The following is a 72,089-nucleotide window of genomic DNA, read 5'->3' on the forward strand; positions in this document are numbered from 1 at the left end:
ACAATGGAAAGGCCATTATGGATTCAAATGTAGCTGATTGTGATGATTCAGACTTCTCATTAGTTACAACAGAGTCATTAACATCATCAGACATATGGTTGATGGACTCGGCTTGTAGCCATCATATGTGTCCCAACAGGGACTGGTTTGTGGAATTTCAAGAAGGAGAATATGGAGTCATCCACACAGCGGATAACAACCCTCTTACCTCATATGAACATTGGTTCAATACGATTAAGGAACCATGATGGAATGATCAGAACATTAACAGATGTTCGATTTGTACCGGATTTGAAGAAGAATCTCATCTCTGTAGGAGCCCTAGAATCAAAAGGGTTCAAAATCATTGCAGAAAATGGAGTGATGAGAGTATGCTCCGGTGCACTAGTGGTAATGAAGGCTAATCGGAAGAATAATAATATGTACCGCTATCGTGGCAGTACAATTATTGGGACAGCGACAGTGACATCCAGTGACGACAAAGAGGCAGAAGCAACCAAGCTATGGCACATGCGCTTGGGACATGCTGGAGGAAAATCCTTGAAAACTCTATCAGATCAAGGATTGTTAAAAGGAGTAAAGGCTTGCAACTTGGAGTTTTGTGAGCATTGTGTCAAAGGGAAACAGACAAGGGTTAAATTTGGTACAGCGATCCATAATACTAAAGGCATTTTGGATTATGTACACTCTGATGTTTGGGGTCCTTCCAAAACACCTTCATTGGGTGGGAAGCACTATTTTGTAACCTTTGTTGATGATTTTTCTCGAAGAGTGTGGGTGTATACAATGAAAAACAAAGATGAAGTGCTGGGAATTTTTCTCAAATGGAAGACGATGATGGAGAATCAAACAGGCAGGAGGATCAAGTGTATTCGCACAGACAATGGAGGTGAATACAAAAATGATCATTTCAATAAGGTCTGTGAAAATGATGGCATCGTCCGACACTTCACTATTAGACATACACCACAACAGAATGGAGTGGCAGAACGTATGAACCGGACCTTGCTGGAGAAGGTACGGTGTATGTTGTCCAATGCTGGCTTGGGCAAAGAATTTTGGGCTGAGGCAATTACATATGCATGCCACCTCATTAATCGTCTACCATCTGCTGTTATTGATGGCAAGACACCATTTGAAAAATGGTATGGAAAACCTGTTGTAGATTATAACTCTTTGCACGTGTTTGGCTCAACTGCATATTATCATGTGACGGAGTTAAAATTGGATCCAAGGGCAAAGAAGGCTATTTTTATGGGAATTACTTCTGGAGTCAAAGGATATTGCTTATGGTGTCCTATGACAAAGAAATTAATATTCAGCAGGGATGTTACCTTTGATGAATCTGCTATGGTAAATAAGGTAACAGAAGATACCAAACAAAATAAAGGTGTTTCTAAGCAGGTGGAGTTTGAGGGAAAATTTATTTTTCCTACACAAGAAGCAGAGGAGGAAACAAATGAAGATTACCCTCTGGAAGGAGAGCCAGTAGAGGAGATTCCAACTCAGGAACCTCAACAACAACTTGAATCAATAGCAACCAGCAGGCCAAAAAGAACAATAACAAAACCTGTTCGTCTCATAGAGACTGTTGCTTGTGCAACCTCAATTGTAGTTGATGATGTTCCTACTACTTATAAAGATGTTGTCCAAAGTTCAGAAGAAGATAAGTGGAGGATTGCCATGAATGATGAAATACAGTCCCTTCATCAGAATCATACATGGAGATTGGCCAATCTCCCGAAGGGAAAGAAAGCAATTGGGTGCAAATGGGTATTTGCAAAGAAAGAAGGATTTCCTAACCAATTAGATGTTCGCTACAAAGCAAGATCGGTGGCCAAAGGATATGCTCAAAAGGAGGGAATTGATTACAATGAAGTGTTTTCTCCATTTGTAAAACATTCCTCCATTAGAATTATGTTGGCTTTGGTAGCACAATTGGATTTGGAACTAGTTCAGATGGATGTAAAAACTGCGTTTTTACATGAAAACTTGGAGGAGGAAATCTACATGACTCAGCCAGAAGGATTCAAAGTTGCTGGAAAAGAAAATATGGTGTGCAAACTTAAAAAATCGTTGTACGGATTGAAACAATCTTCTAGACAATGGTACAAGCGATTTGACGAGTTTATGTTGCGGCAAGGGTACAAGAGAAGCAAATACGATCATTGTGTGTATTTGCACAAGCTTAAAGATGGTTCCTTTGTATATCTTCTCCTATATGTTGATGATATGTTGATAGCTTCCAAGAATTCGAAAGAAATTGATAAGTTGAAGATTCAACTGAAGAATGAGTTCGAGATGAAGGATTTGGGTGAGGCAAAGAAAATTCTTGGCATGGAGATAATTAGAGATAGACGTTCAAAGAAACTCTGTTTATCTCAAAAGGAATATTTGAAGAGAGTACTTCAACGTTTTGGCATAGATGACAAGACTAAGCCAATTAGTACTCCACTTGCTTCCCATTTTAAGCTAAGTACTATTATGTCGCCAATGGATGAAGCTGAACGAGAGTATATGTCAAAGGTACCATACGCAAATGTTGTTGGTAGCTTGATGTATGCAATGGTTTGCACAAGGCCTGACATTTCACAAGTTGTTGGAGTTATTAGCAGATATATGCACAATCCAGGGAAGGAGCATTGGCAAGCTGTGAAGTGGATTCTACGGTATATTCATAATACTGTAGATGTCGGGTTAGTTTTTGAGCAGGAAGACAATCAGTCTGTAGTTGGATATTGTGACTCAGATTTTGCGGGTGATCTGGACAAACGAAGATCAACTACTGGTTATGTGTTTACTTTTGCAAAGGCACCAGTTAGTTGGAAGTCTACTTTGCAGTCAACAGTTGTTTTGTCTACAACAGAGGCAGAGTACATGGCTATTACAGAGGCTGTGAAAGAGGCAGTTTGGCTTCAAGGATTGCTAAAGGAGCTTGGTGTTGAACAAAAAGGTATCACAATTTTTTGTGATAGTCAAAGTGATATTCAATTAGCGAAGAACCAAGTTTATCATGCAAGGACGAAGCACATTGATGTTCGGTATCATTTCGTACGAGAAATCATAGAAGAAGGTGGAGTCACAGTGAAGAAAATTCATACTACGGAGAATCCTGCTGATATGCTGACAAAGGTGGTGACTGCGGTCAAGTTTCAACATTGTTTGGATTTGATCAACATTGTTGAAAACTGAAGATTGAAGATGAAGACACAATCAAAATTTGTTATTGAGAGAAAATTGAAGATGTGGAATTTTGTCAAGGTGGAGATTTGTTGAATTTGGCAAAACTATTTGTCCCACATCGATGGGAAGAGAAGGGTTGGGGGGATTTCCCCCTATAAAAGAAGGCTTAATGTTTAGGATTTATACACACCTCTCATTTGTCTTCTCATCTGTTTAAGACATTTGTATCTTCTCTCTTTAGTATTATTTCACTTGTATTTTTGGAGTGAAATAAAATATTGGTTGTGTCCGAAGAGTAGGCAAAATTAGCCGAACCTCGTAAATTCTGGTGTTCCCTTTATTGTTGCTTTATTGTCTTATTTATTATTTGGTGGCTGTCATAATTTTTGGTATAGTAGTTGTGACTTATTCACACTATATACATTTGGCTTCCGCAACAAGACCAACACGGGAAACACAAATCAGATAATCAATCAAATTTTAACTTCATTTGAAATAAAGAGTGAGATATATGAACTGAACCTTGATTTTTTAAAATCGGCAAGCAAGAATGGAATTCGAACCTCAGATGGCGTATCACGAACAACGACCTCGAATCAACCCGAGCACAAAACAGCTTTCAAACTCAAATGAACTCCACGAGTTTGAGAGCAAAAATCGAAATCGAAATCAACGAGGAGAAACAAAAACTTGGCAGAGGTGTATTGGGTCGAGCGGTCTTCAGGTTTTGGTGTTCTACAGCTGCTTTTGGTGGTTGGAAGAAGAAAACGTCAGTTGGTGTATGAGAGAGATGCTGAAGATTGAAGATGAACAACAAGAACGCTTGGGGTTATAGCTTCTCTAGGGTTAGGCCTGATGTTGTTGTTGAAGAAGAAGCTCATGGAGGAGCTAGAATGACGTTCATGGAGTCTTAGGGGCCGGGTTTTTTATTTGAGGAAGGAGAAAAGGCGTGAGGGTTTCTGTTTCATGGCTGGGAGCAGTGTTCTCTCATGGCTGCTTCTTTCTGAAAAAGACGATGTGCAGGAGGTTTGCGAAAATGGTGTTTCAGAGTTTTCGGCTTGTTTGTTGTTCAGGTTTTTGGCGGAAAAAATGGCTGGAGATCTGCAACTATGGTTGCTTGTCCTGATGAAGACGAAGACGCAAGTTTTTTTCCCCTTGGTTTTAGATGACGAGAAACGACTGTTGCTGTGTAGTCTATTAGCGCTAGGTCTGTGTTCAAGGTTGAAGATGAAAGAAGCAGGTACATGGGGTTCTGCGGCTAATGCTGTATTTTTGCTCCTAGGGTTAGCTACTTAGGTCTTTTTCAAAAAGAAGATAGGATCCCTTCATAATAGAAAACAGCCGTAAGGTTAAGGTCCCCTCTAGGTCTTGAGTTTTTGGGTTATTTTTAGGTTAGGGGTATAGTCTTAGGAATTATGGGTTAGATCCGAAAATTATGCCTAAAATGTGTTGTTGAGCCCAACTTTATTCTTTCTCCGTGAACGACACTAAAATATGACTTCATTTACTAATTAATCATACTTAAGTAAACTAACTATTAAAATAAGACTAGCCGTTAAAACAAACCTATTTTTTTGGTATTTTCAAATATCATATTAGAAGACAAAAATGGAATTAGATTAAAATTATTAAAATAATATTCTTAAAAACAAAGTGGAACTATTTTTGTATTTTTAAATTTTAGGTAAAGTAGATAAATTAAAAGTAACTAGATAAAATATTAATTGGCTAAATAAAGAAAATATTTTTTGTAATTTTTATTTTTGTAATAAAATAAAGTAAAAATGGTCAAAACTAGTTAAAATAGCGATACTAAGCCTAAACTAAATATTTACATGCTAAAATATGTGAAATCTTGGAGAGGGTCAAAAATCACATGTCAACAACAAATAGATTTAATATATCTCTTAAAACAACTTAAATAACCATCATAAATATATCAAAGCAGAGCAATAGTTCTAAATTTATAAGGAAAACAAAATTGATAATATGGGATAAAGCTCTTATGCCCTAGAGATATATTGAATACCAGTGAATCATTAGGTGAAAAACTAATGGCTTGGAAGGTGATTTCCATCAAGAACTATCAATAGTTACAAAATCGACGAAAGCAGAGACTCTAAAAACTAGCTTGTCAAAATTACACTTATAGCCTCAAATGAAGAAGAATCAACTGACAAGAAATATAAAATAAGAACGGATTCAATATTCAGTAACTTCTTACTTCGTGTCAAAAACGAAGAAGAGCATCTAATAAAAGATGATTTGGTTCTTCCAAAACACTTAGTTATCAGTCCCTATTATAATAGTAGTGGATTTAATAAGAAAAATATTTGTATCAATTGATTAAAAGATAATTTGCGCAAATTGCATGATAGAAATTAAAAAGCTATCTTAGCTAGCTGAAATAAATATGTTGATTGCACAATTTTATGGTAAAAATAATATAGTTTTTAATTTTTGATTTAGTAGAATATGATACCAACAATTACTATCAAGAAGAATAATTAAATACTTTAATACCAAATGGTCTTCTACCACACATGTTGTCAAGTTTATTTTTTCATATGTATGTCAGCGACACTATATACGTAATAGACTAAGTTAAAATTCGTCTTCAATTGCATATAGATTTATTTTGAAGATTATTATGCCCATCATGCTATTGAAAAACTTAGATCCGCTAATAGCTTATGTAACAGCATATAGATGGTATAAGTCATAATACCTGAAGTGAAGCTACTCATGGCCTCAAACCGTTGAACGATGCGCTAGAGCTCAAAATGACCGGTCGGGTCGTTACATTCTCTCCCACTTAAACATACGTTCGTCCTCGAACGTGCTAAGAACTGCGTTGGAGTTGTCCGAAATCACTGTTTAACACCTCGAGCACCTACCTGTGCTACCACAACTCGGCCGGGCACCTTACCTTGATCAATCTGAAGATATCTTTTTTCACTTAAGCAAATAAGCCTCAGAGCCCAATTCTAACATCCGAAATTCTCTGCCAGGCTTGTTTCCAACATATGCTCACCATATCAATCATTGCACGATATACCAGAATATGACTGCATACCTTTGCTGGATTTACTCCTTGCACTGCTTTACTCACAGGATCACAATACATTCTCTGATCACATTAGTCAAAATTCCACGAATCTGATGCACCCATTGCACCTCATGACATACATAGGTCTTGCTTTAACTCTTATAATACCACCATAATGGAAGAGATGTGTAGAAATTCATAACCAACTGCCGAATCAACAAATCATTGGGTCTATACTCCTGATAAGAACCATCACCTCATTCTGAACCAAATAATGGTCTTAGCTCTTTAATATACTTCATATAATCAGATTGCACTGATCCTAAATCCAATGATCTCGTCTCACTCAGTATGAACTGCTCAGGCAATAAGCCACCCAGACATGACCAAAAGTCTTGTATAATGTCACAATGTACCAGTAGGCTACCCAACTCGAACGAGATACAAAAGGAAAACAAACCCTGGAAGGAACTACTCAACTCACGCGCTATTATGAACTTTCCTCAGAAATGGAAAACAAGACACACAAAATAGAATATAGAAAGTTGTATTCAACATCACACTGTTGCGGTGCGCAACCCGATCCAAACAATATACCCATGGCGGCGTGACACCTGATCCACACATAAAATTTACATAAGGAGATACACACCGAGCTAGATTGCTCATTACAACAAAATACTGAATGTCGGTCACAAGCACGCTAAGTGCATAATACCATCCCTGGGGAGACATATAGCGCTATAAGCTACAACTCAAGCACAACTGAGGTGAGATATACAATCTGAATCTCAAGAGCCATTCTGCTCATATAACATCATCCCTATGCGGAATCTCAACACATAAGAAATTCACCAAGCCATCTCACATCTCACACAGTGCAATGTATCATTACATAAAATAGTTGACGATGAAATAACACCCCGACTACTCTTCCATAAGGAGCGCATTGCTGAAATGAACGCATCTGGCCTGATATAGAGCCCATATTCACATTTAAATTCATCCACAGACCTCAAGTTGATTCTGATCACACTGAACTAGGCCAATAACCTTTCATGGTTCCATAATAACCCCCTTTTTCCCATAACACACAAGAACAACTATCATAACCGGAGTAATCTTCCACAATCCACAACCCAATAAATCGAGTGCCTTCCAGGCATCGATTCTCGATTTAACAACATCACTACAATCTTCATACTTGGTTTAACTCTTCAATCAATCAAGTGGCTACATGCCACAATTATACAACCTTCCCGTAGGGCACTTTCCCACAACCTTCCATAACAGATAACAGGTTTGTACATCCAAACCACCGGTCGCACTAACGCTGAAAAGCGATCAAGAATCCTTAACTAGGATGCAAAGCCTCTTTCACAAAACACCGATCTCAGGTGATGTTGAAGACAATACCAACTTACTTTAAACATCGAGACTCCATTCCTGCTCATCCGAGCTCGTGACATCCTTGTCAACACCGAACTGCAACCTTGATCCTCACTTTAAATTTCATACCACTCATTATACCCATCATGCCAATATAGGATAGAACACGATTTTCGTCATTACTCCGGAACCACTAATAGATTAACACTTCATCATATAAAAACCTTTCACTTAACTCACTTTAGGAGAACCATAGCAACACATAGGTGAATTCTCATAACCGTAAAATATGCAAATCTCTAAGTAGTGGTCTAAGCCACCATAGCCTTTCCGGGATCTGCCTACACATAACAGGCCATAATAGTAGAATATTTCTGGATAACATCAATTACGGTGGCCGACAAGCCTCACACGTACCATCACAAATCACTTGCATAACTTGATCACGCTGAAGGAACTGATCACTACCACCAATATGCCAATTCAACTATGGCTAGCCAATCTATCTTCGCCCAATTTATCCTTGATTGCCTTTGAAATAATAATAACACCATTCAACACATAGCTCACTCCATCCGTACTCATCCCGAGTGACCTTGAATCACGAGACCATGCTGTCTCAAATTCCACAAACTATTTCATACCTCCCTTGTGCACACATTCGCGTCCTCAACTAGTATACCCATTCTGATAATCTCTCTACGAATCCGAAGTCCTTTCTCATTTTCCTCCCAAATGCTACACTGCAAGTAAAAACATCATAGAACATTTTGGGCCTCTTCTCATAAGCTGCTACAAATCTTGATTCTTAACCGTACCTATAGGCTCGAAATCAATAGGCACTACACTTTACCCCTTTGAATCCACTAGGACCATTGTTGAGAGCCACCCGCTCTGACTTAGCCCCGAAATGATCAACTCCATGAATCTTCTAGCACATGAATACCCTCACGAGGAAGCACCCGGCAGAATCACTTTCCTTGAAACCCGCATCTATACAAGGCATAAATCCTGAATCCTTCCCCAAGTCTGAACATGAGCCAATAAGGCCAACCAAAGCGCACCTTTAACAATCCCTTTGCTCAAATTACCACTTATGTCCTTTTTCCGTAGCTGAAATAACCCATCAATATGCTAATAACTAGAAACCTCGCAAGTAGTTAACCATGCAACCCAATCATAAGCGGTGGGACTCTCCCACTTAGCTTGAAGCCACTATTACACACTTCTGGAATTCACCAAGATTCTTTATCTCTTATTGACATGACCTCGCGCAATTAAACCTCCAGATTCCTTGAAATCCCTTCCATTAGCACTTCATGAACACCCTGAATTTCCATCAACATTCACATTTTCGACCTCTTACCAGAATGGCCAGTAAAATCCTCCACAGAAGCTTCGCCAACCATGCGACCGTTAACCTGCTCACAAGGAATAACCCATATGTGGAAATCACTTTCCGACATATTCCAACTCTGCTGCACGATGTACAATCACTACGACATCAATAACTCATCCTGAGTCCGAGCTCACTCTCTTGCTGCACAAGTCCATTCACCCCCAGTGGACATCAATTAGATGTGCGACAACATCCTTCCAATTCAAAGTTATGTTGTATCCTTCTTCATTTCAAGCAGCTCCTTTCCATTATAACAAATCTCTTGCCGCATAAGAGCCCATGCTCCAAATTAAATCTGTAGGCCCCAATCACTAATCTCTACAATTCCCAAATTATTCCAAACTTTCCTCAAGATGCGTAGTCATCCTACCACCAAGCTCATATGCAACTCCGTCACTCTCCCACTTTGGCGGAACTCACCCCTTTAATTGGCTACTCGACATTTGCTTCTTATACTTGGCCTTCTAGAAATTTTAACCATCGCCTAACACTCCCCACATGTCCTTCCTCATCCTTTGTCGCTCAGTTGTTGCCTTAAATAAAAATCTATCTTCGTAACACTTGAACCCACAAATCGCTACTAGCTTTAAACCTCTCAGAAGATCATTTTTTCTCTCGAGCCGTCAGCATTAGAAACACTGATTCAATCCTGAACCACCGTACCTCGCGATATCTAACAGTCATTTCTCCAATATTATTTCTCAATATCTTACCCCAAAGGCGAATTGTAGAAGACTATAACACCGACGAACTTAACACACTCAATCGTGGACGATGACACCACATCGCAGATGAAAATCCCATCACGCTTAAAATCACCAAGTCTTGTTACTCCATCACTCCAAATCTGGACGTCCCTAGGCCAATTGTTTTTCCTATGTCGGAAATGAAATATCAGATCTCTGAATCATGCACTGAGTAGGCTTCTTTTCAAATCATTCACTGCCCCAACACATAGGCAAATATCCTACTATCAAGTCATTACTATGCGATAACCAATCGTGAGCATCATAGCAACCTGTGCATAGCCTCTAAGCTCTTAGAAGTACAACTACCGAGCCGAAACGATAGAAAAATCCTTCCGCAAGGCGACGACAATAGCCCATCCAACTATACCGGGAGAAACATCCCGCACCATATCTGTAGTACCATTACAATTCTTCAATTCTCGATTTATAACAAGCGATTCGCGTCGCGTAAGATTGAGTAGGAAAGAATCAAGGGCATAAGCCTCAAGGAATCAAATCGCAAGATGAGGAATCAAGAAGGGAAGTACTCTTAACAACCCTGTAGCCTCCCGAAGATAAGTATAGACGTCTCCATACCGATCCGCGAGACTCTACTAGACTTGCTCATGACTCGTGAGACCTAAGGGAACCTAGTGCTCTGATGCCATGTTGTCACGACCCAAAATCCACTAAGGGTTATGATGGCGCCGGACACCACTGTCAGGCAAGCTAACAACAACTTACTAGCAAGTTCTCATTTCATTTATTTTGAAATCATTTCCTTTAAACAACTGAATAATAAATAATAAACTCTACTAAATAAATGAGGTTGTCTTTACAAAATTTAACTACTGCAAAATCTTGTGATCCTCCCAGAACCTGGTGTCACAAGTGTGTGAGCATCTACCAGTGAATGAAATAAAATACAGTGACTGTCCGGAATACAAGTGGACAGAAATAAAAATACAATACAATACTCTGAAGGAGACTCTATTGGCTACGGATGCCTCGATAAATGCAACTCACCTAAGTCTCTGTATCAACCATGCCGATATGCCACTCATAAAGCTGTGCAACAAAAATGCATAGCAAGTGTAGTATGAGTATGTAAACAATGTGTACCCAATGAGTATCACGTCTAATCTCGAAGAAATAGAGACGAAAGGTCGACTTTGACACTTACTAGTAGTCCAATAATGTTATCTCAATAATATAGTAATTCGGTGATTTTTATAAATATGATTGTAATTCAATGGAATGAAGCAAGTAAGAAATTCTTTCTTTTATAGAAAATTTCCAAATTCCTTTTCATCGTTTAGACAAATATTCTCAAATCGGGAAGAGGCAATAACAACTTTAATAAGTTTCAAGGCAAGCAATACAAGCATGCGCAAATCATGATGAGGCCATACGGCCCGATCCAACAATATTTAAACTGTGCACTGCCAGAGGGTCGAATGTCGCGAACCATAGATGCATCTATTCAATCTACCGAGGCGTTCGGCCCGTTCCAGAATTTAAACACGCACAGACAGTCAATCAAGAAGTCATCAGGAAACAATTATCCAAAGAAAACCACTTCTCTTTTAACAATTTAGAAAAAATGAAGTTTAATTCTTTTTAGAAATCCATTTACCAATTCGATAGGATTTAAGCAATTCAAATGTTAATAAGATTACAAATATTCCAAGTATAGCATGTTTTTGGGTCCTAGACTACCTGGACTTAAACATAATAGTAGCTACGCACGGACTCTCGTCACTTCGTGCGTACGTAGCCCCCACAAATAGGAGCACCTAACCAATTATTTCACCTATGGGGACAATTCCCTCTTACAAGGTTAGAGAGGAGACTCACATCGCTCCGAAGTTCCATAACCGGCATTCCACGCCCTTCAGAAGACTCGAATCGATGCACAATGCTCCAGAACTAGTCAATAATTATGCAAATACATTAATATAAGTTCAATTACTCATTACAATCCAATTTATAGCAATTCCTAACCCCGATCGAAAAGTTGACAAAATTGCCCTCGGGCCCACATGCCCGGATTCCGAAATTTTTCGAAGATAAAGTTTACCCATGAACTCACGAACTCAAATATATGATTTTCTCTTAATTTCATACCCAAATTTGTGGTCAAAATCAAAGAATACGAATTTTCTAGGTTTTTCTCAAACCCCAGGTTTCTTACCAATTTCCATGTCTAAATCCGTATATAATCATGTATTTAACTAAAAACTAGCATAAATTACTGACCTCATGCTTGATGGTGAAAATGGCATCTCAAAGTTGCTCCAAAATCGGCTCCCATGGAAGAAATGGGGTTGAAATGAACCCAACCCCTGATTTAAAAGAACCTTACTGCCTCCAGCATTTCCGCACCTGCGGTCTCGCAGGTGCGAACCAAATGCTGCTTCTGCGGTCCAGGGCTTCCAGCCCATTCCACTTCTGCGTCCTCTCCTCCGCAGATGCGGTCCCGCATATGCGGTCCCAGAATAGCCGTCCATTTCTGCTTCTGTGGCACGAAGGTTGCTTCTGTGGCCCTAGTCTCGCAGGTGCGGTTACACCAGCAACCAACAACTTCAGCCCTTTCCAAAATTCCATTTTCGATCCGTTAACCACCCGGAATCCACCCGAGGTCCCCGGGACCCCAACCAATCTTACCATCTAGTCCCAAAACATATTACGGACTTGCTCGAGGCCTCAAATCATATCAAACAAAGCTAAAATCATGGATCGACCTCCAATCCAAGCTTTATGAACTTTGGAATCTCAAACTTCTACTTTCGATATTTAAACCTATCAAATCACGTCCGATTGACTTCAAATTTTGCACACAAGTCATATTTGACATTATGGACCTACTCCCACTTTTGGAATCAGATTCCGACCCCGATATCAAAAAGTCCACTTCCGGTCAAACTTCTGAAAAACCTTCAAATTTCTATCTTTAGCCAAATGACTCCAAAATGACCCACGGACCTCCGAATTCACTTCTGATTGCGCTCCCAACACTAGAATCACCATACGGAGCTACTCCTAGACTTGGAATCACAAACGGACATCGATAACACTGAAATGCACTTCAACCCAAACTTATGAAATTTCTTCCAAAATGCTAACTTCCATAATAGGCGCCAAAACGTTCCCGGGTCTTCCAAAACCCGGTCTGGATATACACCCAAGTCCGAAATCATCATACGAACCTGCTGGAACCTTCGAATCCCGATTCCGGGGTCGTTTACTCAAAAATCCAATCTTAGTCAATTCTTTCAACTTAAAGCTTCCGAAATGAGAATTCTCTTTCCAAATCAACTCCGAACTTCCCGAAATTCAATTCCGACCATGCGTACAAGACATAATACCTGAAGCTGCTCATGGCCTCAAACCGCTGAACGACGCGCTAGAGCTCAAAACGACCGGTCGTGTCGTTACAATAAATATCCTAAATATTGGACTATATTTATCGCAAACATATTTTCTTGGACGAACAACTATATGTTGCACTTCCAAGAGTAATATCAATATCGACAACAAGAGTTCTAATTATGACACAACAACCAAAATATTAGAAGAAAACATACACACAAAAAATCATTTACAATGAAGTGTTCGGTAAAATACCATCAAATTAAATATTGTTAAACTATAATACATAGTTATCTAACTAACATAATTAAATTGATCGTTTGTGTAAGTTATGATGATGTCCTTTTATCTTGAATTCACGTATTATGCTAATATAATAATATTTTTTGACTTTCAAATGATTTAAACGGTTAAACCATCACGTGCCATTATTAACGTGCAAGGCACATAAATACTAGTTCTTCAAAAATGATCCAATGGGAGATTCCTGCCTAATCGAACCATTTAACCGACCCATTAAAGAGACCCATTTACCCGGAATTAAAAAAAAGAACAGCGTAACTCCAATAAGAGCTACAGAAAAATCCTACCTTTCCACTCTTCGTACGCGTGCACATTGCCTCTATTGCTAAGCTCACACTTCTGCTTTCAGCTTCAAAGGTAGCTATCTCTCTCCTATACGCACCATTCCATATAGAACACAGAAAGAAAGCTAAACAAAGAGAAGAGAGTTCCAATCATGGCGGACGTTACGTCTATGGGAGAAATCACAGCCATAGCCGCTAGGATTGGTGTGGATCTTTCCCAAATCGATCTTGACTCCATTCATCTTCCTCCTGGTGAAGATTGTGGCATACCCAGGTCTTAAATCTTGACTTTCCCTTTTTTTTTGTTTCTGCATTTTTATGATTTATATATGCGCTTTTTATGTGGTGATGCTTATGAGTTTCCTTTCTTTGCTGTAAAGTTTGGGTCTTTTTAAATTTTTTTGAGTTTGAGTTTATTGCTTTGGTTCATATGCTTTGAAGATTAGAAATTTCTAGTGTTTTGTTGGGTTTTTGAGTTTGTTGGTTTTATTTTATGTTTATATCCAGTTCAATATGTTAATTTTTTTATGGACGTATATGTCTGGGATTCTTTTCTATGCTGTGAAGTTTGGATTTTGTCAATGTTCTTCTATTGAGTGTGCAAGGCCTGTTAATATGTTGTGAAGATTAGACTTTTAGTGTTTTCTTAGGTTTTGCGTACTCACTACCCTCTCCAACCTCACCTGTGGGATTTTACTGGGTGGTGGTTGTTGGATTTTGAATATGTTGAGTTTTGCATTTGTGAGTCTTGAATATGTTGAGTTATAGATTCATTACCATTTAAAAAACCTTAATTTATATATGGATTTTTATGTGTTTTTGCATTCTCCTTGAGTTCTGTTCATATGTTGATAAGATATAGTTTTTAGGTCTCTATTGGGGATTTGATATCTCCATTTGTATTTTCAGACACTGGGTAATACCTTAATTTATATATGAATTTTTATGTGTTTCTGCTTGGTTTCGTTTCTTTTGTTTGACGTTTAGGTTCTTTTGGTTTGTAATTGTGGTTTTGGTTCATACCGATAAAGAAAAGGTTTGTAGAGTTTAAATTCTCTTTGGTTCATATACCATGAAAATGGGTTTTGTAGTTTTTCCTTTGGTTTTTGAATTTGTATGTTATTTGGATATTATCAGTGATGATGATGACTTAATGGAGGAGGACCCCTTGGAGTTTGATGCTGGTTTTGGGAACATACTGGTGGTGGACAATCTTCCTGTGGTGCCTAAAGAGAAACTTAAGAAGTTGGAAGGAGTAGTTCGGAAAATTTACAGCCAACTTGGTGTTATTAAGGAGGATGGTCTCTAGATGCCTGTTGATCCTGAGACTCAGAAAACCCTTGGGTACTGCTTCATCGAGTATAATACTCCTCAGGTACTCCATTTTTCTCCTTAGCAGCTACAATGTATCTCATTTCTTTAGACAATGTGTGAGGCTTGTAACTGATTGTGGAAGATGTTAACCAGTGTCATGTTGCTATGTTTTTCTGCTTTAGAAAGCTGAGCTGAGTAAGGAGAAGACACATGGATACAAGCTAGATAGGTCGCATATATTTGCTGTTAACATGTTTGATGACATTGAGAAATTCTTGAAAGTTCCCGATGAGTGGGCTCCACCAGAGATCAAGCCTTATGTTTTAGGGGTTAGGCTCTTCATCAGCTGTCTTTTTCTCCGGCGAGCGCTATGTGTCTTAAATATTAGTTTTTCATTCATCTGCTAACATTGAGATGTTTGTATCCTGGCAGGAGAATCTGCAACAGTGGCTTACTGATGAGAAAGCTAGAGACCAGTTTGTGATTCGGGCTGGCAATGCACAGAGGTCCTCTGGAATGATGCAAGACAGCTGAAGCCTGAGCTTGTTTACAAACGTTCTGTAAGTGAACTTATTTCCTCTTTGTGCTCATTTAGCTATCCATTCATGGGGTTTTTTGGTACTGTTAAATCTCTCATATTTTCAGAATTCAAAATGGGTCTTGTACAGAAACTGTTTCTTTAGAAGATATTTTTTTCTTTTATGAAGATGGGTAATTACTAAATTTTTGCTAACGATGTCTGCTTCGAGTGCAGTTCTGGACTGAGAGTTTTGTTCAATGGTCCCCTCTGGGAACGTATTTGGCAACAGTTCACAGACAAGGTGCTGTAATTTGGGGTGGTGCCACCACTTTCAACCGTCTGATGCGCTATGCACATTCACAGGTTAGTTTTTGTTTATTTTCTAGTGAACCTTTGCAGGTGTTTTGTGGCTTACCTCTACTGGCTTTAAATTCAGGTAAAGCTGATTGATTTCTCCCCTGGTGAGAGATATCTGGTGACATACAGCAGCCACGAACCAAGTAACCCCTGTGACACTCAGGTAAGTCTGAGCTTTATTGTGTTTGTGTATCTGATTGTGGCCATACTGGATTGTCTCTAATATAGATTTCTTTCAGAGGGTTGTGCTAAATATTTTTGATGTGAGAACTGGGAAAGTGATGAGAGATTTCAAGGGAAGTGCCGATGAATTTGCAGTTGGAGGAACTGGAGGTGTTACTGGTGTGTCGTGGCCAGTTTTTAGGTGAGATTTGATCCTATTGTAAGAGACACTTTCTATCCTTCTCTGCTACCTGTTGTTAAAATTATACCTAACATTTGCAAACTCTTGCATGCTTGAGTGCATACACGATTCCTCAGAAATATAATGAAAAGTGGGGCTGGAATACTTTCTTAACTTTCTTTTTGAGATGATTTCAGGTGGAGTGGTGGTAAAGAAGACAAGTACTTTGCAAGAATAGGAAAGAATGTAATCTCTGTTTATGAAACAGAGACCTTCTCTCTTATTGACAAGAAATCTATCAAGGTTGAAAATATTATGGATTTTAGCTGGTCGCCAGCAGATCCAATTCTTGCACTTTTTGTTCCTGAATGCGAAAATCAACCTGCCAGGGTTTGTGCTAAAACTTTTATGGAAGTCATCACTAATTTGGAGGAACTACTTGTATTTGCATTTGAATTAAACCTTTATTAAATTGACAGGTCAGCCTTGTGCAAATCCCGAGCAAAGAGGAGTTGAGGCAGAAGAATCTCTTCAGCGTTAGTGATTGCAAAATGTATTGGCAAAGCAATGGAGACTAGCTTGCTGTCAAAGTTGACCGGTACACGAAGACTAAGAAAAGCACTTACACTGGTTTTGAGCTGTTCAGAATCAAAGAACGGGACATTCCGATTGAGGTTTTGGAGCTTGACAACAAGAACGACAAAATTATTGCATTTGCCTGGGAGCCAAAAGGTCATAGATTTGCTGTTATCCATGGTGACAACCCTAGGCCAGACATCAGTTTCTACTCCGTGCGGTCTGGCACTAACACGGGCCGTGTTTCAAAGCTGACAACTCTTAAGGGAAAGCAAGCTAATGCTCTCTACTGGTCACCTGGAGGCTGCTTCCTTATTTTGGCTGGACTGAAAGGTTTCAATGGGCAGTTGGAATTCTTTGATGTCGATGAGCTTGAAACCATGGCATCTGCTGAGCATTTTATGGCCACAGATGTTGAATGGGATCCTACTGGAAGGTATTGAATTTTGCTCTTTCATTAGTTTTGCCCTGAGACACCGTCCTATTTTGGTTCTTATACTTTTGCTTTATTGTGCATTTCAAGGTATGTAGCAACATCTGTTACCTCAGTTCATGAGATGGAAAATGGATTCAACATTTGGTCTTTCAATGGAAAGCTGTTGTATAGGATACTTAAGGATCATTTCTTCCAGGTAACAGTCTTTCCATACATTGTTCGCTGTACTTGTTCCTACTTTGGCCTATAAGCGACTTGGTCACACTGCTCGAATTATTCTGCCTCCTAAATTGTTACTATATGTTTGGGATGGTTTCTGATTCTGGAGAGCAGTTCAGTGAGAGTTGGGCACTCAGATTGAGTTGAGCACAACGTTTCATTCTAAGACGGACGGGCAATCCGAGCGGACTCTCAGCACTAAGGGTTTGCTGCAGCTTTTACTATGCAGTCGCAGAACGGGAAATTACTGATTTCCTGTTATCTTTCGAATGCTGCTAATGTATATTTGACACAATTTCCCTATTCATCGTCTCGTATTTGCTATGTGGTTGTATGCTCTGCTTGGCTACGCCTGTTTTTTGGAAGGAACATGCTTATATTCGTTACATGACCTGCTGGATACTCATCAATATAGCAAATGCTTCTTGTTTGCTGCAGTATTGTGGCGGCCCAGGCCACCATCTTTCTTGAGCAAGGAGAAAGAGGAAGAGATCGTTAAGAACTTGAAAAGATACAACACGAGGTATGAGGCAGAGGATCAGGATGTTTCATTGCAATTGAGTGAGCAAGATCGTCAGAAGCGGAAGAAGTTGAAAGAAGAATGGGAAGCATGGATTAACGAGTGGAAGCGGCTGCACGAAGAGGAGAAAATGGAGAGGGAGAAGTTACGTGACGGGGAAGCTAGTGACGAAGAGGAGGAATATGAAGCAAAGGAAGTTGAAGTCGAGGAAATAATAAATGTTACTGAGGAGATTATTCCTTTTGAAGAGAGCCAACAGTGAATTCAAGAGTTTGAGAAGCCCTGTCCAACATTTTCCGCGAGAGCTGCTATAAGGAGAAGCGAACTGAGAGCTTTAGGTAGGATATTTGGTTAAAAACTTTGTTTTCTTTTTGTTTCTTTTTCCAACTCATTTTCTTTTATTATTTTGTTTGTTGATTATACTATACGAAGTTTTGTCTGTTAAACTAGACTAGCCCAAAATTGCTGTTACCATGGGCAATGAATTTGATTACAGAGACTTGATTATTTTGTTGGGTATCTGCAAATATCTTGTACACAAATAGGTCACTTGTGCAAATGTTGGTGAGTTTTGCTCTCGACAAAAATACAACGCATGCCAACTTAAACAGCTATTTCAACTGTACATGAACTCTGTATGCAGCAAGCATGTGAATGTCCACTTACTCCAAAAAAAGAATTTGTGAATATAATAGTTTTGGAAATTAAGTTGTGGTTACCACCAAAGCTTACAAACGCAATCGTACCCTTGGGCATTTTTCACAAAGGTGGGTTCGATTTTCCATTGTCTTTTTTCCCCTGCTCCCCTTCCCTGGGGAATAGTATTTCTTTTTTCAAAGAAGTTTGGCCGGTTTCTGGTAGTAGTTGTTATTATTTTATTTTTTAGTTATTATTTTTTGTAGTATTGTTTGCACCAATGAACCAGATAGTGTTATAATAGGGTGGCCATCGGGAAGAAAAAAGCTGAATTTTTCTTCTTCAGAAAAAATCCTTTCTGTCGAGGAAGGCAGTGATAAAGCTATGGCAGTGTTTTTGTATCTGCTTTCGGTGATTTTACTTCAGAAACTACATTTCGATTGCACTTCAGGGGAAATAAACCAATTTTTGGAGCAGAACCTTACAGTCAAGACTCAAGACTTCTATAACAACTTTATAGTAATAACATTCCGCTATTAACAGTTAAGTTTTTTTTTGTGGTTGGGGGGGGGGGGGGGTAACCTTTTTATCTATAACAACTATCATTTTAACAGTACACTCTATATAAAATTATCCCTCTATAATAACTTTTGCTCAAATATTAATTGAAATTATTATTTTTCACTTATGTTAATTGTCATTTATTTTCATAATAAAGAAAGCACTACCAATGCTCTGTTGTCATAAAGCCACATATATTTTGAATATTCAATACAGCACCAATTTTGACAAAGAAAATTACATCAATATGTACTTGTTGATAATATATTAGCTTTCTTCAGTTTTTAGCTAGTGAAATATGCTTATCTTTAGAGGTTTTAAATCTAAGTAATTTTTTATATCTTTTACTATAAGTTTAAAAAAAAAAAACTGATTCTTTGGAAAATTTTGTCTACAATAATTAAATAACACTTAAATTTCAAATTCTGTTTTAGAGAGATCTGATTATACCAATGGGAACTTATCTTGCTTCCAATTTTCTGCGTGAGTGTAGAATGCAAAGTGTGAAACGTGTGATCTTCATTCTTACCTTGACCTTTCTAAACATGATGAACGGCACCCCTGTAAATCAATTCGAGAATTCTCATTACATCTAATAATACCATTTCACTTCATTGGCTAAATGCAATAAAGAGATTGCTTTTATGGTTAGTCCTTTATTTAATTTACGAACAAAATTGCTCGTTGGATTATGACAACATAATGCAGCGAAATTGAAGGTGCAAATTAAAATTGGCTATATTGACCAATGTCTGCCAATTCGGTTACTGATGAAAGGTTACCCAATGTAAAACGTTCTAGCATTTTACCAGCATTGGAATGGCAATCTGATACATCATATACAGACATTCGTGAAATGTGAAGTTTAACCTTGAACAATTTCATTTCACCCAGGAATTTTTACTATTATTTACACGAGTGGATGGCTTGGTCTCGCAGGGCATTAATATTTACATTTGCGTTAGAATACAAAAATGCAACCCCTAAAAGGGCTGGATTTAGCAATAATTTAAGATATAGCAAAATTGGGGGGGGGGGGGGGGGGCACATCTTCACCATCATCTCAGGTTGGAACATCTCTTCAATTCCGGTTTATGAATATCCTTCTTGGAAACGCTCAAAATGCCACCTTGTTCTTCCACCTTTTCTATGAGAAGTTTTAGCAGAGGCACGCTTGACAGTGTAATGCATGAACCTACCATTATCAACTTCTTCTGTTCAATCAAAAGAGTAAGTACATTATTCTATATAATCTGAGGAACTTCATAAAGTCTCAAATAGAGCAAAATTTTCAGTCAAATGTTTCAAGGAACAGTATCTAAACCTTAGCACGTGTAAGAGCCACGTTAATCCTGTGCCAGTCTCCAAGCAATGAAGAAACATAGTTTCTTGGATTTTCACTTGACCTTACGAAGGATAGCAGAATGCAATCTTTATCCCTTCCCTGCAAAGAGTAGATTACATTAGAACAACTAGGGAATGTACCGATCTCTTAGTCCTTTCTACCTAAGAAATCAAGTAATTTGATGTAACTGCAAGACCACCATGAGCCACAGAAAATGATTCTAAACGCAAACAATCGTGTAGATTGGATCATTCGTGAATTGCCAAACGAGCTTCTTGGGGCTGATAGATGGCATATATAATCTTAAACGGTTGAGGATAGATAACGAACAACTGGACAAGGACTTAGGGCTTTTTTCTAGGCAAAGTCAGGTGAAGATAAGTAAGTGTCTCTGAAGTAGCATTGTGAGATGCGAGGGATTAGACTTCTTGTTCTGGGCTAGGGTATTGAGAAGTTTTAGGCTTCTTGAACTTCTGTTTCAGAAACGGAAAGCCAACCATTTTTCTGCTCTCTACTTCCAGATGGCATTCAGGACCCTATAGTTCAAAACCGTACTAGGTCGCCTATGTGTGTAGTTGACAATTACAAACGTGTCAGAGAATAACCATAGACAGATATGTTTCTAGTAAGGCTGGTCTAGTGATTTCCTTTCCCCTTCTACTACCCTGCCAAAAAGGAGCTGTCTTTTTTAAAAATAAGAAAAGTTGCAAATTTAAGATGTTTTTCAAGGATGTAATTACATCAACATATATTACCTGGTATTTATCAATGGTATGTATCTCCACTGATGTGGAAACAGATTGCCGGATAAGATCTGCCTGAGAGTTGTAGGGTGTAATGATGCCTATATCTTCCTCCAATATACCTCTGCTCAACAACCTACGCACTATCTGCAGGCCAAAATCATTATACAGAAATTACAGCTTAATATATTTCTTGTGATCCGATGCTAATGGTCATTAATATTCATGGAAGAAGCAAGAGGCATCATACCTCAGCAATGATATTTGCTTCCATTGGGTTATTTACAGCTTTACGGTCATTTGTTTCAAATGCAAGCAACAAATCTAGTTTGGATAAACAGATAAGCCAACAGCTTAGGACAAGAACGTTTAAACTGCATTTGACAAGCCTGCATAATTTGAGATGGAAATTTGTCTGACCTGTGTTTATAAAGACGACAGGTCTGTCTGGATTCAAAGCCTGTCAAGACAGATCATACCAGGTTATTTCACAGAATAAGACGACAAGCAATTGGGGTATTAACCCTCACAATTCATACTACATATTTTTCTGGAAGGAATATAACTGCTTAAGATGAGGTCATCCTTGTCAGATAATGATCACACCAAGTAACTGCACTAAATTTCTCCCTTGTAAAATTTCTCCTACTGTTTTCCTACATTCCCATCACGACCTTTGTATACAAAGTTGAACTCCTCCTTGTCAGTTATGTACAACTTTGTATGAATCATTACTATGGTAAGAATCATCCTTTCTAAGGACCTTTAAGATTGTGCAATGAGAAACTTTGGACAGCAGGTAGACAAATTTCACTTTTTGAAACACAAGAGATCAACCAACAATTCGGTCTCATTAATACAAGGGTAGTGAAGAACATGTGTTTAGGCTATTCTGTTTTTGACTTTTTTCCTCAGTAGTCTAAACCTATTAGATCAACCAATAAAAAACCTCAGAATTCACTAGTAGAGCTTCAGTTAGAAACAGGATTTTTCTATTTTCTCGAGGGTCCGGACAGAAAAGAATGGACAGGCAAAAGATGTCTTATATTGTGTCTAGTTACCAGACGGAAACACTAAAAACTAAAAAGTGCACTAGGTTTTACACGACACCACTTTAATTTGAGTGCATATACCTAAATAAGTACATCGAAAAAGTAGATATAAATGAAAGCGTAAATCACTCTAAGATGAAAAAGAATCACTGTGGTTATGACATGAAAATATGAGCAGACTTGCTCCTTGAGAAGCAAGTAGAAAGTGCAGATTTGAGTGGTTTATTGCCGGAATTAACTTTGCGGAAATGAACCAGCAGCTCAAACGTTTAACTTATATACAGGGAAGAACTTATGAGTGCTCAAAAAATGGACAAGTTTCACCAGGCGTATTGTCCATCCAGGCATCAATCTCTTTATAGAAGGTGCAGGCCTCTATAGTTTGGAATATATAGAATAAAGTAGTATCATACTTGGAAGCAACATCTATTTTCCATCCTAAGATCATTCTTTCTAGCTGGGCAGGCCTCTTATGTTTGGATCATTACTAAAATAAAGCAGCATTGTACTTGGAAGCAATGTAATCACTGACTATTACCTCCTTTATCCACGTAGGTCCAGATGGCAATGCTGTGTACTTGATTTTGGCTTTTTCTACTTGAGAAGAACCACATCGCAATCTGTGACCATATATCAAGGCATTTGATAATTCCATTATGGCTGCACACATGCGGTACTGCAAGTTGTAGCATAGTAGTGGCAACTATATTAACCCAAACGAACTTCAGAGGTGGAAAGAAACATCTTATTGAAATTTGAAGATACCTGGCTTTGCAAAGCACAAATTGCTTGGGGATGAGCTTCTGAGAGTCGGCAGAACAGGCTTACTGCCATTCCATTTTCTCTAGCCTCCGCACTCTAATATGGAAACAGTTCGAAGTTTTGGTATCACAAGTTACACAAGCATTGGAGCTCAACGCAGAGAGAATCAAGATTACCTGGACGAGTGGTGGTAATTGATAATGATCCCCAACTAGAACAAATTTTGATGCAAATGTCAATGGTCCCAATGATACCTGGATTGTAAATCTAATATTGTCATTTGTTTTTCAAGTAAGGACTTGTCATCTGGTGACAAATGTAGTTCATAAAAATAACTAGCTCTAAAAACACAGAAACGGAAAAGCAAAAGAGATTGTTTTGGGGGTAAGGAATTTAAGGCTGCACAACAAAAGCCTATTATTTAAGCGGCTTTGGAGATATAACGATGAAAGCAATAGGTTATGGAAACAACTCATAGATGTCAAACATGGCAGGAAGGATTTTTGGACTCCTCATGCAGTCCAATCCTCTTCCAAAGGGGGACTTTGGAGCACTATCAGTAGTCTATGGAATGAATGTAGTCAGTTTGTAAAGTTGAAGCTGGGGAATGGTAAAAATATCCAATTCTGGACTGGTGTATGGATGGGGAATGAAAGTCTCAAATCAAAATTTCCAGTTTTATATCGCTGCTTCTCTGACAAGAATGGGAAGGTAGCAGGCTTTTACTCAAGTAATGGCTGGCAGTTGATCTTCAGGAGGGGCCTTAATGACTGGGTAGTAGATTAATTCGCTCAGTTAATGCAATTGCTGGACAGTGTCAGTTTGGAGGGCAATAGGAGAGATTCAATGATTTGGGCAGCAAGTAATGATGGGAAATTCATAGTTAGCAGAGGTTATACTCTTTTACAGAAGCAACAAGAGAGGTATGAATCTGATTGGCCATGGAAAGCAATAAGGAAATCAAAAGCTCCTGTTAAAGTAGCATGTTTTGGGTGGGTGGCAGCAAAGGAAGCTTGTTTAAGTCAGGATAATCTACAGAAGAGAGGAACTATTTTAATTAATAGATGCTATATGTGTGAAGAAGAATTAGAAACAGTCGATCATCTCCTCATTCATTGCAAAGTGGCAAGACAGTGTTGGGAGCTATTCCTTGGTTTGTATGGTATCAAATGGGTTATGCCACAAAATGTAATAAGTCTGCTGGAGACATGGCAACATCAACAAGTAGCAAGAAGTCAGCAGGCAGTGTGGATAACAATCCCCCTGTGTCTTATGGACAACATGGTTGGAGAGAAACAGAGTTCTTTGAAGGGATAAGACAGCATGTATCCAGGATTAAATATAGATATCTTTTGAATTTGTTTTTTTTTTTTTGGTGTAAAAGGAGTGTTATTGAAAATCTAGAATAATACATAGATTTCTTGGAGGAGATAGCTGGTTTGTAGTTGATAAGTATAATGGCAGTTTTTGGTCTGGTGTAACTCTACCATCTTGGTACCTTCATTAATAAAACTTCACCTTATCAAAAAAATAAAAACATTGTTAATTGAGATATATAGAACAATTGCAATCAGCAATAGCAACTTTGACAAGTTTAACCTCATTCAAGACCTCTATTCAACAAAATGTTCAAATGCTTCACTACAACATAAACTATAGAAACTTACCGGCAACGTAGTTTGTCCGGCTTCATCCATGATACACACATCAAATCTCTTGTTTGAAAGCAATGGGCTAGTTATCCCCAAACACGTAACAGCAACAACTTTGCTTTGCTCTATCCTTTGCTTTATCTCTTCAAGACCATGAGTGTCCATCACTGTAGGAGAAAGTCCAGCAGTAAATTAGTATTCTGTGGGCCAATCATGAAGCAAACTCTTCGACAAAGTTACCAGAAACCAACTTGATAAGCAATTCTCTCGAACTTCCTCGTGTACAACCTCATATCTTCCAATACGAATAAAATCTATACCCTGCAACAGTATATATGTTAGTCCCGATGTCCACTGAAGTGGTAATGCAGTAGGATTTGTATGTAAATGTAAAAGCACTACATTACTTGTGTCTTGTGGTTGGCAGTGCCAATCAGCAGAAGCATACCAGAGAATGAAAGCACTAGGAAAAATAAATGATACTCCGTAATATGTAGGTGAAGCATGTCGAGAAATCATTCCTAGCAGGACATTTCAGAAAATCATGCCCTTAGAGGAAGAAGAAAAGAGAGATTTTCCTCGATAACGCTTGCATGTCAGTCAATCAGCTTCATTTTACTTGCAGAGAGGCTGCATATAGTTAAATGTCTAAATGGATAAAAAGAAGGATCTTTAACTTGATACATTTATACACGAAGAGGTAATTGCGTTATTTTTTACCTTAGAAATCAGCAGGCTCTGGATTTGATCTAAATGTATGTTAGGATAGGGCTGCTCGGTGGGCCGGGCCTGAACCGGACCGGACCGGACCGGGCCCGCGGTCCTAACGGGCCTGGTGGTCCGGTCCTGGGTGGGCCGGTCCTGGTGGTCCTCCTGAGCCCGTCACGGGCCGGTCTTCAAGTTTGAGCCCACGAGCCCGGGACCGTTTTGCCCGGGACCGTCAGGCGGGCCTGGCGGGCCCAACGGCTATTTTTTTTTTAAAAAAAAAAATTTAAAATTCTCCAACGGCCATATTTAAAATCTAGCCGTTTGGGCTGAAAATATGACCGTTTTTAAGTTTAAAAAATGGCCATTTGGCCCCCAAACTTTATTTTAACCCCAAACTTTATATAATTACACTTTTCCCCATTTCTCAACTATAAATACCCCCTCATTCTTTCATTTTTATTCACCAATTCATCAATATCTCTCAATATCTCTCAATCTCTCTCAATCTCTCTACTACAATTACTTAATTTATTGTTGAAATTTCGTGAAAAATTGTGAAGTTGTTGAATTGAAGTTTTCAAGTGTTCAACGATTTTCAATTTTCAAGAAGTTGTTCGGCAATCCGGTAAACTCGTTTCAACTCTTACGTGTTTAGAATATATTTTTGTGTGGTTTAGTTTGCATAATTATAATTAATATGGCATTTACTTTGAAAAAAATATTTGGTAAAGGAAAAGATAAAACCGGTGAAAGTAGTGGCCAACCAACTACCCTTCCCCCGGCTCCCCGACCTAGAAAAGATAAGCAAGTTGAAAGTAGTCGCCAACCTAGACGTCCTCCTCCTTCCGTAATTCTTGATAGTGATCACCCTTGTTTTCAATTTACCGATAGTGAATTTTATCATAATGTTGCACCAGGTGAAAGATTAGATGATGAAATTATGAATGCTCTTTATCCTAATGAAACCATCTTAGAAAATAATGAGGAAAATGAGGATGATGATGAAACCCAAGCACCGGATTTAGATGATACACCTACTAGTCCTCTTAATAACCCAACTGATGCACCGGTCGACCCACCTGTAGAAACTCCTACTTTTAATAGAGAACCTGCTAAACGCCTAGAAACATCATTAGTTTACAATATAATATACTACAAGAAAATATATTATGCGAAAATATATACATAATATACAATATATATACTACAAGAAAATATATAAGAGAATATATATACATAAGATACAATATAATATACTACAAGAAAATATATTATGCGAAAATATATACATAATATACAATATATATACTACAAGAAAATATATAAGAGAATATATATACATAAGATACAATATAATATACTACAAGAAAATATATTATGCGAATATATATACATAATATACAATATATATACTACAAGACAATATATTATGCGAATATATATACATAATATACAATATATATACTACAAGAAAATATATTATGCGAAAATATATACATAATATACAATATATATACTACAAGAAAATATATTATGCGAACATATATACATAAGATACAATATATATACATAAGATACAATATATTATGCGAATATATATACATAAGATACAATATATATACTACAAGAAAATATATAAGAGAATATATATACATAAGATACAATATAATATACTACAAGAAAATATATTATGCATGACAATTTAGTGTTTTACTATTGTTTTGTTATTTTCTTTTTCGTCAAGCACTTTAATAATTAGATATACATATATACTACATATATATTTTTAATATAGCCATGATACTACAAGAAATTGCCTTAAAAAAAAAAAAAACCGCTAGGCCCGCAAAGCCCACGAGCCCGGCCCGTTAAGCACAGGACCATGTGGGCTTAGGCCCGTCACGGGCCGGTTCCACCCATTGAGCCCACGAAGACCGGGACCGCCAGGCCCGGGACCGCAAGAGCCCAGGACCACGAAGCCCGGGACCGCGAGGCCCGGCCCGTTAGGCCCACTAAGGCCCGGGCCAGAATACAGCATTATGTTAGGATAAGGATTATAAGGATAGAATTTTGGTTTTCTGCCATGAAGCTAATAGATTAGATTTGTTTGCCCCTTCGCTTAAGCCCCACTAACATATATCCGAATAGCTTGTCTACTAATTCATCAACAGCTTAACAGCGCTATCTAAAACTTTTCATGGTGAGACCAAGTTATACATGATCTACAATATGGAGGAATCAAATTTCAAAGTAAATGACTTGTGTTTATCAATTTGGACTCAAGATATCCCTTGTTTAGAATTTCTGATAGGCATTTGTTAGTTTTCCTTGAAAATGCTTCAAGTTACAAAACAGTTTAAACTTTAAAGGTTGTTATTAATTATATATTTTAAAAATATAGGTTTAGGGTTTATAGTTAACAGTTGAATGTCTAAGTTTGAGTTGTTCTTTCTACAAGATTGCACTGAGTTAAGCTGAACAGCTATAATCTATTCCCTTATCCATTAAATAGCTAGACATTCGCATTTTGAATGTCTTCTTTTATTAAATTAAAAGTCAATGAATCATATGTCACGCCTTACAAGTAGTGAAGAAGTATAGAGCACCTTGGTTGATCATTGACCAATGGGAAGCATGTGATAAAAAAAACGAAGAATTTCGCATCTAAAAGGGTCTTCCAGCCCTTTTTAAAGGGATATCCAATTCCCTGATGGCTCCTTCAACCCGTTAGTCCATGCGAGAACACATACTTCCAGCAGAGCTTCAAATGACAGGTGGAGATCCTCCTTAACGCCCATTCACTAACCACATTACATATGCAACAAATTCTCACAAGTGGAGGAAGGGATTTCAATGAATGCGACAATTTGGTGATTCAAAAAGGATTTTATTCGATGGAGTCACCACCAAGCAGCTTTATGCTGGAATTTATTTCAGGAGTTTGGAGGTAGTAAAATAAAAAATGTATGTAGCTACTAAATGATCGAAGGATAAAGAGGAAATAATGATGTAACACTAATACCAGTAGAAGCAGCTAGGGAATGTAGTTGCCATAGTAGGCCCTTCTAAAATCAACCAGTTTCATCTAATGCTACACATCAACTCCTATGCCTACCTTGCACCGAATATAGATTTCTTCAGTTTGCTAAATCTAGCTTTCCCAAGACTATTTAAAGCAAGAATTTTATACTATGTTGACACCAGTTCCACAGCTTATACCTTCTAAGTTTTTTAGATACAGCATAGCAGTTAAATAAAGATCAAAACAATAAGTTTCTAATAGAAGCATCAAGGATGGAGATGACCTGAGCCTTCAGTTTGAGAAGCAGATTATCAACAGCTGAGTTTGTATAGGAGGTAAGCAAAATGGATGAACCTCTCATCAACAGCGCCTTCACAGCATAGACCATAGCGGATGTTTTGCCTGTCCCTGGCATTCCTAGTATCAGCGCATAATCCTTTGCCGTAAGTATCTGCAGTAATGACAATTATATATGATGCTGTTCTGATAATTCACAATACAATTCTGACAGTTTGATATGGTTGAGAGTTCTGACAACTCGAATGCTGTAAGTTTTGCTTTGTATCTGGTTTATCCAATTAAGATTCTGATAATTCACAATACATCTGATTTGCAGGTGCAGATATAAACCAAATTATACAGAGTTTCAATAACTCTTCACCTTAAGTATGGCTCGGCGCTGATCGTCATTCAAGTTTTTCTCCGACCAAATGTATGAGATGGCGGGGTCTTGACTAAATTGACATCCACTATCAAACCTAGGCACCTGCAGAATTTCACAGGTAAGATTTTCTTCTCATTCATTAAAGAGGGCTGTGGCTGAGGAGCTGCAAATCAAATTTCATACTTAAGTCGAGCATTCACCTCCAAATCAACTATCATCTTCCTCAGATGAGAACTCTGCTCATTTTGCAGAAATAGTTGTATGAGGTTGAATCTTCAAAATCAAAGCAGGAGCAAATTACGCTTGGACAAATATATGTACTTCAGATGGAGATAATAACACATGAAAAAATTTGAATACCTCATAATTGCAAATGAACCCATAAACTCATCTTTATGGATTCGCCACAACTGCTGATGAAGATCTTGTGCCTGTGAAGTCCGGCTGCTACCTGGAAGCCTTAAGCGTTTGGAAAGAGATACCTGAATTATGAAAGCAAATATTACAAGTTAAAATCTGCGCAGGCTTTTTCCTTTTACATATTATTGGACCCAAAATCAAAAGGAGTACCCAGGGCATTTTATATTCCAAACTTGTTAATTAGTGGCAGAATTATCATAAAGAATTAGACAAATCCACAATTTTTTTTTAAAAATCAAAGACATACAAGGGAATGTAGCCTGGCTCACTTCAGAATGAGTGACAATGGACCTCTACTACTTGAAAACAATACTATGATAAGATAGACAGGTTAGGTCGTAAAATCTTGTATAGATATAGATATATTAACAAAAGAATGCTTTAGCCCTAACTAAATACAGTAAGCTAAACACTAGTATGCTTTAGTTGTAATTATTTCTTAAGACGAACACTGGTTTAGAAGACTTCCGTGTATGGACTTCTTTAACTTTTCATTTTGGAAAATGCTTTCCAGGTCATGAAGTAGTTTTTCTTTTTGAAAGTGGGATAAAAAGGAAGAGCCATGTGAAGCTTTAGTTTTGTTAATGGTCAGGGCTCTTGTTCTGTTTTGTCTCAACAAATCAAACTATTTCATTCGTATATCATCTACTTGTATAGTTTGGAGCTACCTTTTCTATTAAAGAAAGGCAAAAACTTTTCAGCTGTTGAAAGGGACCAAAGTGAGATCTAACAGCATTAACGAAGATAATTTGCAGACGAGAAATATAAGTTTCCTACTTTTCATTGGAACAAATGAGATTATTTGAAAAGTTCGGGTTGCTCCACCTAAGGAGAATGAAAAGAAGGAACTGAAACTAAGTTATATCCGTGCATTCTAGGCTTTTTGCAGCAATGACAAACACTATAAAGTAATAACTCCTTGCATTGAAGAATTAATACCAAACAAAGGTCTAATACTCACCGAGATGCGAGAGCAACTCATATCTACAACAACTCCAGTAGCTATTAGTATACCACCAGGTTCAGTGCTCAATATCTGAATAGTTTAAAATTTATATTGTCATACCGTCAATTGCTCATGACCATGAATAGAACCAAACATATTGCGCTTATAAGACAGCACTTTCAATTCAAATGATCACAACTCATACACTACTGTGAGCTGAAAGTGCAGGAACGAAACAAACAATTCAGCTATTGAGAGGCTCAACAAAACTAGAAATTACTCTATTTGCAGGCAACTTATACAAACATAAGCCATGGCCCAAGATAAATCAGAAATTACGCCATTTTTTCAGAAAATAATTGACTATTATTCTGTTTTTTTTGTTATTGAATAGTGAGAACTCCCTGTCCTCTATGAGCTTCATGAAGCCTAGTGGTCCCAAACCCAAGTAAAGCCCGAGGGTTTGACGCTGGTAGAGAATTACTAAATTTGTGGGATGATCCCAGAGCCACCAAGGCATGTGTTCCTAGATAGAGTGGAATGAATAAGAGGATTCCTGTAGCTGACCACAACTAATTCAAGATCAAGGCATAGTTGATTCATTGAATTCTAAGAAGCTTCATTACTTCACCAAAATAACTAACTGAACCATTAGTCCAAGCCATCCGATTACTATATTTCACAGGGACAGGATCGTGCAGTTTGCTATAGATGCATATAACTGCTCTGTCTCACTACTGTTCTCTTGGAGGCAAGCAGATCATGTTACACCTATGGACAAGTAATTCTTGCTTCAGCTGATTGCTGTGAAAATAGAACATTCAGGAGTGCATAAAACAAAAAGAATATGGGAAAGAAGAATACCACATAATCCCCATTCCTAAGTGAGGATTCAAACTTTTTCATAGGAAAATTATAACTATTAAGAGCATCTCCATCCTGTTGGTGAGTGCCCAAGGAAGTCCAATCTCGATGTACAAAGTGATAAGTAAATTGATTTCCTTTGCAAAACTTTGTTGGTGTGGTTCGTTCTGATGTATCAAGGACAAGAGAAGATAAGTAAGGAGCGTAAAGGTCATTCTTTGGACTTTGTGAACTCCAAATTTCTTTCTTTACAACCTGGAAAAAAAATTAACAAGCAAAGAGATATTCAATTGCCATGAAGTGATTTCTTAATTTACAGTCGACAATGTATTGTACCTCAACTTCTTTAGCCTCCAAGTCAATCAACTGATCCCATTTTTGAAGAAAATTAGTATGTGCATTTGTTAGATGGCTAACAAGTGAATCAAACACAACACCCAAACCGCTACCTTCTGTGTTGCCACCGTATGCCTATGAAAATTTTCAGGATCCAGTAGTATAAGTTTTTAATTTCAACAAAGTCCCAATAATATTGAATATTGATGTTACCCATAATATGATATATAAGCACAATTAAGATGAGAATAAGTATTCGGGCATACACCAAGAAAAGATGGCTGATTTTCATGTCAACATTGGTTAGGCTCATATGGAAAACATGAATGTCGATTTATCATCCCCATTATTCTACCCATTTGGTAACAAAAAAGGAAGCAATTGCTGCTCGATTTCAAATATGTTCCTTTAGTCCTTTCCACATTGCACACTGCAAAATGCGGACTCCTCATCATTAGGCAAATTGATTCGTATTCAGAAAAGCCATTAAATTGCCTTGATTACATGTCTAGCTTCTTAGGCGCGCACCCAGTTTTGGCACCTTTGTCAAGAAAACTAAGACCTGACATAATTAGAATTCTAACATAGATGTTATAAATGCAATCTTTTTCCTCAATTCAGGTTCCAAATAAGTACTAGTTGTAGCATAAATGTTAAAGTTTACAGTCTTTTGATATATTTCAGGAATCAGGCCTAATACTAGTATTCTAAACATGGCATTTGAGGCAATAACTTTCTCTTGGTTGTTAAGTGCCCCTTCTTCTATCAGCAAGCAACTATGTTACTTTAACCACATGAACAGGTTTTTCTAGGAGAAGGAACTACAGTGCGTGTAAGCATATTACCTCTGTATATTTATTTTGATGAAGATACCTCTGTATATTTATCACATGCACATTCGCCAACCAAAGGATTTAGTTACTGACTTCAACAACTAAGCTCCCTTCCTTTCTTCTATAGATGGTTTATCATAAGTTTCTCAGTATCTCGATCATTTTGAAAGGAGAACATTTTCTTAGCATGCAGAGGTAAAGATGCTAAAATGTTTTAGGATTGAAAACTGAGTAAACATGGAAGCCCCTTTAACCAATTATTTTGAAAATCTATATACGTAAAAGAGTACAATGGATGCTTGTCACTATAAAAACCCTGAGAACTTCTCAAATTACCTTATGATAAATGGTACAGACATTGAGGTGTCGACAGGCTCTGCACATATTTGGACTCTGCATCAAAAGAAAGAAGTCACCAGAATAATAAGTTAATAATATCTAGAAGATTTTGTTAAATGAGTTCCTCTTGGTCAGGTAATAAGCTAATTTAAGTTTTCTGATCACTTTTATGGTGTTTACTTATAATTAAGGCGATAAATGATTGTGGCCTGGGATAGTGGTGGAAGATGACAACCATGCTTAGGTCTCTACAGGAAGAACTAGTATTCAATACTAATTATGAAGGTGTACTCGGAATGAACTACACTTAACGGGCAAAACATTCACCTCTATGAAGACGACCAAACCGGGGGGGGGGGGGGGGGAATATATTTCAGTAGAGATTTTTACGTGGTACCAGAGAGAATAGGTTACAGAATACAATTAAGAGCCTTTTAACCTTAACAATTTCTATAAACTTACAGGACTGTGCAAGAACAGAATATAATAAAAGGACACAAGGAAATGCGGGATAACCCTGAATGCTTAGTGGACAACATGCCATTATGTGGAAATCAGCCACATATTCAATGACTAGATAGTATTAATGCAAAATATTAAGTTCTAGCAAACACTATCTGTATTTAACCCAAGTATAACAGGATGAGACGGAGATACCTTACCTGTAACATTGGTGGCAGTTGTTGAGTTATAGTGGTTTTGAGAAGATCATTTGCAAGTTCATTACGGCGCATTATTAGGCCAACCAAGTCAGATCTTCGAACAGTTATTCCCTTGAAAAATGAAGTGTAATTTAGAAGGTTGCAAAGAAAAAAGAAAGAAAAGCAAACTTTATAATTCTTACAGATGCTAGTTTTTCACCTACTTATCAAAATCAAATGCTTGATTTTACCTGCGTCTGATCTGTATGCAGATAATACAGGAGACCATGTCCAATATGCTGCGAGTATCTAATTAAGAGAAAAATAGATGGCAATGAGATGAATCTATGAAGAACTAAAGGAAAATCTACATGGCAGTACAGCATATGCCAACAGTAGGTGAATACTTATGCAAATAGGCAGGGTTCGGTGCACCTTTCTGACATAAGAAGGGTATACAGCATCACTTGAGCATTATGTTCCATAGCTGTCTGCAGAATGTAATGCCAATGATAGCCTAGAGGTTAGGTGCCTAGCAAGAACGTATAAAGTGGAAAATTATCATCACTTCACAACTAAGTGATACTATTTTGCAAATTCTCAAACAAAACTTGCCTGTCCATTTGTTGCCTTCCCAGTTTTAAATTCGAGAGGCATAATCATCTCATTATGTTTACTGGTGTTGAATTTTACATTTACTCGCAAGGATGCATCAATCATGCCTTTCAACCCATATTTTGGCGCCCATGCCATTTCTTCAATATCAAGTACCTATATTTAAGGACATCCAAAATGAAAAGAATATAAACACAGGGAGGATAGAGAGACTGGACAGGGTGAACCATGTTATATGCATTTTCAAAACAATTATAGGTGAACGTATGTTCTTGACATGTAAGTAATGTTTCTCCTTTGTTTTCCAGCAAAGAAGGGTTTGTCATGTAGATAATGCAAGAAAACACCAGTAGTTTTGCATCATGTTACAGTTTATTAAACACAGGGAGGATAGAGAAACTGGACAGGGTGAACCATGTTATATGCATTTTCAAAACAATTATAGGTGAACATATGTTCTTGACATGTAAGTAATGTTTCTCCTTTGTTTTCCTGCAAAGAAGGGTTTGTCAGTTTATATTTAAGGACATCCAAAATGAAAAGAATATAAACACAGGGAGGATAGAGAGACTGGACAGGGTGAACCATGTTATATGCATTTTCAAAACAATTATAGGTGAACATATGTTCTTGACATGTAAGTAATGTTTCTCCTTTGTTTTCCAGCAAAGAAGGGTTTGTCATGTAGATAATGCAAGAAAGCACCAGTAGTTTTGCATCATGTTGCAGTTTATTCTCCTTTAAGACAAATAATGTCCTTCAGAAAAAAACTGCTCAATATCCAGTCAAAACTAATAAATCAGGCATAATCTTGGTTAAAGAAAGCAGTCCCAAGTGCATATAGCTAACTGAACTGAAGCACAAATCCTGTAAACCACTTGGGGAGTGTAATATTAGTTAAATGTTAGATTAACATGTTCCATTGGTTGCTCATTACTAGACATCCTCTAACAATCTCCTACCATAAACTTTATAACACAATTTATATCTGATGTCCCATAACTCATCAATTAATAATGAACCTTTTCTTTTAAAAAAATCTTAACGTTATACTTTAGGAGGACAATTTACATGTACTTTCATACTCCAGTTGCGACACTACAGTATAGTAGATAGAGTGTGAATTAAATTTCAATTTGAGGTTGCTGTGTGGAAAGCTTGTCGATTATTTCTTATTTGTTCATCACAAATCATAAATACAAAAAGAAACTAATGTTAGAGATAAATGTGTTAATGCTCATTTAACACAGTTCCTAATGATCATCCTGATGTGGTTAATGCTTTGTATATCAGAAATATTTGCAACATATGATTTTGAGAACTAACAAAGTTCGTATCTCAAGATCATTAAATTATTCAAGATGGATAGCCTTAAAAGATATTGATTGCAAGTATTAACTCAAGCCTGCATTACCAAGAAAGATAGAAGGAGGTTCCTTACTTCAGATACTTTAATCTTCTTAACTCCATCTTCACTTCCAAAATCAATACTTGGGCCTTCTGAAACCTAACATAAGTTAAGCTCATAAATATGTTAGGTAAACAAGGAGAGAAATTATAACAATGTGGGAAACAAATGTGAGAATGGGCACAAATCATAATCAAGATGTACTGAGAATCAAACACAAAGAACTAGCCACCAACGAAGTAGAAAATAATGGAAATGGCAAAAGGACAAGTGTTGCCTATGTTACATGGATCCTTCAAAAAAAAAAACCACTGCACCAAAGTCAATCCAAATTGATAAGGGCATGGGTGTGAGATACCACCGCACTTGGTTAATTCATCTAGGCTGCATTGGCTACAATTACAGTATGGCTGAGAAGCATAGGTTGGCTGCGTTTTTGGTTTCAAATTTTGGGTTTTACATAAGTATTCAGATAAAGTATTCTGAAAAATTGTAATTGTATGTGATATACTTATGGAATAAAAGCTTAGATATTTAAAGCAATTTATTTGTATTTGTTTTTGTCGGATGTCTTTCAAATGAATTAGTCATATAAATATATATGTTATACTATACATTTATTAGTGGTATCTCAGCACCCGTACTGACCACATTTTCTAGTTCCCCAATCCTAAGATTTAGGTGATAACATATCATACTTCTAGATCCGCACCCATACAACCACACATGTATCCATCTATCACACATTTTGGCTGACGTGACTAAGAGGAGGACTAGCCTATGTACAAAGAATTTGGAACATAGTACTTTGGAGATGGCTCTAACTATGCTTTCTTTAGGTACCATATCCTTTTTATTTTTCAATTGTTTCATTTGGGTTTTACAAGTGTTAGCAAAAAAATTGTAAACAATCCATAAACCATCACCTTTCTGAAAGAAAAAAAAAAAGACATGTTCTTGATAGGGCTGCATGCTTTGTTGAACAAAGTAGCCTGATGTAATCCAAGTCTAACAAGGAGTTCACACCATTCGAAAGTTTCAAAATCACAATCCCATCTTTCCAGCTTAGTTACTAATGGCCTCAAGATAGTGTTTAACAACAATTCAGTCTTAATAAAATATGTAGCCATTTACCTCCGAATATTGGAAGGAACGTATCCAATTCAGCAATTTTGGAATTGCCTCGATCAATGTCTTGTGAGTATCATTTTCATCAACTGCAATTACCACAAGTTTGAGAAGTTTCAGCATTGAAAGGAATGGACAGTTTAAGTGCTTTGCTGTAGACTTGTCGTTGAGAATCATTTTTCCAGGACTTCTAAGAAAGCATTTTCCAGATGGCCAACGTAATAATTACGACTTCACAAAGTAGCAATTGGGAGAAACTTATGTTCCTCACCTCCACATGCATATAGGCTCTCAAGACTTTTCTGGAGCACTATCCTTGCATAATCCTCCAAGAATTCTTGTGTAGGAGACTCTCTGATCAGCCCAGCCTGGCAAAAAGTGTCAGTCGCTTTCAATGGCATAGTTCATAGTACATGCAAAGCAGTGAAAATTTAAACTATGATAATAAATGTGCCTATGGCCATAGAAAGCAAGAAATTTTCATTTGTAAAACCTGAAACATCTGATGCAATAATGTGCCAATCAATGCTGCAGCTGAATACTCGCCAGATTTTAACCTCTCATCCAGCACAGCTCGCCTTGAGCAACTGAAACTGGAAGCAACCTAACAGAGTACTCAACGTTCAAGAACAATGGAGAAAGAAGAATCATCAACTGATGGAAGCATGACTTTGCAGAAGCTGGAACAGTGAAAGACAAGATGTTGAGTAATCGAAACAAACAACTGAAAAATAATTGCACACACATACCCTTGTTCCAGAGACTAAAATATCTGGATGAACAATGAGAAAATTCTTCTCACGGTCTATTTCACATTTTCCTTCGCTGTCAAACTCACCAATGACATGAATAGTATCTCCTGGTGCAACAACACTATAGCACCTGGAAAGCAAGTAAGTTCCTCATCATAATTGTCTGTCAACAATCAGAATTACAAAGATTAAGAAGAGACGATCTCTGGTCTCTTCCACAGAAGGTTCATACAGATGATGAATTATAGTTTCTCACAACTGGAAGGTACTTTTATAAAATGAAGCAATGCAGAAAAGCGGCTGGGACTAGAACGTTGTCTGCTTTAGAATTTAGGATAAAGATGCCTTTGTAAACTCAAATGCAAAGACAAGAAAGACATAAAAGCTACCTCAACAACAAAAGACATATGATGCAAGAAGAAGGGGGACAAAACTAGTGTTTGAAGGTCATCCGAGTAGTAGTGGCACTGTAATCTTTGTTTGTTTAGTTCACATGAAATCTCTGTTTGTTTAGTTCACATGATAATCTCATTGGGTCCATGACAGATCTAAAGAAGCAAATAATAGATATAAGTTACACAATGCACATTGAGATTGTTGTTCTGCATGACTAAATATCATCACAACTGAACTGTCGGTTGGGAAGATGAGGTAAGAGTAGCAAAAGTATTCGTGTTCAAGTAACAAGTCATTGTGACCAGGAAAGTCCATCCCCCATGTTGTCTACATTCTACTATAACAGAAATAGAGGAAATTATTCAAGAGTATTGGTCCTTTTGAACGAAATAGCTTGATTGTAAATCTGTGTTTTTAAGTATATTCAGCAGATTGAAAATAGATGAAATAACAGAGATTCAACTCATTACCACTCATCTCTCAATTGCAAAACCCGCTCTTCTCCACTTTGTTCATTCAGTATGCGCAAAACCTGAAAGTCATTGTCAGGTGTCCGTACATCGCTTGGGTTAGTGAGAAGTGAGAACTCACAAAGGTTTTAGCAAGGGGCTTTGGCACAAACCTTGAAGGAGTACTGCTGTCCAGATGTTTCAACTTGTCCATGCTTCTCAGAAACCTGTAGTAACATATGTTTTGAAGTACATCGATCCATAATTCACATAAAGGATCTATTTAAATAAGAGAAGTTCCAATGTACCTCCAATACAAGAAAATAGATAGTTGACTCTTTCCTTTGGTCACGTGCACAAAATATTTCTGCCGATTTCTGCAAAATGGCAGCTGGATTAGCTGGTTCATCATGACTATGGGATGTAACTTTCTCCTCACATTTTGGTTCAACATTAATGACATCTTCTAGCACAATGGCAGCTGGCCTAGCTGGCTCTTCATGACTATGGGATGCAACTTTCTCCTCATATTTTGGTATAACAGAAATTACATCTTCTAGCACAATGGAAGCTGGCTTAGCTGGTTCATCATGACTATGGGCAACTTTCTCCTTAGATTTTGGTTCAACCGAGATAACATCTTCTACTTGGTCTAAAAGCTCAATCAATGCCTGAAACAGGATATAAAACCTATAAAGCACGGGGACTGTTGAAGTACGACTAATTACATCTTCTGCACAAATGGGGTCAGAAATGACTAACAGCAAATAATTACATTAGCTGAAAATGTTAAGAGCAGTCAAAGACCTTTTTGTGTTGCCTTGAACCAAGCTGATCAGTAACTTCATTATTATTGACCGCATTGGCAGGCTGCATTAATTGCCAGAAATCATCAGAAACATTTCTACACGAAATGTGACAGATGTTTACTAGTATGACGATGCAGATACTACCTTATCACTGCCGTATGTCAAAGATGGTGGAGTTTGAAAAGGACTCTGACTGTTAGTTACTTCAGTTTTGCTCTGGCAGTTAAAGTTTCCATTGGTTTCCCACAGATCCATTACATGATCGTTGCTTCTGTTTCTCAAGCTAGCCCTATTTGAGCTTACTAATGATTTATCAAGCGCCTTCAGTGGAGGTGAACAAAGCCGCTTCTCAAACTTTCTTTCTGTCCCAGGAGACGTCTGTAGTAATCATTAGTATTATAGTATTACAATGATCTATAACAAAAAAATGGCACAGCATAGTTGTACATATGTTAATGTACCTTTTTCAGCGAACATTCTTGAATACTTAAGGAGTTGAAGCGTGATGAATCCGCCAACACCTTTACCATCTCTGGTAACTGTTTGGACACGGCATGAAGTCGTTCATTCACTGGAGATATTCTCCATGTTACTTCATCACCTCCATCATCCTGGCTTTGCTTGATCAGCTAACAAACAACAGCATATATATATTAGATCATGTGTAACTGACAAGCAAGCTTGGACAACTTTTGAATCAGTTAGATCTAATTCTTTTTCATGCTTTCTTAACCATGAATGCAACAGTCTAAGCATTTAAAACTATAGACTAAAAGATGTGTCAAGCTTATTAAACAACTGATGGATTCAAAATCCTCCTTGCAAGATAGAAGAGGTTGCTGGGGTCAAAGAAGACCATCGACATGTCTTTAAAATTCTAAAAGGTGGACATCCATGCAATGTCTATAGAAATTTTAGACAGGTCTCTGAGGTTGGGCCCCCAAACTCCCCAGCTGTCCAGTGAAAGATCGACAAATGCTACTTTAACTTCAGTGACACAGAAAGCCACGTTGCTTAAAAGTCTTTGGCATGATGTTACATCAATGAGTTTACTCATTAATTTCCTCTTACCCATGGCCCGATCCCTCATAGCACGATTTCTTGTAGAATGAGCCTAAAAAGTTGCAATCTTGCACTAGTATTTAATAAAACAAGAAGACCCTTCATTCATATACACACGTTGAAATTAGCTCCATCCAAGTAAATTTCACTGATGCAACTAACAGTTAATGCGCCTCAATCACAAACAAGTTGGTGTTGGCTAATATGAATCCTCACTGATGATGTTACTCACCAATAAAAAAGTAAACAATAGCTAGAAACCAACCATCAGAAAATAAAGATAATTACCATTCCTGGAGAAAACTTGAAGCGCTTCACAGACACTGACTTGCAAAACTCAGGCGTTGTTTCTGCTTGATTTTTATCCTCCACTGAACCTGCAGTTACCACATTCTCCGTAGGTGTACTCTGAGACGGACCACCCAATTCATTCTTTTTCGAAGTCACTCTTTTTCCCTTAGTTTTACCATCCCCAACTCCCTTATCCTTAAATCTCTCCGTTACATCAATATGATCCGATTTATTCACATTTCTACAACCTTTATCTCGAGACACCGCATTATCCTTGTCACGCTTTTCCGAATTCAATCCATTATTTGTAGAAGTTTCTGGTACTGATACACTGGAATTTTCTTTAGGGTTTTGAAATGAGTTGGAATTGGAGTTGTGGGGAACGAGGAGGGGTTTGGATTTCTGAGAGAGGACATTTTGGGTGTGGCGTTCAAAGAAATGCTGGATCCCGAATTTGGAAGGCTGAGATTGCTGCTGATGCTGAAGGTTCTGGTTTTGATTGCTTGATTTCTTCACTGATCCTGAACTTGTTCTTTTCTTTGGAGCCATTTTATGTTTCGGTTGAGCTGAGTTGTGCTATTACAGAATACAGATGACACTAACTAGGGTTTTAGGTCATCGGAGAAGATTGAAGCAAGAGGCAAAAATGTTAGGAACTGAGAGAGGGATTTTCCCGCCAAAAGAGAAGGGGGACGGTTTGGACTTTGGAGGTAGTGAAGTTGGAGGCTTTTTTTTTTTTTTAAATTGTATTTTTGTATTAAAGGATATAACGGGAAAAAATCAGAATTAGGATTTACACTTGGTAATTAAAAAATAGTCTCGGTTTCAAAAATAATTAAAATTTAGTCATTTTTTCACGTAAAGATAAAATCTGAACAAAAATATCTTTAAAAATCCAAAAATGTTCCGGCATAATATGCTGGAGTTCGAATTTTTTTACATATGAGAACTAGCATAATGTGCTGGAATTTCATAATGTGTTGGAGTTCCAACATAATATGCTAAAAGTTTATACGCATGAGCTCCGTAATACAATATATTATGCTGAAACTTTTCGTGTTTCAGCAAAATAATGAATATCTTTCAATAACTTTACAAAAGCTGGTTATTTTTCAATTACCGGTTCGAAAACTGGTTCCCTCATGCCATTTTCACGGATATGATGGGTTAGAAGCCTTTCTTCCCAAACAGTAAGTACTCTAATTCACAAATTTTAATTTGTTATGCTCTAAACAAGAGAAATGTTTTCTTTTTTCCTATTCCCGACTAAGAGATTATTGGAAAACCATTTGAGCTAAACCAAGAAGTTTGTGTTTGATCTGGCCTTTGCGAAAATATTTCAGAGAAAATCAGTGTTATATTTTTTCAAAGCTTACCTCTGGATTTTTTCCAAAAACACTTTGTTCTGAAATTGGAAAAACAACGTATATTCTTAAAACACATACAATTTTAGTTTTTCGAAAAGTATCAAAAAATATTTCTAGTCCAGACAAGAGTGGTTATCAAAGTTTATGGTCTAACGGTTCTGGTAAAAATCTTCCATATGATAGATGTCAAAATTGATTCTCAAGCGTTGGTCCTTTCCCTTTTTCGCATTTCTGATTCTCCCTTTCTAATAGAATACATTGAAAAGAAAATCCAACTGAAAGTGGTCAACCATATAGATATCTACTCGTTCTAATTAATACTAATGCACTATGTTGTTATAAACTTTATTCTTTCCCCTAGACACAACAGCTTATTTGTTGTTCAGAGTCAAAATATAAATTCTAAGCATTTTTACTTTTAAATCATAGTCTAAAGCAGAAGGCGAGGGAATAATCTTTGACACTGGACTATAATCACAGGCAGAAAAGATAATTAACATATAAATGTCAACACCCGGGGGTAAGGAGAGTTGAAATTTAACAAAAGTTTAGGACTTCGGAATTCATAAATGTTTACATAAGGGAATTGTAAACCCAAGATGCAACTCAATAGTTTCTTCTCCCTGGTACAGTTCTTACTGTTACAAGGACAACAGAATAAGGAGCTGCTAACTGACTGCAGAGGCAAAGCAACTAGATAGTAAACTTGCTTACAGATTCCAAAATCAAGTTTACATTACTCTTCCTCTTCACAAGTCTAGTAAACCATCCCAATTGTGGAACATGTACGGGGAAATAATGTGGCGCACTTTGCGATTATCTTGCACTGAAAATTGGTTCAGCATCCATGCTTGGTTGAGTTCTTCTAGTGTACTTGAGTAGTAAACCTTCCAGAGAAAGTCCTGGTAACTTCAAATCCCTACACATCACAATAACAACAGCGGAAATGGAGCATATGACATCATTTCAAGCATCAAGTAAGATGAAATAAACAAGATTGAAATCATAGGCAATGAAATGTTAAAGCCAACCTGACAAATGGCTGCAGTTCATTCCATTCCCACTTTGGCTTCTCCTGGAATAGTTTCGAAAACCGTTCAGCAGGCACAGATGGGAGTGAAGAAACACTAAAAGCATAAATCCGAGTCTCGATCCCGAGCTTTTCTGTTAAGACTTCCCCTTCTAGCACATCAAAACTTGCATTCATCCCTTCAGGAACTTTCTTTCTCCACTCCTCCATAAATCTTTCAAGTTTCATTTTTTTCCCTCTTAAGATTACTCTGGCAAAATGCACACAAACTAGCCTCTCTTCCAACCTCCACGTACAGCCGCCTCTAGTGTCATCATCCACCTTACTTCCATAAACTTCCAAACAGTGCCTTACTATTTTCCGAGGGAATCCATCTGCTTCCAGCACACGCAAAACTTCATCTTCATTTAGAGCACTTAAAGGCCAGTCATTCAGCACTGCATCATGCAAAAGCATGTTCAGAATCTCATCCACAAAGTTCTCATCTAAAAGTCGCCAATATCCATCTATCTCTACTGCTGAAAGAGCTCGCAACCCTGTGCACAGTTCCTCGTCACTGGCTTGCACCTTTTCAACAAGGTCATCCCATGCATACAAGCCCCTGCTCTTGTGCGCAAATTCAGTATCCATTTGTGACACCTCATCAAAACCATAAGGGTTTTCTGAGAGAAGCGATTTGAGCTTGTCCAATCTAGGAGCAACCTCGACAAGTTCCAAACTGCCAGGTACTACTTTGATGACAGAAGCAACTGTCAAATTGTCATGATGCTTTTCACTTGAGTTTGGTGAAGCTCCATGTGTGATCGGTAGGTCAGGAGGAGGTATAAGAAATACAGAATTAGAAGTTCCAACAAATTTAATGGCATAAGTTTTTGACTGGCTACAGAGAACTGCATCTTCATCTGGCTGCCCTCTTAATGTTACCCTACAGAATAAGCATAAATTTAACTCAAAACTTTAGATAGCAAATTGAAGAACTTTACAGAATGGTACAACACACCTTTGATTGAGGATATCAGGTAGGAGTTTCTCATCAAGCTCAAGAAGCATTAAATCATCGTGAGGACCAAATAGATTGTGATAAGCAATAGAGATTGATGAATTGGGTTGAACATTTAGTATTGCCTCCGCTCCTCCTTCAGCATAAGTTTGTGATTTTTCTATTTCCATCTTCAGGTCCATGCTTTAATAGAAACCTTACAATACCCCCGACCCCCCAAAAAATGTAAAAATAAAAGAAGAAAAAAGGAGGAAATTTTTCAAAAGGAAGATTATCTACTCTAGTCCCTTGACTATAAAGTCCTCACAAAAATGGATCTCTTGAGCAACAATACAAAAGAACTCTGATAAAACAAGTAGGAGCACAAACAGTCCAGTGCAGAATAGTTATCAAGGTCGAAATGCCAGATGACAACAGACCTCAAATGACCGTTTTACTTCCTTGCTTCCACAACATGTTATCTACACTTTACCTGCTAGACAAAACATCTGTAACGTAAATTGAAGTACAAAAATAACTAAAAGCATACTGTTCCAATAAATATGAGAACAACAAGAAATTGATTCTTATTTGAATTTGATAACCTTCATTTTTGTCTAAGGTTGTAACATGTTTCTAGATTAAGGCAGTGGCCAAATATATCATCAATGATTATATACTCATACATTGTGCAGTTTTTATGAGCCCTGGATATAATGAATGAGGTCATATCACCAATGAATGACAACATCCTTCAATGATATTTAAGAGGTACATATTGGCATCTTTTGAAAGAATGTCTACGGAAGAATCAACTAAGAAAAATTAACTCCCATCTGTAGAAGACCCCCAAGAAAAAGAACATTTTGAAGGTTGAGCTTGTTCAGAAAGTGATCGAAATAAAGAATCAGTTCTATCGTCTATGTGATCACATAAAGATTAGAATAAAAGCTTGCAGACTTAATCAGCTGAACACCATAAAGATAGGAAACTGAGCTAACATGACACAATAGGGTCAACTGACTCCTGCTCTAAATGCTTATGCATGTTGCATCTAAAAGAAGAAAAAACAAGAGAGGATAATGAACTACAAGAACATGAAACATTCAAGTCAACTCAAAAAAAAAATCTTATAGTTTTAAGAAAAAAGTCTGGGAAACATAGATTTCCAGCCGAAACTTTGATGGATTCTCTGGAAAAGCCTCTAAAGTTTCCCAGGAGACGAGGCCTAAGCTTATCACATAAAATTGAAGGCAACGTATACTTTGACAAAGTCTTCTTATCCTTATAACACATTCTCCCTGAAACTTATACTTGGAGTTCTCTATTTCATGCTAAAGTATATAATTCCTTCTGTCACAATTTACTTGATACTTTCCATTCTAGGAAATCCCACAACTTCTTGTACGAAACTTTGAATTCTTTCAAAAATTCATTCTTTTCAACAATGATGTAACGATAACTTCAATATTTTATTTCACTACTCTTATTAATAAAGCACAAGTCAAACTAACTTCCTAAAACCGTGTGATAATCAGATTATGTCACATCAGAAAACCAGCAAAAGTTAACCATACTTTTAATCTCAGAAGGAAAAATATCATAAACTTGAGCTCATACTTAGAAATAACAAGATAGAGAAAAATGCAATAACTAAAAGTTTCTACTAAATAAAGCCTGAACTCTAACGAAGTATTGCCCAATACCAAATTTATACATCCAAATTCTTGTCAAAACCCATTTTCATTTCTCATAAAACAGAATCTCCAAAAACGTTTAAAGACTAGGCAAAAGATTTGTTCTTACAAACGATCAGAACAAGATCTCAAACAATAGCAGCACACACACACAGGCACAGCACAACCCCCAAAATAAATACCATATCACAAAGCAGCAAACCCAAGTTAAGATTTTCTGAAAATATCAGTAGATAAAATTACCCGTTTTTTCCTTTCGGGAGGCGTTAATTGTGAACTAATCTCCAATGGAGTTTGGGTAGGGTTGAAGAGATTAGAGAGAGAGAGAGAGAAAAAAGTGAGGAGCTGTGGATTTGGAGGGAAATTTGGAGAGAGGAAAGAGAATTTTTTATTTTCTTTTTGCGAAAAATAGAGTTAATGGGTTGGGAGGCCCATTATTCTGGGCTGGGCTCTGTGTAAGAAAATGAAGAAAGAAAAGAAAGAATGAAGAATTAACTCAAATAGCTGCTCAATTAATTTCTTAAATTAAAAATAGCCGACAGATGTATAATATATGTAAAAGTCATACATAATATATGTATAATAAATCAATAGCAGCTAAAAAAAAGTAAATAGTGAATCTGACTTGCTATTTCTGTAACAATCTCGGCCAAGATAGGAAGTTTGTATTTGGACTTCACTATAGCCCAGGCATGTGGATCAATAATTGCCATTTTAGGGCCTCACATTCTCTAACGCAAAGGGTGTTGAAGTTCCAAAAGGCTTATGACCTTGTAGTAACTAAGGAATTTCGTAAAAATTGTACGGGGCGTCCTATTTGGTCGCTCCCATTTAATTTATATCTATTTTTTAAATTTTTTTTTAACTTGTACCCACTTTTTAAACAACTTCAGTTCCCTTTCTCCTCCTCCTTCTCCTCCTTCGTTTTCTTCTTCTTCTTCTTCTTCTTCTTCTTCTTCTTCTTCTTCTTCTTCTTCTTCTTCTGTTGGTGCTATTATGAAACTTCAGTTCATGGGGATGATGTTGCCATAAGTATGTTTATCAGATTATTTAAACATAAATTATAAATAACTTTCTAAAGTAAGTACGTACATGTATGTAAATATAAGTTCATTTCCTTTAATTCACACTCTATTATTCTCTTTGGATTCAGCTTTGTACATTATCAATGCATTTTAACCTGTTGTGCTAAATCAGTATTTAGTTTTTAAAGTTACTAATTCTACTTATGATAAATTTATTATCTGTACAAAAAATCAATTACATGATAGCATAAAACATGTTGAAGTTCAGTAAATATAGAACAAAGCTTCAGCTAAAACATGCTGAAGTTCAGCAAATAGAGAACAAAACTTCAGCTACTACAATGCTTAAGTTCAGCAATTACAAACAAAAACTTCAGCAAATAGAGAACAAAACTTCAACTACTATGCTTAAGTTCAGCAATTACAAACAAAAACTTCAGCAAATAGAGAACAAAACTCCAGCTACTATGTTTAAGTTCAGCAATTACAAATAAAAACTTCAGCAAATAGAGAACAAAACTTCAGCTACTATGCTTAAGTTCAGCAATTACAAACAAAAACTTTAGCATACTTGGTTCAACAATTTTTGTTACTTCAGGTCCGTTTACTAGAACGCTGAAGTTTTGAGTGATTGCATTTGCTACTTCAGGCCCGTATGCTGAAGTTACGTGAAAAAGTGGGTACACTTGCAATTTTTTTTTGCAAAGCGGGCACAAGTTAAAACGTGACCCAAAAAGCGAGTATAGATGCAAATGCCCCAGGAATTTCTATTGCAGTTTTAATCCTTGAATTTGGACCAGAATTTCTATTGCAGTTTTAATCACTTTCTATTGCAGTTTTAATCCTTGAATTGTTTTCCTTGAGCCGAAGGTCTATAAAAAAACAACCCTATTCCTAAGGTATACGTACACACTATTCTCCACATACCCCACTTGTGAGATTATACTGAATGTGTTGTTATTGTTTTAATCCTTGAATTATTAGACGAGTTAAGAAGGCACACATTTTCTTAACGGAGAAAAGAAGAAGATAATGGCTGAACAACTTATTTCGTGTTTCACAGATAAAAAGTCATAATCTAAATTGTAATATTACGAGTGCAAATTTCAGTAACCAAAGGCTATATATTGTTGCCTGTGAATCATCGTACTGTTAACTATATGAAAAGAAAAAAAAGAATTCGTTCCATACTTGGAGCTATTCGTCAAATTCTTGAATATCATACATGTTTAGGGTTTGGCATACTTGCAAATCCTTACATTCATCAACTCATATGTTTTAATTTTTGTGCTTAATTTTATAAATACTTATTAGCAATTCCTATCTCCAAGATGTACGTTTCCAAGACCAAATGGATTGAAGTCTTATACCTTAAGAACACTATATAGCCAAAGCAGAAGATTTGAGCATTAATTTCTAATTGATTCGATTAGTCATACTCATAACTCATAAAGATGTGCTAACGACTAAGGAAATTTAATTTAAATCAGTTTCATTACTTAAGGACTTAGACCAAAAAAGTACGGTATCAATTGATGTTTCTTTGATCTGAAAATTGATTGGGCTTTAGAGGAATGGGATGGGAGGTAGGTAGTAGTCAATTAATTTAAAAAAGATATGATATCGGACTGGACAAGTACATTCATATTGCGATTACATTTGAGCTGATTGAAAAAAATGGATTGTAATATAGTTTCTTTAAAGGAATTTTTACCTCATATAGAAAGGTTATCAACTTATTTATTTTAAATAAATATCATTTAAAAAAATTATATTCTATAGATACCTTTTAATGTTTATAGCAAAATATCTAATTTTGGTTACCTCCTACCCCTAAGACAATAAATACGCTATTCAGTTACACTATTTTCTTTCTCTCTCTACTTTGATACATGTCATTCTCTTCTCTATTCCCTGAAAACACGACGCTCAATCTCAACAAAGATCGTGCCACCAAAAGCCCAAGCAATACCAAGAATACCAACACCGCCACAAATATCGCCGCCATCTTTAGTATCCGATTGATGCTTGTACCCAATTACAGTCATTAACTGCCTTTGTGGCATGTGTAATTTTCATTCTCTATCGTCGTCGACAGAAGAAAAGTGACGTTGGTTCATCTTTGATCTCCAGCAGCATCCTTTCCTATCCCTCCTCAATAACGAACCCTGAAAAGGCTTCACACTATTTCGGAATTCACGTATTTGACTACAATGAACTACAAGAAGCCACAAGCAATTTCAACGGAGTTTGGGGCTTTTGGTGGCACTATCTCCAGTAGGGTTCGTTCTTGAACAAAGATGACGGAGTTTGGGGTTGGGCAACTTGATTTTTTGTTAATATATTTCAATATATTTTCAACGTATCACGCTGTATTTTCATGTATTTCATTATATTCATTATCTTTTTTTTTTTTCATTGTAATTCAATGTATCTCACTGTATTCTATGTATTTCATTGTATTCATTGTCTTTTTTTCAATTGCATTTCAATGTATCCCGTTGTATTATATGTATTTCCTTGTATTCACTATCTCGCTATATGTCATGAATGTATTTATATATATTTTTTAATTAATATAATTTATGTATTCAGAGGTTTTATATAATTTATCGGAAGAATGCTATGTTTTTAGGGTATTTTTCGGTTGAGAATCTTTTTTATAACTGGAAATACAAATTTTGCGTGTTATAATTGAGTTTGTTGAGTTATATTAGGAGTCTATTATGTTAATTGATTCACTTTCCGTTTAAAAACAGTGTAATTCCTGTTTCACGCTGTAAATACAGTCGAATACAATAAGGTGTCCAGTTGTAATCCCATATTTCATGCCATGAATACAATCGAATACACTCGAATACAACAACTGATTAGCCGCCTATTTTGCTACTGTATTCATGAATACAATAGCTTAAATACATCTAATACATCTTATAACAACAGAAAACATATTTACAATTCATAATATAGCAAATGGTATCTATAGATAGCTAATTACCACTAAAAGATAGTGCTTTATGAAAATTTCTCTTCTTTAAATGGATAGATTTATTGCTGATATTCTCAAGCATAGTGGTGTCCCCAGTCACATTAATTTATGAATATGAATATGAATAACAAAATTAAACGATATATCCTTTCAGATGAAAATGAACCCTGCGACTTTATTTAGACAATAGCAATTTCTTTTCCTCTCTTTTATAGCTGTATTTGATTGCTTCGTTTTTTAAAATCATTTGGCTTCTCATGCCTTAAAATAAGTCGCTTCACAAAATATCTTTATTGCATATATATAGAGTTTAGTGTCTCATGTTCTCTTGTTGCGGCTTAGCCCCTAAATTAAGCTTCTTTATATAGTTGCTACAAGTGCGAAGACTTGGATGGTGAAACACTACAAGAAATTCGGCAAAAACCGATTACGATCGTGTAGACAATAAATTTGTATCGAGAAAATAAAATCAAAATCGAAAATATTGCAGCAATCGTAGTGTTTTATTTTAAATATTTGAGTGTTACAATGTCCATGAATCCTCTGATTCTTCTTTCCAATAGTAAATAAATTCAAGGGCCCTTGAGCTTGATTTTGAATCTATATTCGTTGCCACAGATGATGATCTTGGATTCAACTAGCATGAACTTTGATTTGAACTCGTACTCCTTGAATCTTGATTTGTTTTTCGTTCTTGAATCTTGATTTGTTCTTCGTTCTTGAGCTTGAACTTGAACTTGGTTGCTTGAAGCTTGAAGCTTGAAGCTTGAAACTTGTAGAGAAATTTCTGGCGTTTGATCCACGAGCTCTCTCTTGCTTCTTGTTATAACTTCTGGTCCCTTTTCTAAGTTATGAAGACCCCTATTATAGTTGTGGAAGGGAAGAGTTATGATAAGAACAAACTCTTTCCGATCAATCAAATTGAAACTATTATAGTTGTGGAAGGGAAGAGTTATGATAAGAACAAACTCTTTCCGATCAATCAAATTGAAGTGTGACATGGCCACATTTGATTCGCCAGAATATATCACTTGCATACGTGGCGCGACTTCATTGGCCTTTTGATTTGGCTTGGCATGCCTTGTCATTTTGACACGTGGTACAATCCCATTGGCTCTTCTGTTTGTCTTGACGTGCTACGTCAATTGACACGTGACACCAAACTGGGCTTCTAGGAAGATGGCCTATTGGGCCTAATAAAGTGGGCTCATCATTTGTAGTCCGACTAAATGGACTAGCCCAATGGATTAAGACTTATTTATTTAATCCATGTATATCAGATTTATATAACTAATTCAATTATATTAGCCCATAATATTTATTTAGACCAATATATCTTGAATTTAAAATATAGTTCGAATTATTTTATGAATTTAATTTTAATAAAACTAGTCTACGGGTACGCGCGTTACGCGTGTGCCCTATATTGATGAGAATTATTTCTTTATAAAATATATAAATAACATTCAAAACATGATTTTAGTCACAAAAAATAATATTAAATAAAGTTTGAGTTCTTAAAAATGATAAATACCGATCATGAAATTGACACACATATAAAGAATTTTATTCATGACCTTTTCTAATAATATTGATTTAAATAACAAATTAACTTAATGTATACAAAAAAAGTTATTAGTAATTTGAAATTAGAATATCTTATGAATATTGTTTTTGTCTTAATAACCACGTATATTATGATTTGTTATGTAGAAATCAATAAAAATGGACAATTAAGTTAATATTTTTATCACAATATTATAATTGACTTCAAAATTATAATTATTAGGAAAAATAATTAAATGTTAATGTTATCCTATTTGAAATTTATTTTTAAGCGTAAAAAGGTTTATTAATATTTCGCTCCGAGGCTTTGTGCTTTTATAATAATTGATATATATATTTTTATTGATTAAAGATGTCACGACCCGAATTCCCCACCGTCGGGACCGTGATGGCGCCTAACATTGCACCCGCCAGGCAAGCCAACGTTACTAATTATTTTACCTTTTTCTTTTATCTTTTAACAATTTACAAGTTAATATAAGAAAAAAACAGTGGAGAAATATATGCGGAAGAACAAAGCTTAACAGGTTAACTTAATACAAATGTGAAACCATAATAAAACTCCACCCAGAACTGGTGTCACAATCTCACGGACGGTCTACTAATACTACAAATAAAGGTCTAAACAAGGAAATGTACATCTCTTCGAAAGTAGATAAACATAAAAGAAATATGATAGAAGGGGACGCCAAGGCCTGCGGACGCCTACAGGACTACCTCGGGTCTCCACTTGACTGAAGGCAGCAACCTCGAACTACGGTCCATAGGGTCCAGTATCGAGATCTGCACAAAAAGTACAGAGTGTAGTATCAGTACAACCAACCCCATGTACTTGTAAGTGCCGAGCCTAACCTCGACAAAGTAGTGACGATACTAGGACACGACAAACATCATAAACCTGTGCAGTTAAGCAGTATAATAACAGAGTAATAAGTAATAAAAACTAAGCAGAAATGTACGGGAAGGGGCAACATGCTATGGGGGTTCCAACATAAAGAATTACAGCAGTAAAGGAATTTAAACAGTTAAAACACTTGAACCGATAACAGCAAATGAACTCAGCAAACAGAAAATACACGACATCACTCTTCGTGCTTTTACTCTCAATCCTCACCATGCAATAAATAATAAAAATATGCATGGCATCACCCTTCGTGTTTTATCACTCTTCCTCACCATATGAATAGTATATATGTGCACGACATCACCCTTCGTGCTTTATCTCTCTTTCTCACCATATGTGTCAATATAAATGTAAATGTGCACGACATCACCCTTCGTGCTTTATCACTCTTCCTCACCATATGCATAAGTATGAATGTGCACGGCATCACCCTTCATACTTTATCACTCTTTCCTCACCCAAACAGCAGAAATAATAACATCCCCACAAGGGAATCAACAATAGAAACAAATATATCCCGGTAAGGGAATCAGCTATAACCAATCTCGTTCCAACAGTTAACTTCACAAAATAGATCTCAAATTGAACCAATACTCAACAATGGTCAATTACCAAGAAATTATCATAAGTCTTGTTCAACATGGATAATCATCAATTTAAGCATGGATAGTACATAATAAGAGTCACAACAGTCACGGTATAAGACTCATGGGCATGCTCGACACTAACGTATAGATACTCGTCACCACACATATACGTCGTACACAAAACTAACACCTATTCCCTCAAGCTAACGTTAGGCCAAACACGTACATCGAATTCCACGGCCAAACTCAAGCCTCAAATACTGCTTTCCATTTAGATTTCGCCTCCAATTCACTTGTATCTAGCCATAATTAACTTAACAACATCAACAAATGCTAAAGAATTCAACTCCAATGCTTAATTATAGGTTTTCTATCATTTTCCCCAAAAGGTCACAAATTGACTCCGGGCCCGCTTGGTCAAAACTCGAGGTTCGGATCAAAACTCATTCACCCACGAGCTCGAATATGCAATTAGTTTTGGAATCCGACCCCAAATCGAGGTCTAAATCCCCAAATTTGTAAAATTTCCAGTTCCCCAAAAATCCCTAATTTATACCCCTGACCGTAGAACGAGATTTTTGGTTGAAAGTTGATTGTGAGCGCGTGATTTTTGTTTTACGCGACAATCACTCCAAAAGAAATAAAAATAATAGCAAATGGTCTTGCTGTACAATTTTTTGGATTTTTACGTGGCATTTTGTTAGTTATTTGTGATTTCGTCCATTTTTATTTTTTGAAAAAAAAAATACAAAAATGTGTGTCGTGTGTAGTTGAACCGTAATTGGTTTTAAAAAGGAAAATCGTAAAAAATATGCGTCTTTTATTTTTTGTTTGTCATTAAATGATTTTATTTTTATTAAATGTCAATGCGAGTGATAATTGTTGCTTTGAGTATTAATTAATATTGGTATGATTTTATTTTTTTAGGAATTTTATTTTTTAAGTTGTAAGAAGGGAAACATTGGATTTGGGCCATAATTTCAAATGAAATCAGGCCCAAAACTAATACAAACGACCCAGTCCAAACAGGCCCTCTGCAAGACGCCCAAACGACGTCGTACAGGCACCATCTCTTTGAGCCGTTGATAGATTCAAAGGAACGGCCCAGATCTGGCCAATCCTTTACTTAAATGATGCCGTATGAGGCCGTCTAATCCCAGCCGTTAATCCAATCCTCATCCTACGGCCTCAGGACACGCCCATAAACCCGACCCATTCCACCCGGACCAACCCGACCCCAGTACTAAACCAAACGGCACTGTTTGGATTAATCTTTAGATCCAGGCCATTGATCTCGAGTGATCTAACGGCCCAGACCCAACTATCTACCCCGTATATAAACCCTTCCCCCTTCACCCCGCGCCTAAACCAAACCCCCCTGCCTTAGGTCGTCCCCTTCACAGAACCCCAGAACCCTAGAGCCGCCCCCTTTTCCCTTCACCAAAATCCCGGCGGCATGAACGCCGGTGACCTCCACCTTAACACCATAGATTCACCTCACCACCCTGAACCCAAATCCACCAACCACTTAGCTCAAATCCCCTCCCACCTTCTCGAATCTTCATTTGAAGGTTCGAGTCGGAACTTGACTTACACCGATTGACCCCAGCTTCACACCAGACAGTCCCCGGACCTCCCTCGTGACCAAACCATGCTTGGTTTGGTCCGAATCTGACCAAGGAAACCCAAAACCCGAATCTACCATCTAGGAACCCTAGAAACCCCAAGCCTGGTCTGTGTCCGTTTGAGCCAAAGTGATTAGGGTCTAATGGACCTTAATCGAAGTGTTCTCAGTTGAGAACACTTCGATTAAAGTCCGTTCAGCCCCAAGAATGTTTTCTTCAAATACGAGTTTTGGTTTTCTGATTTTTCCAAGGATTTTAAGGTAAGTCTGTTTCTATTTTCTTTATTCGGTTCATGTATTTTTTAAAGGTCTGTTTGTATGGTCAAATGTCTTGTTTTAATTTGTGTTTGGAATTTTACCAACTGTTTCTGCCCACCTTGCCCGGACCTCTGCATTGGTCAAATCTTTCCTCTATTCACTGATAGTGTGTATATGTGTATGTGCTGTGCAATCAATTGAACTTTAAATTTGTTTGATTAATCGATTCCTCAATACAATTGTTTGTTTAGTCAGTACAATTCGAATCATGTGTTTAATACTGTTAAATGCTCTGATCATGGCTTTCGATTGTACATGTTATGATTAGTATAGTCGAGTCGACATATGTCGTCAATTAATTTCAGTTGTTCGAATGGTAACAATTTGATCTATTGCCTGCTGGAACTTTGTTTGAATTAAAGGAAGAATCAAGTATGGCTACTTATAGTTGCTGTATTTGAATCTGAAAATGAAAAGATTGGATTGTTAGCTGCAATCTGAATTGGAGGGCATGTGCATTGGTGCACAACATGTGCATAAAAGCCCTTTTAGATTAAAATAGTTTGACAGCATATGTTGTCAGATTATATTCTTGCTGCCCCTGTCTGCTTTTTAGTTTAATAAATATTAAAGGGTACTGTCAGGAATCTCATGGGAGGTTTTCATATTTTAAACATTGAGTGGAAAAACAACAAGAAAGTGAGGGATCTCTGATGATTTAATAGGCTGTGAATAGCATGAGGTTAGGCTATAAAAGGAAAAAGAACTTCCATTAGTAAGGGGGGATTTTTGAGAACTCAGACAGATTTCGAGATTGGAAATTGGGAGGGGAATTTTGGAAAAGAAGAGAGATATAGGAGAGGGATATCATAGAGAGGCATATACAGACACATAAACAAGAGAGGAAAAATATACAAAAAAAATCAGAATCTGTTTCTTCACATTGCTGTTTGGGATTTCATTTGTTCTTCAACTTGCTCAAATCAATTCTGATTCCTCCCAGCTTAAACTGAGTTTACTGGTTGTGGGTTGCATTGGTTTATTTCCGGGAGTTGGTCTGTCTGGAGTTTTGTTTCTATTACACTGCCTACTGCTGTCATTTTTCCACTTTTCCATCGGCTATAGTTACATCCTGCACTGGGATTTGTTCTGTTATTATCTGCTGTTACTGCTGCTGTTTGGTGTATGCTACTATTGCTCTACTGACTTCCTTGCTTCTTCAATTGTAAGCATTTCCCAGGTACACACTCGAATCTCATACTGATGTAACACTAAAGGCATGAAATGAAAGATGCAAAAGAGCCTGGTCATTTGCTGCATTTACAACTCTTAAATGTGTTTAGGCTTGTGTAATTTTCAGTTTATAGCTCATTTAAAATATACATTTGTGCAATATGTACTTAATAGAAGTTAGTCTATTTAACACTATGTGGTTATAGTTGTTAAGTTGTCTGTATGACGAGGAGTGCGTGTGTGTTTAGTATATTGGCAGTTAAATCTCAGCTTCTATTCTTGTTCCCTAACATGTAAGGCAGGATGCTTTTAATTCGACAAAAAGACTCATCATAATTCTGAATCGTTTAAACTAACTCTATCAAATCGGGTTGCGTTAGGCAGTTTATAGGATCACGTCTGAATCCCATTGGTAGTAGTTTACAGTAGTCGATACTGTTAATCTGTTTAAAAGGTCAGTTCGAATAAAAATGGAACAGACGCCTAGGGTAAATTTTTAGCATGATATTTGTCTTGTATGCGATTTCTTTTATCAAGCTGAAAACATGTCCAATAAATCACAAAAAAATTTCCACCTTGTAGGGAATTAATCCAATAACTAATAAGAGGCCAAACTGGCCAAACAAGCAATTTAATTAAGCACGTATTCTCTTTTTTCTTTTTTAGAGACAAATATAATAGAAATGTAGTCGCTTTAGGATATCCCTTTTAAAAAAACAACGAGGCGAGCCTCGCCAAATAAAAATGCAAACCGCGGGGCCCTCAACAATTGATCATAATAAATACTTAGAATTTGGGATAGACTGTTTCGTGAATTTCACTGTCTTCCCCAAAGATAATAACGCGTTAGACTCTTTAGGCGTACCTTTAATAATTTAACTTTCTTAAACACGGGTGCACATTGATGTGACCCAAATCCAAATCTCAACGGAGTCAAAATGTTGTTGACGATCACGGGTGCATTGATTGTGACGTGGTTCGAGATGCATTTTCACGACGTTGCAATTCTATAAAAAAAAAAATAAATGATAATTATAAAAGCGGTTTAAACTTAATAAAAGCACGTAATTCATAACATGTATTTAAATCAGATATTTATCCATTATAACAATTTAAGCGACAGTGCTAGAACCATGGGATTCGAGGGTGCCTAACACCTTCCCTCGGGTCAACAGAATTCCTTACTTAGAATTTCTGGTTCGCAGACTTCATTTGGAAAAGTCAAAATTTCCTCGATTTGGGATTCAAGATAAACCGGTGACTTGGGACACCAAAAGCCAAACCTTTCCCAAGTGGCGACTCTGAATTAAACAAATAATCCCATTTCGAATATTGTCACTTAAATTGGAAAAACTCCCCTCGCGCATTTAAACCCTTCGGGACGGGGCGCGCAAAAAGGAGGTGTGACAGCTCTGGCGACTCTGCTGGGGAATTTACCCAGAACCACTAGTTCAGGGTTCAAGAATTCGAGCTTAGAATAATTGTTATATTTGGCTTTATTATCTGATCTTTATTACATGTTTTGCATAACGTGCTAAATGTTGTCTTTTACCGCTTTGATATTATCTGAACTGTATATAAACTGTGCCGAAACCCTTCTCTTCTTACCTCCGGGGAGAAGCTCGCTGGTCGAGACTCCCTATTCTGTTAGTGTCAACACCTGAAATAAGAAAGAGGTCGGACAAGTTACAAAGCCGGACGATCTCGCGGGTCCCCGGTACGTAGCCCCCTCCTCGACTCGAGTTGTCCGCTCGGGTACACAGTCTAGAACAAATACCCAGGTTATAAACCTAGTATGACGAAACTTCATGCCGGATCCCTAGTAGGAACGCTTATTCGCATCATGTTGCATTTGACTTAGGGGACTCAACACAGGGGTTGGGTCTGTCTAGGACAGGCAACCTGAAATGAAAAGACCATCCTGCTGCATCCTATTTGTTTTGCGCATTTATTTGCTTCGGTTCCGCATGCTGACCGGTTTCTAAAAAAGGGGAAAAATAGCAGCGTAGGGAGATAATTACTTATTTTGGAAAAATAAAACCAATGTCCAAGTAGTGTCAAAACCTCGCCGGAATTTTTCTAAAAAAAAAGAATAAAAACAAAATTTGTCTTCTAGTTTGATTTATTAAAAAAAACATATAAAAATTTTCTTTTTATCACTTTCAAAATCAAAAAAGGGTATTTATTTAAAAGTAAAAAAAAAATAGAAAATTCATAATTCAAAAAAAAAATGTTGTTTCTTTCGTAGTACCTCCTTTATAAATTCAGACTAATAGTCCAAATATTTCCTTAAAAAATAAATATTTTCTTTAGTCTTTATCTCTTTTCAAAAGAAAATAATAAAAAAAATATACTCTTGCTTTCTGGGTTTAATTGATTTTCTCTATTCACGATGTACCGAACTACGCCGGTTTGATTCTCACCGGATGTGAGATACATAGGCAACCCCCATCGGGTTCAACCCCACCTTTTACTAAAAAAAAGGAGCAAAAAAAAAACGAACAAATAGTAATAATAATAATAAAAAAAAATGTCAAAATTTTAATTCTGTCACGAATAAATCAGGTGATGCTGCTTTGTCATAAATAGCCGAATGTTCCCGAAAGGGACGCCGGAAGGCTGACTTTGCATAAATAGCCACCTTCGGGTCATTTTTTAGGATTTTCATCCAATTGACCCACACAGCCTCAAAATCTTCATCCCCGAAGTGCTGAAAGGCCGTGTTCGAAAACTTGATCCTCCTTGTAAAATATTTTGAGTCAAGTTATTTTTGTTAAGAACACCTTAATAAATGTGCAGGATGAGCACAATGCAAATTGAACATTTTTCAATAATGACCAAAATCCCTGTCAAGTTACGGCTATGGTGGAATGATCTAGGTGCTGAAGGACAAGATGAGGTCAAGAAATATCTGAAAGGTCTCGTGGGTTTGTTGGAAATCCAGCCTCGGGGAGATATCATAAGAGCTTTGATTACCTACTGGGACCCGGCGCACAATGTTTTCCATTTCTCTGATTTTGAACTTACCCCGACTTTGGAAGAAATGACTGGGTACATCGGAAATGCTGAACTTCCGTTAAGGCAAAAATACTTGGTCGCCCCAAGAGCTGTCACGGTACATCGGTTCCTAGATTCACTGAAGATACCAAGAACGGTCCACAACCCGGATCTGGCTGTCGGTGTTTGTACTCCATGCTTTATATATGATAGGTACGGTCATGAAGAGGGATTCAATAATCCAATCAACAAACTGTGCAGCAAAGGTATTCGTCAGAAGTGGGACAAACACAGACGGGTAGCCTTCATGATGATGTTCCTGGGCCTTCTGGTATTTCCAAGGAAAGACGGAAACATTGATTTGAAGATATCCGGGGTCGTCAACACCTTACTCACGCAAAGTGACAGTACTCTCGCGCCTATGGTAGTATCTGACATCTTTCGAGCTCTTACAGCTTGTAAAGCTGGGGGAAATTTCTTCGAAGGTTGTAACTTGCTCCTACAAATGTGGATGACCGAGCACCTCTGCCATCGTTCCGAGATTTTGAGCCATGGTTCCCTGGAAAAGACTTGCATAGAAGAATTTTACACGAAAACCAAAGAGATCAGTTTTCCCAAAGGAGTCATGGCATGGACCTCGTTCTTTCAAGCTCTTACTGCCAGCCAAATACAATGGACACTGGGATGGTTGCCTGTTGATGAGGTCATATATATGCCAGCAACTAGAACTCATTTCTTACTGATGGGGCTTAAGAGCATTCAACCTTACGCGCCCTGCCGAGTTTTGAGACAGCTCAGAAGATGCCAGACAGTACCGCATGAGGAAGATCTTAGCGCCCAAACAGTTGAGATAAGTCCTAACGGACAGTTTCTAGAAGCGAAAATTCGCCAAATCTGGGGTGAGTGTCAATATTTGAAATCAGATACTTGCATGCGGGATCGAGCCAAAGGTGAGGCGGCACCAGGTTACCTTCCATGGTATAGAAGGGAACTTGAGCATGAAAGGCCGGCTAAGAGACCCCACATCCTGAATTTCGCCGAATCGTTGCGAAAGCAGTGGGATTGGTTAGCAAAAGAAAGAGGCTATTGCGCCGAAATCAGCAGGTTGAAGCAACAAGTGGAAAGCCTGAAATATGAGCACAACGTGCAAGTTGCTACCGATCTGGGAGAGCGGAACAGGTTAATTCAGGAAAACAAAATGCTCAGAGCCCAGATCAAACAGATAAGGATGGATGCGGATAAACAGCCAAGGCGTCGATCAGACGAGAAGTTGATAAAAAGGCTAAAAAGCGAAGTCAGGGAATGGCAAGAGGGTTTAGAGAAATCTAAAAACGTCATAGCAGAGCTCAGGGCACAGTGGGATACAAGAGCAGATAAGCATCGCCGATACTTGAATCAATTGAAAGGCGACCACGAGAAAACTGTTGCTAAAATAAAGGGAGAGATGGCTACACTTGAGATCAAAGTAGCTAATCAGGCCAAGGATTTCCAAATTGAGAGCAGATACTGGTACGACTTGTTGGCCCAGATGAAGTCAGAAGTACGACAACTGAAGCATCAGCATATACAGGATGCTCAGGTATTCAAGATGTGTAGCGATCAGATAAAACGCCTACTCATAGAGAAGAAGCAAACCAGAGATAGGATCAAGGCCATTGCCCATGCCATCACCAGACGATGTCTACGATGTGAGAACATGACCAGCGTTACCGTCCTCTCGGCAGTGATGGGTTATGTCAAGCAGACTATGCATGAGCTGGAGCAACTTGAGAGGGATCTCACACCTAGGACCGCGGCGAGGCCGAACGATGCCCCGCGGACACCAATTTTCAAAACCATAATGCACTCATAAGTCAAGTCTGTATCTTAGCATCTTCTGCCTGTTTTTCCCATCAGGGTGATTTTTAGTCTATTTTGAGTCTAGGTTTATTTTCAAAGTTTGCTCTTTCTTTTGCAAAATGTAGTTTGTAATAGACCGTTTCAACAATAAAAAGGTTGCTTCTTTTACGCTCATTTGTGTTTTTGAACTACGTAATGATCTGATTCACGTGGCATCGTGATACGTAGGCAATCCTCATCGGATCCGGTCGCGGTTTAACCAAAGAGAAAAAATTGAAAAAAAAGGGGGAAAATAATAAAAAGCCTAAAAGAATGCCGGAATGACACGTGCTTTCGTCGCAAACATGTAGGAGTCCATTTAACTGTATAGGTGCATCACGCCCCAACGTGAGATTGCTTATCTATTATTTGATTTCGAATTAACCGTTCGTTTGTCATTGAGTTTCTCCAGGTTTTGGAAAAGGTGGTTGGTTTGGTGAAAGTCTGGCCTCGCACCCGTATTTCACGAGATCGAAAGAGAGTGTTCAATTACCTATTGTTAAGACAGGAGGCAGTGCTCACACTTACTTCACAAGGTCAAAAGGAAGTGTAGAAATGTCTTCAGAGATTCCGTTGCCAACAATCCCTGTTTCCGAGGAAAGTTCTATCTCGGGCGTCCCCACACCCGAATCCGCAACTACAGAGGAAAATAAAATCTTGCGGCTTCGCATGCTCGAAATGCTTGATGACTGGAATAATGGAAAAGAGCCACCAAGCATCGTCCCTGGATTCCCCGAGTTATTCTCCAGGACAAGCGGGACTTCTAATGTCCCCATAAGTTATCCTGCTACCCCATTCGGATACCTAACCATTTCAGCCTTCTCTGCGGGATCGCCCTCTGAGTCTCATCCTCGAGTGTCAACGACGGATGTAAACACCAATGTCTTAACTGCACCACCTTGCCCGATCACGGCACAACCTGCTGCATACAAGCCGACTTTTGACTCGTCCTCGTTTACATTCCAAGCCCCATCTTTCTCGATAGAACCAACTAGGTTTGCTACCAGCACTAATCCTCCACAGCCTCAGTGCGAGCTTGCACCTGGGCAGGATCAGAACCCCAGAATTGCAGAACAAAATGAGATGGCCAAAAGAATGAGATGCCTTGAACAGAGTTTGAAGAATATGCAAGGTTTGAGCGGACAGAAAAGCGTCTCCTATGCCGACCTATGCATGTTCCCTCACGTACACCTACCAGTGGGTTTCAAGACCCCAAAGTTTGAGAAGTACGACGGGCACGGTGACCCCATTGCTCACCTCAAGAAATATTGCAACCAATTAAGGGGAGCCGGCGGAAAAGAGGAATTGCTAATGGCATATTTCGGGGAAAGTCTGGTAGGAATAGCCTCGGAATGGTACATGGACCAGGACATGTCCCGATGGCATGTCTGGGATGATCTCGCTAGAGATTTTGTGAGACAATTCTAGTATAACATCGACATCGCACCAGACCGAAATTCTCTTTCAAACTTGAAAAAGAAACCTTTAGAAAGCTTCAGAGAGTATGCTATTAAGTGGCGCGAGCAGGCGTCGAGGGTGAAGCCCCCCATGGATGAAGTGGAAATGGTCACTACTTTTCTCCAGGCTCAAGAGTCCGACTATTTCCAAAACATGATGTCAGCCATGGGAAAGCCATTCGCGGAAGCGATTAAGATTGGAGAGATGGTGGAGAATGGTCTGAAAACAGGTAGGATTCTGAGTCAAGCAGCCATAAGGGCGACCTCCCAAGCTGTCCAAAGCGGGTCCGGAGGAATGGCAAGAGGGAAGAAAAAGGAAGAAACGGCCATGGCAGCCTCAGAAGCAAGGGAATATCGTAATCTCCGACCACGTTTTCCGGAAAGAACCCCACAACACTATTACCCCCACTCAAATCTGGCATATGCTCATCAACCCTATATGGTCATGAATGCCCAGCCTTATGTCCATCCGCCGCAACAAGCCAACCGAGGCCAAGCTCCACTTCCCAGAAATCAGCCTCCTTACCGCAACCACTATAACCCACAACCTCCGCAGAATAACTTCCGCCCTCAGGAGCCACCTAGAAGGCGGACTTTCACACCTATCGGTGAACCATACTCTACTTTGTTCCCGAAGCTAGTCCAGTTGGGCTTCCTGCGACCAGTCCCTCAAACAAGGCAAAACCCGACGTCACCTTCTTACAAAGCTGGAGTCAGATGCGCCTATCATTCAGGGGCCGAAGGGCACGATACAAATGACTGCTGGTCATTGAAAAGAGTGGTCGAGAATTTAATAGAGCAAGGGAAAATAGTGCTAAGGGACGAGGAGGTCCCAAATATGACTAACAATCCATTACCTGCTCATAATAACTGCCCGATGATCGAGATGATTTGCGAAGACAAAGAATTTGACCCTGCTTTGAAAGCTATAATCGCCATTGTCGACGTAGGGAAAAAGCTTGAAACAGCCCAGAAACCAGAAAAAGGGGAAAAGGCCAATACTACAAAATGCGAGCCCGAAAAGAAGGTGGAGAAGAAAGCGGTACCGGTAAAGGATGGAGTTCTTTACATCCCACGAGGTTGAGCAGAGAAGCCGCAGAGCTTCGAGGTCAAAAAGGCAAAACCTATGTACGTACCAAAAGGGGCCTATGTGGTCCGGGGGACAATTCAACCACCTCGGCTGAATGAGCCAGTGGTTATCGGACGCGTGCCACAAAAGCCAATGACAAACCTGTCCACAATACCGTGGAACTATCAGAGGACGTTGGTAACGTATAAAGGTAAAGAAGTCACGGGGGAACTTCCGGAAAATACTTTCATTGGAAGGCATTCAAACACCCAAGAGCTGAACAACGCCACACGAAGGCGCTTCCCACCAAAGAAGCCTGTAAGCATTGAAGAAGCGGAAGTGTTCTTCCAACAAATGAAAATGCCGGATTACGAAGTGATAGATCAACTGCGCAAGTTCCCCGAGCAAGTATCCATGCTATCATTGTTGATGAGGTCGGCCGAGCATCAAAAGATCTTACTTAAGACCCTGAATGAAGCATACGTGCCAGTTGAAACCTCGGTTGAACAACTGGAGCGAATGACAGAAAGGTTCTTCGCCGTTAACCAAATCTCTTTCAGCAAGAACGATCTACCCCCAGAAGGAGCGACACACAACAAGGCCTTGCACCTAACAGTTAAATGCGAGGACTACTATGTCAAGCGGGTAATGTTGGATGGGGGTTCAGGTGTTGACATTTGCCCGCTCTCCACGCTACAAAGAATGGAAATTGGGACCGGAAGAATCCGACCCAATAATGTCTGCGTAAGGGCTTTCGACGGCATCAAGAGAGATACCATGGGGGAAATAGACCTGTTGTTGGTCATAGGACCAGTCGAGTTTGAAGTAACCTTCCAGGTGCTCGACATGGATACATCCTACAATTTTCTCCTCGGCAGACCTTGGATTCATGCTGCAGGAGCTGTGCCTTCCACTCTTCACCAGATGGTGAAGTTTGAGTATGAAGACCGAGAGATCGTGGTCCATGGGGAGGACGAGCATGCTATTTATCGGGACTCATCCATCCCATATCTTGAACCAAGAGAAGGGAGCGAACACACGGTCTATCAAGCTTTCGAGATTGTACTAGCAGAGCAGCATGAAGAGGGAATACCTTGCCCTCAGCCTTTCTTGTCTAACGCTTCGATAATGGTGTCCAAAGAAATGATCCGGCACGGATTTAGGCCAGGGAAAGGGTTTGGACGAACCTTGCAGGGAATAATAGAACCCATCACCTTGCCAACCGCCAAGAAACCTTTTGGACTAGGTTTCAAACCCACTCCAGGAGATGAAGAGTGGGCAAAGAAAAGGAAAAATGAGGGTTGGAAGTTACCTCGACCATTGCCGGTTTTATATGAAACTTTCATCAGGCCAAGGTGCATCGAAGAAGAAGACGATGAGGTCTTCACGGCTGAGGAAATCGAAGAGATATGTGGGGCAATGAGAGAAATGCTCTACGAGACTCACATGGTTCAACCAGGTGAAGGCACAAGCACTGCTGAGATGCTGTACATGGGGCCGAACGCCAAACTTCGAAACTGGGAGGCCACGCCATTCCCGACTAGACGGAAGTCCGGGTAGACCTGTCCTGCCACCTTTCCTGTGTTACAAGTTATCTCCAGGACATAACTTGAACGTTTTCTTCCCTTCAATTGTTGTTTTGAATTCCTAAGTTGTAAACATTGTTGTCTTCCAACTTCCCAAAGAAAATGAAAAAAAGATCGTCATTGCTTTCCCATTTTTTCTTTTGTTCTGATTTTTTTTATTTTTCCTTTTATCTTTCCTTTCAGTTATAATAATGCGGCTTTAAATATGACATGCTTGCGGACTTCACGCCCAGATCACAACGAGCTATTTAACTGTGAATTAATGAACCCAGAACCAGAATATGATGAAGAAGGAGCTTTTAGGGAAATAAACCGAGAGTTGGAACATTTTGAAAATAAACCTAAGCCAAATCTGAATGACACCGAACCGGTTAATTTAGGAACTCCTGAAGAAATCCGGGAGACCAAAATAAGCATTCACATGGACAAGAAAATGCGAGATGCGATAATTCAACTTCTTTTTGAATTTAAAGACGTGTTTGCTTGGTCATACGATGACATGCCGGGATTAGGTGTTGATCTAGTGGTTCATAAATTGCCAATTCATCCTGATTGTCCTCCAGTTCAACAAAAGCAACGAAAGTTCAAAACTGAGGTCAGTGACAAGATTAAAGAGGAGATCACCAAACAACTGAAAACGGGAGTGATTCGGGTAGTCCAGTATACAACATGGTTGGCAAAATGTGGTTCCAGTACCGAAAAAGGACGGGAAAACTCGGGTATGTGTAGATTACCGAGATTTGAATAGAGCAAGTCCCAAAGATAATTTCCAACTGCCCAACATCCACATTCTCGTTGATAATTGCGCCAAACACGAGATACAGTCTTTCGTAGATTGTTACGCTGGGTATCATCAGGTATTGATGGATGAAGAAGACGCCGAGAAAACTGCCTTCACCACGCCTCGGGGCACCTATTGTTATCGGGTCATGCCATTTGGTCTGAAGAATGTTGGGGCTAGTTACATGAGGGCCATGACTGCCATTTTTCATGACATGATGCATCAGGAAATAGAGGTGTACGTGGACGACGTGATAGTCAAGTCCAGGACGCAGGATAATCACATCCAAGACTTGAGGAAGTTCTTCGAGAGACTAAGGAAGTATGACTTGAAGCTGAACCCAGCCAAATGTGCTTTCGGAGTTCCGTCGGGCAAACTTTTGGGCTTCATCGTAAGCAGGAGAGGTATCGAACTAGATCCAACTAAGATAAAATCTATCAGAGATCTACCTCCCCCGAGAACGAAGAAAGACGTGATGAGTTTGTTGGGCAGGTTGAACTACATCAGTCGATTTATTGCCCAGCTGACAAGCACGTGTGAGCCCATATTCAAGCTGTTAAGGAAAGATGCGGCGATCAAATGGACGGTTGAGTGTCAAGAAGCCTTTGATAAAGTCAAAGAATATCTTTCGAATCCCCCAGTTTTGGTCCCGTCAGAGCCAGGGAGACCACTGTTCTTGTATCTGACAGTCTTGGAGAACTCTTTCGGTTGCGTCCTCGGGCAACATGACATAACCGGAAAGAAAGAACAAGCGATCTACTACTTGAGCAAGAAATTCACCGGCTACGAGGCCAAGTATACTCTGCTGGAAAGAACATGTTGCGCTCTGACATGGGTTGCTCAAAAGCTGAGACATTATCTTCAAACTCACACTACCTTCCTCATAAGCAGGTTGGATCCTTTGAAGTATATATTTCAGAAACCGATGCCTACTGGAAGATTGGCTAAGTGGCAAATCTTGCTTACTGAATTCGACATAGTCTATGTCACTCGCACGACAATGAAAGCCCAGGCGCTAGCGGATCATTTGGCCGAAAATCCAGTCGATGAGGAATACCAGCCATTGAGTACCTACTTTCCAGATGAGGAAGTAAACACCGTAGAAGTGGTCTCGGAGGATACTCCTGTTTGGAAGATGTTCTTTGATGGAGCTGTAAACGCCAAAGGTGTAGGGATTGGGGCAATTTTGATTTCGCCTTCTGGTCAGCATTATCCCGCCACAGCTAGACTGCGTTTCTTTTGCACAAACAATACGGCTGAGTATGAAGCCTGCATTATGGGCATGCATATGGCGATCGATCAGGATGTCCAAGACTTACTGATTATGGGCGATTCTGACCTGATTATCCGGCAAGCCCAAGGTGAATGGGAAGCTCGGGATGTCAAACTTATCCCTTACCGACAGCATGTGGAAGATCTCGGCAAGCGTTTTAAATCAATAGAATTCAGGTATATCCCGAGGTGTCACAATGAACTGGCAGATGCCCTTGCTACTCTAGCTTCAATGCTACCCTACCCGGGCAACGCCCACGTCGATCCTTTGGAAATCCAAATCAGGGAAAGACACGGTTACTACAATGTAATCGAGGCGGAATCGAATACGCAGCCTTGGTACCATAACATCAAGAAGTTCCTGAAGACGCAAGAATATCCCAAGCATGCTACTGGAGATCAAAAGAGAACCATTAGGCGGCATGCAAGTGGTTTCTTTCTGAGCGGTGAATTGTTGTACAAAAGGACCCCGGACCTCAACCTACTAAGATGTGTCGACGCCGAGGAAGCGAGAAAGATCATGCACGAAGTACACGCAGGTGTGTGCGGACCTCACATGAACGAGTATGTTTTAGCGAAGAAAATCCTTCGAGCAGGTTATTACTGGATAACCATGGAAAAGGACTGCTTTAGTTTTGTTCGGAAGTGTCATCAGTGTCAGGTGCACGTTGATTTGATTTATGCACCTCCCACGGAACTGCATCCCATGTCTGCACCTTGGCCATTTGTCGCCTGGGGCATGGACGTCATTGGACCAATCGAGCCAAAGGCTTCAAATGGACACAGATTTATACTGGTTGCCATCGACTACTTCACAAAATGGGTAGAGGCTGTCACTCTCAAGTCGGTCACTAAAAAAGCTGTAGTGGATTTTGTACACTCAAATCTTATCTGTCGTTTCGGTATTCCTGCGACTATCATTACAGATAACGCAGCAAACTTGAACAGTCACTTGATGGGAGATGTATGCGAGCAATTCAAAATAACGCATAGGAATTCTACTCCTTATCGGCCAAAGGCCAATGGCACTGTAGAAGCGGCAAACAAAAACATCAAGAAGATTTTGAGGAAAACGATCCAAAGTTCCCGACAGTGGAATGAGCAGTTACCATTTGCATTGTTGGGGTATCACACTACAGTACGCACGTCAGTAGGAGCAACTCCTTATCTTTTGGTTTATGGGACCGAGGTTGTGATACCAGCAGAAGTAGAAATCCCTTCGCTTCGAACCATTGTTGAAGCAGAAATCGAGGACAGCGAATGGGTTAAGACTCGATTGGAGCAGTTGACTTTGATGAAAAACGAATGGTCGCGGTTTGTCACGGACAGTTGTGCCAACGAAGAATGGCCCGCGCTTACAACAAAAAAGTCCGACCCAGGAATTTCGAAGTAGGTCAGCTGGTACTGAGGCGTATTCTGCCACATCACCAGGAAGCAAAAGGGAAATTTGCTTCAAATTGGAAAGGCCCATACATCATCAGGAAAATATTGCCGAGAGGAGCATTGTACCTAGGTGGCATTGAAGGAAATGATCCCGAAACAGCAGTAAATGCAGACGCGGTCAAAAGATACTATGTCTGAGTGACGTCCCAACGGTCCTGATACATTTGAAATACTGAAGGTTTTGTCCCCGCTATCAAATCTTTATACATGCCTTTGAGCCGGTTACAAAAAAAAAAAAAAACAAACAAACAAAAACAAACAAAACAAAACATTGATCGAGGCCTGAACTACGTTTGACTTGATTCCGAAAGGATACGTAGGCAGCCTCTCCCTGAGGTTTAGTCACACCAACAATAAAATCCCATTTACTCTAAAATTGAAACCGGGGCACGTCAAGCGGTTTAGAAGTTAGTATCATCTACCTCTCTTTACCAAGCACAAGCCTTCAGATCAATTACCAAAGATAGCGGGAAGCCAAGAAGCGTCACGAATGGAGGCCGGCACACTCTAAATTGAGAGAGATAAAATGAGAGAGTCTCGTCGGTGAAAACCTTCGGGCACCGCGAGGCGACGGGAGTAGAGAAACCAAAATGAGAGAGCTTTTTTAGTAAAAACTCGCATAGAGTGCTATCAAGCGATAACAGGAAGAGAAATGAGAGAGGTCAGCCAGCGAAAACCCGCAAAGGACGCTGTTGGCCGAAAGAATGACTCCACCCAAGGAGGTCTCGGCAAATTTCCACCGGTTTGGGATCACGGATCCATTTTGGTTCGGGGAAACGCAAGTTCATTGAAGGTCAGGCGTCCAGTCCAAAGAGCATGTCATGCCCATTTAAAGCCAGCATTGCCTTCCTCAGATAAGTCTTTCTCGTCCCGGAAGAGACACTCCTTTTCTAAAATTTGCTTTCTCCTTTCTTTGTTTTTCTTCGAATCCCTTTCATGTTTAATCCCAAGTTCCCAGATATACCAAAAGGGACAGGTGGCAGGTTTGGTTTCACGGAATTCCGTTTCATGAAGGAAAACACCTCGTTTCATTGGTACGTTTGTCCGAACCTGATGAATCATGATATTTGACTGCGTTCGAAGTAAAGAGGAAAGAGAGAAATTTCCCCAGCAAGTCCGCTTCGTACAAATCCCCACAGGGTTTCCCTTTGTACAAACCCGCGCAAAGAATCCACTACGTAAATATCCCCCAAAGAGTCTGCCCCAGCGAAATCCACACAGATTTTCTCTCTTGTACAGATCCCCAGCAAATCCCCAGCGAGTCCCTTTGTAAAAATTCCCCGGCGAGCTTACCCCAACAAATCCTGGAAAGTCCTCTTTGAAACAAATCCCCAGCATCTCCCCGTTGTACAAAAATCCACACAAAGAATCCACTTTGTAAATATTTCCCCACAGAGCTTCCCTTTGTACAAATCCCCACAGAATACCTCCAATAAAATCCCCGTTGAGAATCTCTAAGCAAAACGGGACACAAAAAAAAAAAAGAGCCTTACGAGGCAAATCATCAAAGAATCTGGAAATACAAGCCTGAGCAGTCACAAAACCAATGGCAGGACTTCGCAACAAAAATAAGGACGCAATGAAGCAACTGGAACGACCAAGGTCACCGAACCAACCGCCATTTCCGAACTAACAATTGTTCTTTGTCTGAAAAGTTGAAATAGGTATAATCCAATACAACCGTGCAAAAGGCAGGTGTCACCCAAAGTAGAAGGTACATGGGTACAAGAAACAGTTTAGCAATAAGGAATCCGCTCGAAAGGTAAGTTTCAACGAGATTCCCTTTTATCTTCTGCTAAAATAAGAAAATCAAAAAAAGAGGTCAGTTAGTATCCTTGAACTTTGTCCCCAACCAGTCAGCATTAGGGTTTTAAACCCTAAACTGAACTTTTTCCATTTAGTCAGCATTAGGGTTTTAAACCCTAAACTGAACTTTTCCTTCAGTCAGCATTAGGGTTTTAAACCCTAAACTGAACTCTTTCCGTTAGTCAGCATTAGGGTTTTAAACCCTAAACTGAACTTTTTCCCTTTAGTCAGCATTAGGGTTTTAAACCCTAAACTGAACTTTTTCCTTTAATTAGGATTAGGGTTTTAAACCCTAAACTGAACTTTTTTCCTTTAGTCAGCATTAGGGTTTTAAACCCTAAACTGAACTTTTTCCATTTAGTCAGTATTAGGGTTTTAAACCCTAAACTGAACTTTTTCCATTCAGTCAGCATTAGGGTTTTAAACCCTAAACTGAACTCTTTCCTTTAGTCAGCATTAGGGTTTTAAACCTTAAACTGAACTCTTTCCTTTAGTCAGCATTAGGGTTTTAAACCCTAAACTGAACTCTTTCCTTTAGTCAGCATTAAGGTTTTAAACCCTAAACTGAACTTTTTCCATTCAGTCAACATTAGGGTTTTAAACCCTAAACTGAACTCTTTCCTTTAGTCAGCATTAGGGTTTTAAACCCTAAACTGAACTTTTCCATTCAATCAGCATTAGGGTTTTAAACCCTAAACTGAACTTTTTCCATTCAGTCAGCATTAGGGTTTTAAACCCTAAACTGAACTTTTTCCTTTAATCAGCATTAAGGTTTTAAACCTTAAACTGAACTTTTCCATTCAGTCAGCATTATGGTTTTAAACCCTAAACTGAGCTTTTTCCATTTAGTTAGCATTAGGGTTTTAAACCCTAAACTGAACTTTTTCCATTCAGTCAGCATTAGGGTTTTAAAACCCTAAACTGAACTTTTTTCTTTAATTAGCATTAGGGTTTTAAACCCTAAACTGAACTCTTTCCTTTTGTCAACATTAGGGTTTTAAACCCTAAACTGATCTTTTTCCATTCAGTCAGCATTAGGGTTTTAAACCCTAAACTGAACTCTTTCCTTTAGTCAGCATTAGGGTTTTAAACACTAAACTGAACTTTTCCATTCAGTCAGCATTAGGGTTTTAAACCCTAAACTGAACTTTTTCCATTCAGTCAGCATTAGGGTTTTAAACCCTAAACTGAACTTTTTCCATTCAGTCAGCATTAGGGTTTTAAACCCTAAACTGAACTTTTTCCATTCAGTCAGCATTAGGGTTTTAAACCCTAAACTGAACTTTTTCCTTTAATCAGCATTAGGGTTTTAAACCCTAAACTGAACTTTTTCCATTCAGTCAGCATTAGGGTTTTAAACCATAAACTGAACTTTTTCCATTCAGTCAGCATTAGGGTTTTAAACCCTAAACTGAACTTTTTCCATTCAGTCAGCATTAGGGTTTTAAACCCTAAACTGAACTTTTTCCTTTAATCAGCATTAGGGTTTTAAACCCTAAACTGAACTTTTCCATTCAGTCAGCATTAGAGTTTTAAACCCTAAACTGAACTTTTTCCATTTAGTCAGCATTAGGGTTTTAAACCCTAAACTGAACTTTTTCCATTCAGTCAGTATTAGGGTTTTAAACCCTAAACTGAACTTTTTCCCTTTAGTCAGCATTAGGGTTTTAAACCTTAAACTGAACTCTTTCCTTTAGTCAGCATTAGGGTTTTAAACCCTAAACTGAACTTTTTCCATTCAGTCAGCATTAGGGTTTTAAACCCTAAACTGAACTTTTTCCATTCAGTCAACATTAGGGTTTTAAACCCTAAACTGAACTCTTTCCTTTAGTCAGCATTAGAGTTTTAAACCCTAAACTGAACTTTTCCATTCAGTCAGCATTAGGGTTTTATACCCTAAACTGAACTTTTTCCATTTAGTCAGCATTAGGGTTTTAAACCCTAAACTGAACTTTTCCATTTAGTCAGCATTAGGGTTTTAAACCCTAAACTGAACTTTTTCCATTTAGTCAGCATTAGGGTTTTAAACCCTAAACTGAACTTTTTCCTTTAATCAGCATTAGGGTTTTAAACCCTAAACTGAACTTTTTCCATTCAGTCAGCATTAGGGTTTTA

General features: G+C 38.3%; 2 protein-coding genes and 1 pseudogene across 4 annotated transcripts; 1 reads left to right on the forward strand and 2 right to left on the reverse strand.

The window, feature by feature from the left end:
- Positions 1-13,687: 13,687 nt before the first annotated feature.
- On the forward strand, positions 13,688-18,499 carry LOC107803039 (eukaryotic translation initiation factor 3 subunit B-like; annotated as a pseudogene).
- A 1,559-nt stretch (positions 18,500-20,058) lies between these two features.
- Positions 20,059-41,133, reverse strand: LOC107766417 (DNA replication ATP-dependent helicase/nuclease JHS1-like). 2 transcript variants are annotated; one of them, XM_075257397.1, is made up of 34 exons: positions 40,424-41,133; positions 39,535-39,702; positions 39,218-39,451; positions 39,072-39,134; positions 38,573-38,935; positions 38,438-38,491; positions 38,286-38,347; positions 37,417-37,549; positions 37,161-37,271; positions 36,939-37,035; positions 36,674-36,756; positions 35,573-35,638; positions 34,132-34,287; positions 33,952-34,007; positions 33,768-33,825; positions 33,538-33,648; positions 32,873-32,929; positions 31,704-31,838; positions 31,368-31,622; positions 30,519-30,593; positions 29,498-29,619; positions 29,338-29,410; positions 29,135-29,239; positions 28,757-28,924; positions 24,995-25,064; positions 24,759-24,910; positions 23,268-23,345; positions 23,095-23,187; positions 22,868-23,005; positions 21,698-21,737; positions 21,528-21,601; positions 21,290-21,424; positions 20,514-20,633; positions 20,059-20,403 (listed from the first exon to the last, which is right to left on the reverse strand). In XM_075257397.1, exons 1-34 carry the CDS (start codon positions 40,973-40,975, stop codon positions 20,248-20,250), a joined length of 4,413 nt encoding a protein of 1,470 aa, XP_075113498.1. In that variant the 5' UTR covers positions 40,976-41,133; the 3' UTR covers positions 20,059-20,247. The 2 variants fall into 2 exon arrangements, with proteins under 2 accessions (XP_075113498.1, XP_075113499.1); XM_075257398.1 differs by having other exon boundaries at positions 33,952-34,003; positions 34,128-34,287.
- Positions 41,134-42,272: 1,139 nt separating this feature from the next.
- On the reverse strand, positions 42,273-45,875 carry LOC107766416 (uncharacterized). 2 transcript variants are annotated; one of them, XM_016585194.2, is made up of 4 exons: positions 45,743-45,875; positions 43,824-44,295; positions 42,825-43,748; positions 42,273-42,712 (listed from the first exon to the last, which is right to left on the reverse strand). In XM_016585194.2, the coding sequence occupies exons 2-4, from the start codon at positions 44,003-44,005 to the stop codon at positions 42,610-42,612; spliced, it is 1,209 nt and encodes a 402-aa protein (XP_016440680.2). In that variant the 5' UTR covers positions 44,006-44,295; positions 45,743-45,875; the 3' UTR covers positions 42,273-42,609. The 2 variants fall into 2 exon arrangements, with proteins under 2 accessions (XP_016440680.2, XP_016440681.2); XM_016585195.2 differs by having other exon boundaries at positions 43,824-44,298; positions 45,743-45,864.
- Positions 45,876-72,089: the final 26,214 nt, after the last annotated feature.

This window comes from Nicotiana tabacum, chromosome 7 (genome assembly GCF_000715075.1).
Source record: "Nicotiana tabacum cultivar K326 chromosome 7, ASM71507v2, whole genome shotgun sequence".
Taxonomy (NCBI): domain Eukaryota; kingdom Viridiplantae; phylum Streptophyta; class Magnoliopsida; order Solanales; family Solanaceae; genus Nicotiana; species Nicotiana tabacum.

Bases quoted from the DNA above. Each gene is read 5' to 3' on its own strand.
- LOC107766417 (XM_075257397.1), bottom strand. From the start codon at position 40,975: ATGGCTCCAAAGAAAAGAACAAGTTCAGGATCAGTGAAGAAATCAAGC. The intron at 39,703-40,423 runs GTAATTATCTTT...GTTGTTTGTTAG, and splicing joins TCAAGTTTTCTCCAGGAATG to CTGATCAAGCAAAGCCAGGA. The intron at 36,757-36,938 runs GTGAGGAACATA...TGGTAATTGCAG, and splicing joins GAGCCTATATGCATGTGGAG to TTGATGAAAATGATACTCAC.
- LOC107766416 (XM_016585194.2), bottom strand. From the start codon at position 44,005: ATGGACCTGAAGATGGAAATAGAAAAATCACAAACTTATGCTGAAGGA. The intron at 43,749-43,823 runs GTGTGTTGTACC...CTTATTCTGTAG, and splicing joins CCTGATATCCTCAATCAAAG to GGTAACATTAAGAGGGCAGC. The intron at 42,713-42,824 runs GTTGGCTTTAAC...TGTGATGTGTAG, and splicing joins GAACTGCAGCCATTTGTCAG to GGATTTGAAGTTACCAGGAC.